Source organism: Sciurus carolinensis, chromosome 6 (genome assembly GCF_902686445.1).
Source record: "Sciurus carolinensis chromosome 6, mSciCar1.2, whole genome shotgun sequence".
Lineage (NCBI taxonomy): Eukaryota > Metazoa > Chordata > Mammalia > Rodentia > Sciuridae > Sciurus > Sciurus carolinensis.
The window spans coordinates 99416763-99488851 of record NC_062218.1 but is presented as its reverse complement, the minus strand read 5'-3'; the positions used below and the strand labels follow the sequence as shown (position 1 = coordinate 99488851).

General features: G+C 37.1%; 4 protein-coding genes across 4 annotated transcripts; all 4 read right to left on the bottom strand.

The window, feature by feature from the left end:
• Positions 1-18277: 18277 nt before the first annotated feature.
• On the bottom strand, positions 18278-21087 carry LOC124986971 (protocadherin beta-5-like). The gene has a single exon (XM_047555821.1). The coding sequence runs from the start codon at positions 20922-20924 to the stop codon at positions 18573-18575; it is 2352 nt and encodes a 783-aa protein (XP_047411777.1). The 5' UTR covers positions 20925-21087; the 3' UTR covers positions 18278-18572.
• A 6961-nt stretch (positions 21088-28048) lies between these two features.
• Positions 28049-31110, bottom strand: LOC124986929 (protocadherin beta-5-like). The gene has a single exon (XM_047555760.1). It carries the CDS (start codon positions 30967-30969, stop codon positions 28582-28584), a length of 2388 nt encoding a protein of 795 aa, XP_047411716.1. The 5' UTR covers positions 30970-31110; the 3' UTR covers positions 28049-28581.
• Positions 31111-46798: 15688 nt separating this feature from the next.
• LOC124986847 (protocadherin beta-5-like) lies at positions 46799-50774 on the bottom strand. Its single transcript, XM_047555656.1, has one exon. The coding sequence runs from the start codon at positions 50621-50623 to the stop codon at positions 48272-48274; it is 2352 nt and encodes a 783-aa protein (XP_047411612.1). The 5' UTR covers positions 50624-50774; the 3' UTR covers positions 46799-48271.
• Positions 50775-57086: 6312 nt separating this feature from the next.
• LOC124987619 (protocadherin beta-4) lies at positions 57087-60740 on the bottom strand. Its single transcript, XM_047556918.1, has one exon. The coding sequence runs from the start codon at positions 60565-60567 to the stop codon at positions 58180-58182; it is 2388 nt and encodes a 795-aa protein (XP_047412874.1). The 5' UTR covers positions 60568-60740; the 3' UTR covers positions 57087-58179.
• Positions 60741-72089: the final 11349 nt, after the last annotated feature.

Sequence of the window (72089 nt, the reverse complement as noted above, 5' to 3'; positions counted from 1 at the left end):
TTTTTGGCAACATATTGGCAAGAACTTTAAATACCATTAAAGAAAAGATAAAGATCTTTTAAAAAAATTATAATACAAGTAGTCCTAAAGTTCAAAATACTAAACCCATACTGTTAAGATTTGAATAGACTATTTTTGAAAAATGATAATGTTTTTTAAATTTCATGATGACTTAAGCATTGTTTTGTTCTTAAAGAGGAAAAGTAGAGAGTAAACTAAGCATTGAAAGAAACAGAAATAAATTGGTGAAATAGTATATTTGTGTGTGTGTGTGTGTGTGTGTGTGAGTTTTTAGGAGTGTGACTTATCACTGATGAGTAGTGTGAGTACAGAAAATTTGCAAAACATTAACAAACTATATGAAATATAAAAGATGGTTAGCAACACTAAAGGTAAAATTTAAAAATTCTCTAAATCAGATGACTCATAAATGGCATGACCAAAAGTCTTACTAGGTTATGAAATTATGCCTGCACAGTAAAGAGAACAATTAAGCAAATGGGAATTTAAAATTATTTTCAACTATAGGTACAATAAATAAAACTAAATAGAATCTAAGCTGAGAACAGCTGATATAATTTTATAATTAAACATAATATCTACTCAACAAGAAGGATAGAGAACATCAATGTGACTGGCCTGTAGAATTCATCTTATGTTACTAAGAATGAACTGTTCCATGAGGTTATGAACAACAAAGCGGAGAGATGATCTAAAAACCAACTTTCATGAAGATCTTGGATGTATTTGGCTTATTCTCTGAAACAAAGATATTTATAAATGCCTCTTTCTTTCTGGGTGGGATTTCTTAGTTCTGATTGCAGTTTAGCACCATCTTTGTCCTTCAGAGTCCTTCGTTCACTCTCTATGACTACAGCATCACCAGGCATACTCAGATACAGCTTATTTGTTTATCATTTTAAAGCAAATTTAATCAACAGTACAGCATGTGTCAAACTCAATTTACTCAAACTGTTGTAATGTCTTTGAGAACAACAGTAGTTATGATAAAAAGAAGACAATATCTCAATGTTCTCCCAAAGATATCAGTTGGATATGTCAAGAAACTTCCTTGTAATAGAAAGTGAATTATATTAGATTCCTACAGGGGAATGCTTGTCTGCTTTACTCTCATTTGCATTTATTTGATTTACTTGTGTGGAATTGAATTGACTCTGCTTTCATATACATGTTCTCACAATGAATAAAACAATTTTTTATCATGGAAAATGTCCAACACATACAAAGTAAAAAGAATGAACCTCCATGTACACAGCATCCACTTTCACAATATTGTTTCATGTACAACTTTCCCTCCACTCTGCCTCCTCCAAATATCTTTGTAGTTCTTTCTTTGAGATAATGTTTACATTATTAAAACACACAAGTAATTTATTTATTCATTTAATTATTTTACAATGCAGAGAATCAAATCCAAGGCCTTGAGCATATTAGTCAATCACTCTAACTCTGAACTACATTCCCACCCCTTAACTAACATTTTTTTCTTTTTTTTATTGTAAACAAATGGGATACATGTTGTTTATGTTGTTTCTCTGTTTGTACATGGCGTAAAGGCATACCATTTGTGTAATCATAAATTTACATAGGGTAATGTTATTTGATTCATTCTGTTATTTTTCCCTTCCCCTCACCCCTCCCATCCCTCTTTTCCCTCTATACAGTCCTTCCTTCCTCCATTCTTGCCCCCCTCCCTAACCCTAACTCTAACCCTAACACTAACCCCTCCCACCCCCCATTATGTGTATCATCCACTTATTAGCAATATCATTCTTCCTTTGGTTTTTTTAGATTGGCTTATCTCACTTAGCATGATATTCTCCAATTTCATCCATTTGCCTGCAAATGCCATAATTTTATCATTCTTTATGGCTGAGTAATATTCCGTTGTATATATATACCACAGTTTCTTTATCCATTCATCAATTGAAGGACATCTAGGTTGGTTCCACAATCTGGCTATTGTGAATTGAGCAGCTATGAACATTGATGTGACTGTATCTCTGTAGTATGCTGATTTTAAGTCCTTTGGGTATATAGGCCAAGGAGTGGGATAGCTGGGTCAAATGGTGGTTCCATTCCAAGTTTTCTAAGGAGTCTCCACACTGCTTTCCAAAGTGGCCACACTAATTTGCAGCCCCACCAGCAATGTATGAGTGTACCTTTCTCCCCACATCCTCACTAACACATGTTGTTGCTTGTATTCTTGATAATCGCCATTCTAATTGGGGTGAGATGGAATCTTAGGGTGGTTTTGATTTGCATTTCTCTTATTACTAGAGATGTTGAACATTTTTCCATATGTTTGTTGATTGCTTGTAGATCTTCTTCAGTGAAGTATTTGTTCATTTCCTTAACCCATTTGTCGATTGGATTATTTGCATTCTTGGTGTAGAGTTTTTTGAGTTCTTTATAGGTTATGGAGATTAGTGCTCTATCTGAAGTATGATTGGCAAAGATTTTCTCCCACTCTGTAGGCTCTTTCTTCGCATTGCTGATAGTTTCCTTTGCTGAGAGAAAGCTTTTTAGTTTGAATCTATCCCAGTTATTGATTCTTGCTTTTATTTCTTGTGCTATGGGAGTCCTGTTGAGGAAGTGTGGTCCAAAGAAGACATGTTGAAGATCTGGACCTACTTTTTCTTCTATAATCTGCAGGGTCTCTGGTCTGATTCCGAGGTCCTTAATCCATTTTGCGTTTAGTTTCGTGCATGGTGAGAGATATGGGTTTAGTTTCATTCTGTTGCATATGGATTTCCAATTCTCCCAGCACCATTTGTTGAAGAGGCATCTTTTCTCCATTGCATATTTTTCGCCCCTTTGTCTAGTATGAGAAAATTGTATTTATTTGGGTTTGTGTCCATGTCCTCTATTCTGTACCATTGATCTACCTTTCTATTTTGGTACCAATACCATGCTGTTTTTGTTACTATTGCTTTGTAGTAGAGTTGAAGATCTGGTATTGCGATACCCCCTGCATCACTCTTTCTGCTAAGGATTGCTTTAGTTATTCTGGGTTTCTTATTCTCCCAGATGAATTTCATAATTGCTTGCTCTATTTCTGTAAGGTATGTCATTGGGATTTTAATTGGAATTGCATTGAATCTGTATAATGCTTTTGGTAGTATGGCCATTTTGACAATATTAATTCTTCCTATCCAAGAACATGGGAGATCTTTCCATCTTCTAAGGTTTTCTTGAATTTCTTTCTTTAGTGTTCTGTAGTTCTCATTGTAGAGGTCTTTCACCTCTTTTGTGAGATTGATTCCCAAGTATTTTATTTTTTCAAGGCTATATTGAATGGGGTAGTTTTCCTAATTTCTCTTTCTGAAGATTCATCGCTTATGTATAAAAATGCCTTAGATTTATGTGCATTGATCTTATATCCCACTACTTTACTGAATTCACTTATGAGTTCTAAAAGTTTTCTGGTGGCATTTCCTGGTTCCTCTAAGTATACCATCATATCATCAGCAAATAGGGATAGTTTGAGTTCTTTTCCTATTCGTATCCCTTTAATTTCTTTGGTCTGTCTAATTGCTCTGGCTAGAGTTTCGAGGACAATGTTGAATAGAAGTGGTGAAAGAGGGCATCCCTGCCTTGTTCCAGTTTTTAGGGGAAATGCTTTCAGTTTTTCACCATTTAGAATGATATTAGCCATGGGCTTAGCATAGATGGCCTTTCCAATGTTAAGGAATGTTCCCACTATCCCTATTTTTTCTAGTGTTCTGAGCATGAAGGGGTGCTGTATTTTATCAAATGCTTTTTCTGCATCTATTGAAATAATCATGTGATTCTTGACTTTAAGTCTATTGATATGGTGAATTACATTTATTGATTTCCTGATGTTGAACCAACCTTTTATCCCTGGGATGAAACCCACTTGATCATGGTGCACTTTCTTTTTAATATATTTTTGTATGCGATTTGCTAAAATTTTGTTGAGAATTTTTGCGTCGATGTTCATTAAGGATATTGGTCTGAAATTTTCTTTCCTTGATGTGTCTCTGGTTTAGGTATCAGGGTAATATTGGCTCATAGAATGAGTTTGGGAGTGTTCCCTCCTCTTCTATTTTATGGAATACTTTGAGAAGTATTGGAATGAGCTCTTCTTTAAAGGTTTTGTAGAACTCGGCTGAGAACCCATCTGGTCCTGGACTTTTCTTTGTTGGTAGGCTTTTGATGACTTCTTCTATTTCATTACTTGAAATTCGTCTATTTAAATTACGTATGTCCTCCTCATTCAGTTTAGGCAATTCATATGTCTCTAGAAACCTGTTGATGTCTTTGAAATTTTCTATTTTGTTGGAGTATAGATTTTCAAAATAGCTTCTAATTATGTTTTGTATTTCAGTCGTGTCTGTTGTAATATTTCCTTGTTCATTCCGAATTTTAGTGATTTGGGTTTTCTCTCATCTTCTCTTTGTTAGTGTGGCTAAAGGTTTATCAATTTTGTTTATTTTTTCGAAGAACCAACTATTTATTTTGTCAATATTTTGTATTGTTTCTTTTGTTTCAATTTCGTTGATTTCAGCTCTGAGTTTAACTGTTTCCTGTCTTCTACTACTTTTGGTGTTGGTCTGTTCTTCTTTTTCTAGGGCTTTGAGTTGTAGTGTTAGGTCGTTTATTTGTTGAGTTTTATTTATTTTATTGAATGCGCTCCATGAAATAAATTTTCCTCTAAGTACTGCTTTCATAGTGTCCCAGAGATTTTGATATGATGTTTCTTTGTTCTCATTTACCTCTAAGAATTTTTTAATTTCCTTCCTAATATCTTCTGTTATCCATTCATCATATAATAGCATATTGTTTAATCTCCAGGTGTTGGGGTAGTTTCTGTTTTTTACTCTTTCATTTATTTCTAACTTCAATCCATTATGATCTGATAGAATACAATGTAGTGTCTCTTATCTTCTTATATTTGCTAACATTAGCTTTGTGGCATAATATATGGTTTATTTTAGAGAAGGATCCATGTGCTGCTGAGAAGAAAGTGTATTCGCTCTTTGTTGGATGATATATTCTATAAATGTCTGTTAAGTCTAAATTATTGATTGTGTTATTGAGATCTATGGTTTCTTTGTTCAATTTTTGTTTGGAAGATCTGTCCAGTGGTGAGAGAGGCGTGTTAAAATCACCTAGTATTATTGTGTTATGGTCTATTTGGTTTCTGAAATTAAGAAGGACTTGTTTGACATACATGGATGAGCAAGTGTTTGGGGCATAGATGTTTAAGATTGTTATGTCTTCCTGATTTATGGTTCCCTTAAGTAGTATGAAATGTCCTTCTTTATCCCTTCTGACTAACTTTGGGTTGAAGTCCACATTATCTGAAATGAGGATGGATACTCCAACTTTTTTGCTGAGTCCATGTGCATGGTATGTTTTTTCCCATCCTTTCACCTTTAGTCTATGGGTATCTTTTTCTATGAGGTGAGTCTCCTGCAGGCAACATGTTGTTGGATCTTTCTTTTTAATCCAATCTGCCAGTCTATATCTTTTGATTGATGAATTCAGGTCATTAACATTCAGGGTTATTATTGAGATATGATTTGTATTCCCGGTAATTTGGTTCATTTTCTAAATTTTATTTATTTATTTATTTATTTGACACAACTTGGTTCCTCCTTTATTTGACAATTCCTTTAGGATAATTCCTCCCTTTGCTGATTTGTTTCTTTGTTTTTCATCTCTTCCTCATGGAATATTTCGCTGAGAATGTTCTGTAATGCTGGCTTTCTTTTTGTAAATTCTTTTAGCTTTTGTTTATCATGGAAGGATTTTATTTCATCGTCAAATTTGAAGGTAAGTTTTGCTGGGTATAAGATTCTTGGTTGTCATCCATTTTCTTTCAGGGCTTGAAAGATGTTGTTCCAGGCCCTTCTAGCTTTTAGGGTCTGGATTGGAAAATCTGCTGATATTCGTATTGGTTTCCCCCTGAATGTAATTTGGTTCTTTTCTCTCACAGCCTTTAAAATTCTGTCTTTATTTTGTATGTTAGGTATTTTCATTATAATGTGCCTTGGTATGGGTCTGTTGTAATTTTGTGTATTTGGAGTCCTATAAGCCTCTTGGACTTGATTTTCCATTTCATTCTTCAGATTTGGGAAATTTTCTGATATTATTTCATTGAATAGATTGTTCATTCCTTTGGTTTGTTTCTCTAAGCCTTCCTCAATCCCAATAATTCTTAAATTTGGCCATTTCATGATATCCCATAGTTCTTGGAGATTCTGTTCATGATTTCTTACCATCTTCTCTGTTTGTTCAACTTTGTTTTCAAGGTTAAATATTTTGTCTTCAATATCTGAGGTTCTGTCTTCCAGGTGTTCTATCCTATTGTTTATACTTTCTATGGAGTTCTTAATTTGTTTTATTGTTTCCTTCATTTGAAGTTTTCTGTTTGGTTTTTGTTTTTTCAATATCTCTAGCTCTTTATTGAAATGATCTTTTGCTTCCTGTATTTGCTCTTTTAACTGTCGATTGGTGCGATCATTCAATGCCTGCATTTGCTCTTTCATTTCATCGTTTGCTTCCCTTATCATGTTAATTATGTACATTCTGAACTCCCTTTCTGTCATTTCTTCTGCCATGTTGTCATTGGATTTTATTGATGTAACATCTAGATTTGTTTGAGGCATTTTCTTCCCTTGTTTTCTAATATTGTTCAGGTATCAGTGAACTGCTGAGATATTGCAGATTTCCTCTATTGACTTATAATGTCCCTGAAGATTTCTAGTATATCCCCTCTTAGGCTTCAGTAGCCTGAAGTCTTGGAGGAAGTTGATAATGCGGTGCTCCACAAGGAGGCTGCTTCTCTAGGGGTGGTGACCTTCAGGTGGGGTATATTCCCTGCTAGTGGGCAGAGGTGCCTCCACTTGTTGACCAATGGTCAACCAAAGGGGAACTAGGCTGCAGGTTGAGGCAAGGCCTGTTTGTGCCTGTGTCTCTGGTTTTACTGTCCTTGTGGGAAAACCTCACCCAGCGGGGAAGACTCACCTGGTCGGGAGGTCTCGCTGGTCTGTTCCCCTCCTGGAGATTCCCCTCAATCCAAAACTACCACCTGGGCAGGGCAGCCTTCCTAGGCAGCGTTCCCAGGGGCCCGGACCTACCTCCTGGGCCTGGGAGCCTTGCCCTTCGCAGATGAGTCTCCTTAGGCTGCCCCTCCTCAGAGAATCTGCTTGCAGTCCTGGAACCTTCGCTCCACCCCTCAGCTTGTCTCTGTGCAGTCTTCCACCAAGAAGTTGCCTAGGTCCTGGGACCCTGCTTTGCACCTAATCGCCTGGCTATGTGGCCCCTCCTCTGAGCAGCCACCTGGAGCCTCGTACAGATGCTCTGAGCCCCAGCGACCCACCGCACACCTCTTCCTCCAGGCAGCCACCCGGTGTTCTGTGTGGTTGCTTGGAGACCAAGCAACTCACTGCGCACCTCCTCCTCCTCAGGGCAGCCCCCCCCCCCCCGTTGTTCAGGAGGTTGCTCTGGGTCCAAACAGCTCGCTGCGCAGCTCTTCCTCTGGGCAGCCACCGAAGCCCCGGCGGGTTGCTCCGAAACCAAGCACTGTGCTGAGCGGCCTCCTGTACAAAGCTCCCAGTAGTCCGTGTTCACTGCTCCAGCAGGGGGAGGGGTGTCTCGCCGGGCAACTCTACTTCACAAAGTTCCCTGTGTTCCGGGACTACCGCCCCATCCGGGATGCCTCCCTAACGGGAGAGACTCACCCAGCGGTTTTGAGTTGGTCCCAAGTCTCTCAATATCTCCTCTTTTGAATCCTGAGTCCTGGAGCAACATGAAATGCAGCCACCCTCTAGTCCGCCATCTTGAAAACCTCCTCCTAACATTTTAATAGTGAATCCATCAGTGTAACTCACACCTCTTTCAAGACACACAACATTTCCTTCTTTCAGAGGGAATAATCTTAAATCATTTCCATTTAATTTTAAAAATTGGGTGGAAAAACCTTGGTCTTCTCTTTATATAACATGGAAAGGGAGACAATATTAAAAAATACAACTAACCTGAAATGATAGATATTTTAAAGAATAACTAGAATAATTTAACTGGATCATTACCAGTGTCCAGAAATACTACTTTTACTGATGAGATGTTGTGGAGTATATAAAATTTCACATAGTTAACATAATTACTGCAGAGTTGATCAAATTGATTTCCATTATTTGCTTCAAATATTTGTTTTCCTTTAATTATATTTAAATATTCTTCAACTTTATCAAAAGCAAAAAACTTTAGGGATGACCTGAATCTTTGATGACTCTGATTGAGTTACATACAAAGAAAAACACATCAACTCAGGAAAAACATAACATGTAAGCAATTGCATAGCTAAATCTCTCAATTGATAACATACTGCAAAAAGATTTGAAGATATAATAGATTTTGATGCTAAATTACACCTGAAAACTCAAATTTTTGGATAAGACTTCTAGATCAGTGTTGCTACAGGGTTTTCCATTTTATTGATATTTTCCAAAGATTCAGTACTCATTTTCATTTATTTTCTCAATTATTTTTGCATTGAATTTTCTTGACTTCCATTACCTTTATTATTTTCTTCCTTCTGCATGTTTTTGCTCTATTTTTTCTTTTTTCTTTTCTAGATTCTGAGTTGGAAGCTGGAACTGGCAAAATTCTGGGATATTAATTTGAGACTTTTTCTCTTTTCTAATGTATTCTTTTAGTACTATACATTTTCTTCTTGGCAATGCTTCAGTTATGTCTTCCAAAGTTTCCATTCAACTGAGTGAATTTTTAAATTTCACTCAAGATTAATTCTTTGATTCTTGGATTATTTAGAAGTATATTGTTAAGTTTCCAAGTGGATATTTTCCTTTCACCTTTCCTTTATTGATTTTTAGTTCGAGTCCATTGTGGTTGGAGAATACATTCTGTCTGATTCTGTTTTAATTTGGTTAAGGTATGTTTTACAACCCAGGATGTATATGTTCTGGGAGCATTTGAAAAAAAGTTGTATTCTGGGGTTGTTAGATGGAATAATCTATAGAGATGAGATGCCATTGGTTGATGTTATTGTGAAGTTCTGTATCTGCTGGTTTTCTGCCTCATTGATCAATTAGATAATGAGAAAAGGCCACTGAAGTCCCCAACTATAATTGTAGATTTGTCTATTTCTCCTTTCATTTCTGTAGCTTTGACTCCACATATCTTGTAGCTTTGCTGTATACACATGTAGGATTCCTGCATTTTCTTCTTTTATCATTGTATTATGTCCCATCCTGCCTCTGGTAATTTTCTTTGCTTTGATGACTACATTATCTGACATTAATATAGCCAATCCTGCTTTACTATTATTAGTATTATTATAATATTTTTCTGTTTTAGATTTTAATCTGCCTGTATCATTATAGTTGCATTTTTTGTAGTCAGTACATAGTCATGATTTCTTAAACCTATCCTTTGAGTATCTTTGTTTTATTGTGTGTTTAAACCATTTACATTTAATTATTGATATGTTAGACTTTAAGTCTACCATTTTATATTTTCAGTTTGATCTCTGCTTTTTCTTGTTCTTTTTGTTTTGTTGTGTTGTTTGTGGTGGTGGGAATCAAACCCAGGACTTCACTCATGCTAAGCAAAGACTTACCTCTGAACTTCAGTTTTTCTTTTTCCTATCTGTTCATTAGAACATTTCTTTATAATTTCATCTTGATATATCTACTATGCCTTTCATTGTATCACTTTGTATATCTTTTTCACTGGTTGCTCTAGGTTAATATATATATATATTATATTATAACTCATATATATTATATATATATATATGAGTTAGTTTCCTAGAATCATTATTTTACCACTTAAAGTGTAGAGAAATTACTTTACCTTACTCTTTTCATTTATAATATAATCATCTTAGATATTTCCTCCATGTACATTTAGAATCACATCAGGCAATTTCAAACAACCACCAAATATACTTTAGAAAACATAAAAGGTGGGGGAAAGTCTTATTTTATTTACATATATGTTTATTTCCTGTGCTCTTTCTTCTTTCTCAGTGGTGGTAAGATTCCTTTAAAAGTTGTTTCCTTCCACATATCAGAGAAAAATTCAACCTTTGGCTTTTTGTGGATTGGTTTATTCACTTAGCATGATAGTCTGGGAGTGGAGAATGGAAGTTCAGTGGATTAGACAAAGGGGACAGAAGGGAAAGGAGGGGGGATAGGAAAAAGAAAGACAGTGGAATAAATCTAATATAGCTATCCTATGTACATATATGAATACACCACAGTTCATTGTGTACACCTGTGAGAAATTAATTTTAAAAGATATTGTTTCTTTTGTGTGTAGAGAACTTCCTTTAACCCCTCTTTTATGGGTAGGTTTACTGGCAATAGATTCTTTGATTGAAGGATATCTAACCTGGGTAACAGATCTTGAGTTAACAGTTCTTTTATTTTAGCATTTGAATTTTTTTTTTACTGGTGGGGATTGGACCCAGGAACACTCTACCATTGAGCTACATCCCCAGACCTTTTTAATTTTTATTTTGAGACAGGATCTCACTAAGTTGTACAGGCTGGCATTGAACTTGTGATTCTCCTTCCTCAGCCTCCTGAGTTGCTGGAATAACAGGTATGTGCCACCATGCCAGCTAACCTCCATAGTTTCTGAGGGAGAAATCTACTGTCATTCAAACTGTTATTGTCTTATAGGTAAGGTGTCATTTTTCTCTCACTGTTTGCAAGGTATTTCCCTTGCTTTTGGTTTTCAGATATTTGACTATGATGTCTCTTGGTGTGGATTTCTTTGGGTTTATCCTGTTTGAGATTCATTTGGAGTTTTGATTCTCTCAGTTTGTCTTTTGCAAATTTGGAAAGTTTTCAGCCATTATTTCTTTTCAATTTCCCTCTCTCCTCTTAGAATTTCAGTGACACAAATGTTCCCTCTTTTGTTATTGTCCCTTGGGTTCCTTACATTGTTAGTTTGTTTACAGTCTACTTTCTGTGTTATTCGGATTAGATAAATTCCATTATTCTACAAGTCCACTAATTCATTCTTTATCCCCTTCATTTTGCTCTTGAATCTATCCATTGTGGTTTCTTATTTCAATTATTGTATATTTGATTTCTAAAATTTCCACTGGTATTCCTTTATATTTTCTAAGTGAGAGTTTACATTTGTTCATTGAAACTCTTTTTCATGTATTTCAACTATGTTCATAGCTACTTTTTAAAACTTTTATTTATTCACTTTCATTATTTTTTTGACAGAGAAAATATTTTTAAAGAACTTGTTTTCATACATGTATATAGGGTAATAAAGTCTGTCTCACAATCTATTGTCCTTCCCCTCCCCACCCACACCACTTCTCTCCTCACTACCCTCTGTACCATTCAAAGTTCCTTCATTCTTCCCTACCCACCGCCCACTATGTATCATCAAACTTTCCACCTTTGTTTTTGGGGGAATTGACTTTTCACATAGCATGATACTCTGCAGTTCCATCCATTTATCAGCAAATGGCATAATTTCATTCCTCTTGAAGGCTGAGTAATATTCCATTTTGCATATGTACCACATTTTCTTTATCCATTCATCTGTTGAAGGGCATCTAGGTTGGTTCCATAGTTTAGCTATTGTGATTGAGCTGCTATAAACATTGATGTGGCTGCATCACTGTAGTATGCTGATTTTAAGTCCTTTGGGTATAAACTGAGGAGTGGGGTATCTGGGTCAAATGGTTTTATTCCAGGTTTTCTTGGGAATGTCCATTCTGCTGTCCAAAGTTGTCGCACCAGTCTGCAGTCTTACAATGTATGAGTGCACCATTTTCCCCACGTCCTCACCAACACTATTTTTTCTTGTATTCTTGATAACTGCCATTCTGACTGGACTGAAATGAAATCTTAGAGTAATTTGGATGTGAATTTCTCTAATTGCAAGAGATGATGAACATTTTTCCATATATTTGTTGATCAATTGAATATCTTCTTCTGTGAAGTGTCTGTTCAGCTCCTTAGCCCATTTATTGATTGGGTTATTTGTTTTTTGGTGTTAAGTTTTTTGAGTTCTTTATCTATCTTGGAGATTAGTGCTCTATCTGAGGTGCATGTGGAAAAGATTTTTTTCCCATTCTGTAGGCTCTCTCTTCACATTGTTGATTGTTCCCTTTTCTGAGAAGAAGCTTTTTAGTTTGAATCCATCCCGTTTATTGATTCCTAATTTTGCTTCTTGTGCTTTAGAAGTCTTGTTAAGGAAGTCAGGTCCTAAGCTCACATGATGAAGATTTGGGCCTACTTTTTCTTCTATTAGGTGTGGGGTCTGTTTAGTTCCTAAGTCTTTGATCCACTTTGAGTTGATTTTTGTGCAGGGTGAGATAAAGGTTTAATGAAATTAAACCTTTACATATGGATTTCCAGTTTTTCCAGCACCATCTGTTGAAAAGGCTATCTTTTCTCCAATATATATTTTTGGCACCTTTGTCTAGTATGGCATAACTGTATTTAGGTGGGTTCGTCTCTGTGTCTTCTATTTTGTACCATTGGCCTACATGTCTATTTTGGTGCCACTACCATGCCATTTTTGTTACTATTGCTCTGTAGTATAGTTTAAGGTCTGATAGTGTGATGCCTCATGTTTCACTCTTCTTGCTAAGGATTGCTTTGGCTATTCTGGGTTCATAACTACTGTTTGAAGCACTTCATCAAATCTGTTTTGAAATTTTCTTTCAGATAATTCTAATATCCCTGTCCTTTTGGCATTGGGGTATCTATTAATTGTCTATTACATTCACTTTGATATCTTACTGATTCTTGACAGGATTCAAAGAGTACCTTCCTTGATGTACTTATATAACCATTGCTAACAGTGACTAAATTCAGAACAACTAAAAAGTCAATCAAGAGCAAAATGAATTTAAAAGTGAGAAGGTACTTAAATACTACAAAATACAAAACTTCATCAATATGGATGAATTCAAATCCATGATTTTAAAAAGCAAACCCACAGATGATCCATACTACATGAATCCATTCACATAAAATGCAAACACAGACAAAACTAACTAGCATATTACTGAAGAACTTATGCATATCAATTGCAGTTATGAAGAATAAAAAATTAATTTAAAAATTCAAGTCATGAGTTTTTTTTTCCTATGGATAAAAGATGTTAATATGGAGGCTAAGAGGTACTTCCAGTTGGCATTATTCTAATTGTTAAGCAGAAGCACAGATGATCATTTTACTATTACTTATTTTAAATTGAATATATACATTATATACACTTTTTGGAAATTTTAATACATTTAAAAATAGGAAAAATTGAAAAATCAAAGAAGAAAATAATTTCTCTGGAGTCAGTCTGCCTGGATTTGAATTATCATTTTAGTTCTTACTAGCTAGATGGCTGATGAAATCCTAACTTCCAATGTGATAGTATTAGGAAAGAGGGCCATGAGTGAGTGTAGATCTCTTAGGAATGATATTAGTGCCCCTATATAAGGGACCCCAGAAAGTGCTCTCACACTATTTTGACATGTGATATAAAGAGAATATAATGAGGATATAATGAGTAATCAGCACTGTATAATCTGGAAGAGGGCCCTCAACAGAATACAACCATGCTGGCACCCTGAGCTCAGACTGCCAGCCTCCAGAGCTGTGAAAAATAGACTTCAACTGTTTATAAGCTACTGAGTCTACAGCACTTCATTATAGAAGCCTGAGTTGACTTAAGATAATGATGTTTGTCAAACTGGTTTACCTCTGTACATTCGTTTGTTCACTCTAAAAAAGAATACCAATTATACCATTATTTGAAGGATTAAATGAGGTACATATAAATGAATTTATAAATAGTTAAATACATAGAAAGCATATAGTATATATTATATATAATATGTAATAAAGTTTAATAATTATTTCTCCTCAAGACCTCCCTCAAAATCTTAAGGCTCATTTATTTCTAAAGAAATCAAAGGGATCTTCTAGAGAACACTAAAACATTTAATGGAGATTTTGAAATCCTAGAATAGAGGCTTTTGCATTTGGACATTTTAAGGGTCACTTCCTAAAAAAACTTCCCTGCCCTCTCATAAAAGCCCACCATAAAGTCACATCTGACATTATCAACCTGGCCCTGCATTGCTTCTCACAGAGCATCCTGGTCAGAATTTCTATTCAGGACAGAAGCCTGGGTGGAAACCACCCTGTAACACAAAGAGAATGTATATAAAAGAGCAGCAGCTGAAAATAATCTATCTTGTTCTTTCTTACATATAAACAGATAACCAGGGCTCACAAGATATATGAAAACCAAGAATATATAACAAAAGAAATAAATGAAGTAAAAAGTAAAAGAATAAGAAAAATGGACTCTGTAGAAACAGATAATTCAGGAAATGGAGTGAGTTGTGAAAAATCTGAAATGATACCATGGATAAGTCTAATCAAATAACTGTTCTTAGGGATATAAATATGACACCAAAATTAAAAATACACTAGATGAACTCAAAGTGAGATATGTCAGAATATTAAGTAAAAAAAAATAATAACAAAATAAAACACTAATACAATAGAGAATTGATTATAAGTGTTCCATATATGATAAGCTCAAATCTTGGAAATGACAAGATAAATTTAGGGCAAAATTGGTAAGGGAATAATAGTACAGGGAATTATCTCAGAGATGAAGATAATATGAATTGTTAGAATGCATAATTACATCAAGTGTCCAGCAATTGAATGAATAAAAATCATAACATTATCGTGAAATTCAAATCACCTAATAGATAAATTCTAAAATTTGAGAGGGAAGGAATGAGACAGAAATTACATATATTACATTGTATTTGCAGGTAATTTTTATATTTTATATGTTATATGTGTGAGAAAGGAGAGAAGAAAAATAATCAAGATTCAGATTAGGTAAGATTTCTTAAAAATTGTAGATTAATAATCAATAGATAAATGATTTTAAATTTCAGAGCAAGAATTCTCTATCTCACTGAATCATCAGTCAAGTATGAGGGAAAACTAAATACATTTTCAGGCATGCAAAACATAGTAAGTTTGTTCCGTACATGCTCTTTTTGGAAGTACTATAGCAAAGGGAGGGAATGAAAAAGGGAAGAAGATGAAGGTCCTGTAGGGGATGCACCCTAATGGTGGCTGCACCCTCGTGACAACCTCTTCCTCATACATGGCACTGCCTGATCCACCAACAGTTTACCCGGACTTCTTTGTACTGCCACTCTCCCCCAGAAACTGAAAAATGTGCTCCTACCCAGCAACTCCTTGATTGGCCTGCTCATCTCCACCCCGCTACTGTTTGGAATTGGTTAGCAGCAGTTTCTGAACGTGATCAGCTCGTGCTTGCCATTTAGTCCTATGGGACTCTCCCCTGTGTGATTCCCCGTGCCTTGCTGACCTTTAAGCTGATTGGTTCCCACCTAGCCCCCACCCTACATAAAAGCTGTGTAACTCCCTCAATAAATGAGTTCCGGCTGTGCTTCATGCACTGACAGACCTCCCGGCTCTGGTGGGTTTCCATTGCTGCCGACACTCATCATCCTGCTCGGCCCCATATTCTCCTCAGGTAGGCCCTGAGGAGATACATCGGACCTTGTTGCTCGGCAGGGAGCAACAAGGGTCCCATCACATCATGAAATCAACTAGGAGAGAATGAAGACCAGAGGGCAGTTTTGGACAGACAGAGACCATTTAATTCTAGCAGAAGCAAAAAGGTAGAGGACTCCAGGTAGGAAATATGGGAAGCTGAATTCATGACTGAGATTTTTTAAAAAGAATGGGAAGACAGGTAAAGTCACTTCAAGGATTTTAAGGTGAATCTTATTTGATCTTGATTTTAGGAACATTCTGTTTTCAATGACACAGGAAGCACAAGCATTCATCCAAGGAGCAGGTATGATAGTCCTTATTGAAGTACTTTGTCTATATAATAAACAATATTTGAGAGAGAATGGGTTGCCAGGAACTGTCCTGACACTCTCAGGTAGGTCAGGATCTCCCACTGACATGAGTAAACTGACCCAACATCAACATCAGAGAAGATCTCTGTGATTCTGATTGAGCAGGATCAAAATAAAATGACTTCATGGTTGAGCAGATACCAGAATAAGAATATTGTTCAAACCAAAACAATGACTAAAGACCTCCACTGCCTTGCAAATATGAATGAAAGCTGCTTTTTCACCAATTATACTTTCATTTCACTTTTGTTCTCACTTCCTCAATGAAATTCACTAAAATACTTAATCATAGATTCATTCCCATTTTCTTAAAGCATCCAATCCAGAGCTAATCATAATTCTTTAAACCCTCCCCCACATTTCCTATCATAAACTCAAATCCTAGAACTCCTTTATAAGTAGTACAAAAGTAACATTGTTACTAAGGTGAACCAAGGCTTCCTATTTTCTATAGTTTCCAGTACTACAATGAGTCAAAAAGTATGTTTCTGGTAACCTTTTGTAGGGAATTTGTTTGTAGGGAATTAATAATTTATATTGTCATTAAAAGTAAAATTCAAATATGTATTTTCAGTTTCTAAAACATATCTATAGACAAAATGTCATTAAAAGTAGAGGTTCACTGAGGGAGGTTGAAAAATGTAAGGAAGAAAAATACAAAAGAAAGAATAAGAATGTGTTCATTTCATTCATAAAAAATACCAATGAAGCTATTGTTAATGCATAGTAAATGGAGGTTTCAATTTGACAAGAGAAGTACCCCAAATAATAATATTTGTGTCTCTGTGAAGAACAAATAATTGAAGTTATTTTTAAGTGCAATACCCAGCAATCATAACAGTAAATTGTCTAAAGAAAAGCATGTCTGAAAAATTACTTATAATATTGTTTGTAGGAATGCCATATCAAACACCAGAGAATGAGTGGCTTAAACAAAAAGTATTTTCTCACAGTTCTGGAGAACATAAGGTGTTTTTTTTTTTTTTCAGTGCTGGGGATTGAACCAAACACACTACCAACTGAGCTATCTCCCCAGCCCAGAATATAAGTTTTGATCAAAAATTTTTTAAATTCTGAAGCCCCTCTCCTTGCTGTAGATGATGCTCTTCTTCTGGCAACTTGACATGATCATCTCTGTGCATGCATGTGTCCAGTATGTCTTTTCTCTATATCATAATTTCCTTTTATAAAGACACTAGTTTTATTTGTTTAGGGCCTACACAAACCACCCAATATTAGTGTAATTCCCTCTTCATAGGCCCTATCCCTAAATATGGTCACATTCTGAGGTAGTAGGATTTCACAATTCATATGAAACTGGAAGGGTCAGGAGTTCAATTCAGCCCATAACAGTTATAAACATATTAAGTAATATTAAGGAAGTAAATGTAAGAGTTGTTTTGAAAAGGTTTAAAAATGGTTTCTAGTGGGATAAAATTTAAAGAACAGACAGTATCAGGTGTTGGCAAAAATACAAAGGAATGGGTACAAGCAAACATTGTCAATAGTGGCACAATCAATTTGGGAAACTATTTGAAATATCTACTAACAGTGAATATGTACTTACTAAATGAGCAGCAATTCTACCTATAGATATACATATGCAACAGAACTGCATAAACCTGTCCATTGACTTTGTGAGAATGTTCAGAGCAGTGCTATTTATAACAGTGAATCCATGCACCAACCCATATATGTGTCTAGAGGATATTTAATGAATTTTGGTAGACTAATACATTGAAATGCAATACAGCAATGAAAATGAAAAACTTAAAATCAGAATTATGAATAAATTTCACATGTTATTGAGCAAAAGCAACTAGACACAAAGCAGTTCATACTCTATTATTACATTTATATAAATTAAAAAGAGGCAAAAATAAGCTATGTGAAGTAAGTATATCAATTATACTTGGGTTAGTAGTGATTTGAAGAAATAATTTGTGTTGAGTGAAATATAAATGATTCATTTTCTCAAGCTGCTAGTGCCAATTATATTTGCTATGTGAAAATACATGCAGCTGAATGTTATGTTCACTTTTCTTTCTGTATGCTACACATAAAAAGTTTTTCCAAAAACTGTTTGCCAAGGATGCTTAGGGTTGGAAAAGAAGAGTAAATATTTTGCATTTTATTATGCTTTCTTACATACTGGACTTGTTACATATGGATTTGTTTGAAAACAATTAAAATGAATAAAATGAAGGTTTTTTTTCAATTTAACACCTAAAATCTTTGGAGTAGAAAGATGCAAAATGAGGAAGACCTATGGAAAAGTTACCAGTTGGACTTATTAACCCAGTATATGATGGGAAATATGAAAGGAGGACTAGGAAGTCTCAGAAAAAAACAACCCTTAACATGACAGTACATAAATGCAATAAAGTAAAATTGAGTTTTTCAAAATTAGACAAGATAAATATCAGAGAACAAATTCACTACAAAAGGGAAATCAAAGCTATACTTGAAGGGGGCCTTTTCCTCCAGGACACACTCTAATGCTTAATCTGGATAAATAATAGATAAGTGGTGGAAAACAATGCAATATAATCACATTATTGGAATCGACGCAATTCCTAAAGGTAACATTTTAATGTGTTTCTTCTCTGGCGCTGGGGGGAGGTAGGTTGGAGAAAATGGGCTTCAGAAACTTGAAGTCGCTAGTCCCAGAGTCTCCAGTCAAACACACCTCATACTGGTAGCTCTGGGACAGGGTCCCAGAGCCACTGACATCCACCAGGTGGCTAGGAAAGTGGCCCTCAGGCACAGAGCACACACCCAGCGGCGCAGCCCTGCTCCTCCTGCACAGCCTCACCGCCACAAACACCAGCACCGAAAAGAGGAAGAGCGACGACACCGAGGCCAGGGCGATGACCAAGTAGACTGTCAGCGAGTCGGCCTGCGCGCGCTCGGGCGTCACTTCCGGCAGCGGCAGGTAGGGCTGCGAGAAGCCATCCACCAGCAGCACGTGCAGCGTGACGCTGGCAGACAACGGCGGCTCGCCATTGTCCTTGACCAGCACCACCAGCCTGTGCCTGGCCGCGTCGCGCTCGCTCAGCAGCCTGGCGGTGCGCACCTCGCCATTGTGCGCCCACACGCCAAACAGCCCGGGCTCCGTGGCCTTGAGCAGCTGGAACGACAGCCAGGCGTTCTGGCCCGAGTCTCCGTCCACCGCCACCACCTTGGTGACCAGATAGCCCGGCTCTGCCGCCCTGGGCACCAGCTCGGTGCAGGGCGCAGAGGCGTTCTGCAGCGGGTAGAGCACGAAGGGCGAGTTGTCGTTGTCGTCCAGCACCACGACGCGCACCAGCGCCTGGCTGCTCAGCGCGGGCGAGCCTCGGTCTGTGGCGCCCACGCGGAACTCGAACGCCTGCAGGGCCTCGAAGTCCAGCGCCCTCAGCGCGAACAGCTGCCCGTTGTCCGCGTTGATGGAGACCAGCGAGGCGAAGGGCAGGTGCGGGTCCCGGGGCGGCAGCAGCGAGTAGGTCAGCTGGGCGTTGCTGCCTGAGTCTCTGTCTGTGGCGCTGACGCCGCCTATGTGCAGGGCGGGGCTGTTGTTCTCGCGCACCGACAGCGTGTAGGACGTCTGCGAGAAGGCAGGGGCGTTGTCGTTGACGTCGGAGACCAGGACGGTTATGCTGTGCTCGGTTTCCAGCCTGGGTGTCCCCAAGTCCGTGACTGTGATGGTGATGTTGTACTGGGCTCTGCTCTCTCTGTCCAGAGGGCCCTCTGTCACCAAGGTGTAAAAGTTCTTAAATGTGGGCTTCAAGAGGAAGGGGAGATCGTTTTGTATGGAGCAAACCATCCTACCATTGTCCCCAGAGTCTGGATCAGAAACGCTGAAAATGGCAACTAGAGTTTCTGGGGAGTTTTCTGGGATAGAGCTCCTGACCATGGACATGGTCAGTTCAGGAGCATTGTCATTCACATCCACCACTTCTATGGCCACAGTGCATTTTCCTGAAAAGCCCCCACTGTCTGTGGCTACGATTTCCACGTTATAATGTTGGGTTACCTCAAAATCCAATGCCTTTTGCAGACGAATTTCTCCTTTTATTTCGTCTATTACAAATGGTTGAGAATCTTCATCACCTTGAAATAGTGTGTAGGCTACACTCCCATGCGTTCCTGCATCTAAATCTTGAGCAGAGACAACGAGAACTAACGAGTTTATGGGAGTGTTCTCAGGAACCTGTACTTCATACAGTGACTGTAAAAATTCGGGTGCGTTATCATTGATGTCTATCACTTCAATGCGTACTGTGACTGTACCAGACCTGGGTGGCACCCCACCATCCAGCGCTGTGAGGGTTAAAATGAGCTCAGGCTGTTCCTCCCTGTCCAGAGCTTTGCCCAACACCAACTCTGGGTATTTACTGCCATCTCCGCGATTGTGAGTAACAACACGAAAATTGGAGTTGGGGCTGATTGTGTAGTTCTGTATACTGTTGCTCCCTATGTCAAAGTCCTGAGCTGATTTCAAAGCAAACACTGTCCCTGGCTGGACGCTCTCTGGGATTCTAAGGATCATTTCCCTGTCCAGGAACTCTGGAGAGTGGTCATTTACATCTGTTAGTAGCACGTCAATTTGAAAGAACTGTACTGGGTGTTCTAGTAACAGTTGGAAATGCAATATACAGGGTTCTACCGCCCCACAAAGCACCTCCCGGTCTAGTTTTTCCTGTAGAAGCAAATCGCCAGTCTTTACATCGAGCTGCAAGAGCTGTTTGCTGCCTTTGTGATGGATTCGCGCGCCCCGAGTGGCCAGCTCCCCAACCCTGAGCCCCAGATCTTTTGTCATGTTGGCCACAGAGTAACCACTTTGTGTTTCTTCTGGTATGGAATACCTAATTGCCTCAGAGTCAGCCTCCCACAAAAACAATAGCATAACAAGAAAAATAACTTGCCTTTTCTGCGGTGATTTTCCTAGCACAGTCTCCATTGTTCAAATTTGTCCAGAAGGTGCGGTTCCTTCAATTTGGTAAGCAATCCACTGAGATGATTTAGTTAAACGATCTTGAATTTAATATTTCTGTGACATGCACTTAGAACGATGCCTTCTCTGAAGATCTATCTCCTGGAGTTCACCTAAAAACACCTCCTTCTTTTAGGGAGCTTTCAGAATTCTGATTCTTAGCTCAATGGCGTCCCGTGCATCCACAGAGCCAAATATTCACATTCTTAGCCTGCAGTGCCACCAGGCGTCCTTACTTACTATTGCATCTACTATTTGCTATTTCATTCCAAATTCCAATACTGCTATTTATTAATACCCTTGTAATCACAAATGTACCCTAAATTGTATCTCCAAGTTATTAGAAGTTCTAAATAAACTTTCGCCCGAATGATTTCTTCAGTGTAAGAATACCCGTTTAACTAACAAATCCCCCCAATCTCAGCGGCTAGGAGTAAAAGTTTGGCATATTCAAAGGCAGCCTCGGCAACTCGAGGAGACCCTGTCTCAAAATAAAAAACAAAACAGGCTGGGGATATATCGCTCAGTAGTTAGGTGCTCCTTTTTTCAATCTCTAGTACCAAAAATAAATAAATAAATAAATAGCAAACAAATAGAATAATGTTAATATTCTCCATAACAGTATCTTTTGAGTACAAGAAGAAACTTTGTTGGTTCATACTTCGATTATATTGAAAAAACGTTTGGTAATGGACACCTAAAAGTTCTAAAATTTTATAAAAATTACTTTAATTTTGAGGCCTAAAATAACTCCAAAAAAGGCACAAATGCAAGTGTACCACTCTGTGATTTTAAAGGAGGTCAATTCACCCCTATAAATCGAATTTAGATTAAAAATAGAATGCTGCCCAAACTCAGGAAATCCTGTCCTGCCATTGTCTAATTACTGAATTTCCCCCGAAACATAAGCACTTTCCTACATTCTATTCTCATAGTTATTTTTTTTTTTTTGGATTTTTGTACTTTCATACATATGGAGTTTTAGAGCATTAGTCTCTTGTGTTTTTCATTCAATATGTTTATAAAATTAATAGGTGGCATGTCATTCTTATTCTCATGACTTTATAATAGTTTTATGTATGAATATGTCATGGTTTGTTTATGCATTCTTCAGGTCATGATCATTAGTGTTTTTTCAGTTTTGAGCCCTTTTTTCAGTAGTATTGTTATGAATATTCTTGTACTTGTCTTTTGGTGACCAAGTGTATGTATATATTCTGAATATATACATATTAGTTGTGTTGCTGTGCATTAAAGTGTACACATATATTTAGTTTTAGAAAATACTGTGAAACATTTTTCAAAAGTAGTTTTTCCAAAACCGATAAAGTATGAGAGTTCCAGTTGCTTCATATCCTTGTCAACATTTAATGTTGTCATTTCAGTTCTATACACTCTATTGAGTGTCAGGTGATATGAGTTTGTATGTCTGATTTTAACTTTCCTGGTGATTAACAAAATTACTTACAATTTCTCATGTTTATTTACCATTAGGACACATTCTTGTGAAGTAATTGTTCAAGTCTTTTGTCATTTTTCTTATTGGGTCATTAGTGTGTTTGCTTTTTTGGTCCATAGAAGTACTTTTATATTATGGGTATAGGTGCTTTTTATATATTACAAATATCTTCTCCCACTCTTGTGTTTTGTATTTTAATTTCTATTATGGTATCTTTGATCAATAAAACTTCTTTAATTTAGTTTGATTTATAAATACTTTTCTTGTATGGTTAGCATTTTTGTGTTGTACTTAAATCCTTGCATAATCAAAGGTCTTATTCTTATATGATATAGTTTGAAATATTAACTACTGTACTTTTTCCCATCAAATGCTGTAACCAAACTAAATTTATTTTTTCAGATAAATCTGGTTAGAGTCAAAAGACATCCACATGCCTTTATACCATCTTTTGAAAAGATAATCCATTCCACATTATTTCAAAAGCTTCATTATTAAGTCAGGTCTGCTCAAGTTTCAACTTTTCCGTTTGTTCATCTTGCAATACCACATTGCCTTAGTCAATATAGCTTTGCCATGGGTTTTATTATTTGGAAGTAAGACTTCCATTTTTAAAACAATAGAGTTTTGGGTTTTTTTGTTTTGTTTTGTTTTTGGTGTTCTGGGGATTGAACTCAGGGTCACTCGACCACTAAGCCATATCCCAGCCCTAGTTTGTATTTTATTTAGAAACAGAGTCTCACTGAGTTGCTTAGCACCTCACTTGTGCTGAAGCTGCTTTGAACTCTTGATCCTCCTGCCTCAGCCTCCCCAGCCCCTGGGATTATGGGCATGCACCACTGCACCTGACCTAAAAACAATAGGCTATTTTAAAGAACAGATTTAGAGTCACAGAAAAAATGATCATAGAGTAAAAAGATACACTATGTTAGCATAAAACTGTTCACAAATCTATTTATTATTAAAATGTCTGTAGGATTACTAGTGATTTTCATTTTTTTACTCCTAATAATGGTAACTGGTTTTTTCTTTGGTTGACTTGATTAAAGAGTTTTAATTTTGCTAATGATTATGAAGAATCCACATTCAGGTTTACCAATTTACTCTGTTGCTATCTGTTGTGTATTGTATATTTTGTATGTGCAACTACCTTCATTATTCACATTTGAATTGCTGTTCTTTTTCTAGCTTTTTGAGATCAGAGCTTTCATAATTGATTTTTAGTCTTTCTTTTCTATTATGTATGTTTAGCTTTCCATTTCCAAGTGGTGTGTTCATATGTCAGTTCTTGACATTTTTTTACCCAGTTTAAATTATTTGGAAACTTTTGTTGTGATTTCTCCTTTGATTTGTGAGTTCTGTTATTTAATTTTGAAGCATTTGGGTATTTCTTGTCATATCCTTATTCTTTTACAATCAAAAAGCATGCCAAGTGATTTCAATTCCTTTTATTAAAAATGAGGTTTGTTTTATGATCTGGAATAGAGACAATTTTTAAAATTTTATGCATGTAAGAATCATGTGTGTTTTAGTGTGTTATATATGTCAGCATATTTGAATATGATGTTTGCATTGTTCAGCACTTCAGTGTTCGTGTGTGTGTGTGTGTGTGTGTGTGTGTGTGTGGTCTTCTTATTCTGTTAGGAATGGACAGAGTTATAATGAAGTCTCCCAATATGGTTGTGGTTTGCCTACTTTGTATTTGTATTCTGCCATCTTACCTTTTTATATTTTGTAGTTAGCCTGTAGAGAAATATGCAGTCTTGGATCTCACTTATTTCTGGTATATTTCTTTGCCTTTTTATTATTATGCAAAAGTTGTCTTTATCACTAGCAATGAATCTATCCTTAAAGTCTCCTTTGTCTTATGTGAATATAGCTACATTAAGTTTACTTTGGCTAGTGTACTAAACACATTATCCCATTTTGAACTTTCACTCTTTGTTTTCTCTCTTTCTCTCTCATACACATTTATCTGTTAGTACATATTTGAGTTTTCTTAAATGTAGTCTGAATATTTTGATTGTTTAATTTAATTACTTAATCCAATTAAAATTAATGTAATAGCTAATATCTTTAAATCCACACTTAAATATAATTACTTTTCAACTTGCCTCTAAGGTGGTTTTGATCTTCTTATAGATTATTGGAATACTAGTCATTTTTTATTTACCTTCACTTATTTTTGGTTATTCTTTATTACAAGACACAACTGTGATATACAAGAATCCACCACAAATTTTTCTACTTTCATGAGATAATGCTTAGAACCTTAGAAATCTCTAACTCCATACATGTACTTTGATGTTTTTGCTATTATGAATTTAAATGTCATGCATATTTTAAATTCTTTAAGAAACTACCATGACTGTCTAGTATAATAAACATTAGATCAATCCTCATTTATATTTACCCTTCCCATCTATTTTATTTCTTTCTGCAATTCTGTGATCCCTTTAAGTCTCTTCTTTTGCCTGATGATGTCCACTAAAAGCATTTCTTGTAATTCTGTGATCTCTTTTCATTTTGCCCAATGATGTCCATTAAAAGCATTTCCTTTATTGCAGATGTGACTGATTAATTCTCTTCAGATTTTGTTTGTTTGAAAAAAAAGTATTAGAATATCCTGTTCAATGGTTATGTTTCCTGGTAATAGAATTCCAGTTTGGTAATAAATTTCTTCTAGGTTCTTAAAAAATTAATTCTTTGCCTGTTGGTTTCATTGATTTATGTTTAAAAGATCTCCATTTAACTTACGGTTCTTTAAAAGTAATAAATCATTTTTATGTGGTTGGTTTAATTTTTATTACTTTGCCTTGAGCAACTTTCCTACAATGTGCCTAGTTGTGCTTTCTTTGTATTTATCCTATTTAGGTTTCACTAAGTATCTTGAGGCAGAATCACTTTTATCAATTTTGTCATTATCTGTTTAATTATTGCTTATTACCCACTCTTACTCTCTTTTATCCTAGGATTACAATATGTATGTTGGAGTTTTTCATTATATCCCACAAGTCACTAATGTTCTTTTCTATATTTTTCATTATTTTTTCTATTCACATTTCTATATTTTATATTGACTTAACTGCATGCACTGATACTGTATTCCTTAATGTCAATGACATTAAGTAATTTAGTTGTATTTCAGGTATTATATTTTTTAGTTATAGAATTAATTTCCATTTTACATTTCCAATGGTTGAGTAAAATTCTCTTTATATCTATTTTCTCTATTGTTCCTTATTTTTAGCACATTAACCATACTTAGTTTAACATGTTTGTCAAATAATTCTAATATCTGGATCATCCCTGCATTCTGGGGGTTATGTTTTTGCTCTATTTTATCTGTACCATCCAGTTGTGTGATTATGTGTGTCTATGTGCACATATACATGCATATAAACCTACTAATTTTTCACTGAATTTTGGATATTTATGTAAAAAAAACTGTTCAGGATCAAGATGATATTATCTTCCTCCAGAAAGAGCTCACTTTTTCTTCTGGTAGCTTCACAGAGCTCTATCTAAACAAATTGTCTTAAAATAGGCACTGGGCTCAATCAAGATTCTTTGAAGTCATGATAAACTCTACCCTTACAGAATTTTCAGTTGAGAATTTAGTATATCCTCTATAGTCCCTTCCTGTGGAAATCCCAAACTCTAATCTGTTAACCACAAGAACCTTACTCTGCTTTTCAAGAGTTTTCCATTTGTGTTTAGTATTCCCTGGCATGCTTTGAGTTTGCCAAGTGCACTGAGGGGGAAACTGATCCTGAGCTTAAATCCTCCAGTCTTCCAAAGTCTACTGAAATTCCTAACAAAAGACTGTCGTTTATTTTCAGATTTACACAATCTCTTTGGGGGAAATTGACTGTAGGATTTAGTTCTCATCCGCAGGAATATTCCTTCTCAAAAATCTGAGCCCATTCAGGTCTTATATCATCTGGTTTCTGTTGCTATAAAGAGATGATTTTTGACTTATGGCCAGTTTTAATGTTGTTTTATGCTTCCAGATACTGCATCTAACTTGGAAGCAGAATCTCAGTAAATACATGCATGTTTTAATGTCATACTTTAAAAATATATTTTGAAACGTTTATCATAAAAGAAGAGGGGATCTTAAAGTGGTATGGGCCACATTGTCTTCAGCAGAATTTCTGTCCTCCAAACTGCACATGTTAAACTCACTAAAGACAACAGAAAAGGAATTTTAAAACATGCATTTGTCAATACAAGCATTTGAGAAAAACCATATTGAAATGGGTGTCATTATCAAGATACTAGCCTCCATTCTTTATCTTGGTTCTGTAACAGTAAAATTCGTGTATTTTCAGATGGCAGGCATGTTGTGAATAAGATTTGGAATATGTTTACTACTAAATCCTAGTGACTGAACTTCAAAATGTTGATCTTTTCTATGTTCTGTTTGTATCCCCTAGCTGGAAACGAATGATCCAAACTTTATGAATGGGTGGGTTCCAAATGATCATCTGTCCTGTCTCCTGTGTGTGATCATACAAATTAGACTTATGAAAAGTGAACTTAAATTTTCATGATCTTGAAAGATATTTGTGAAAACCTAAACCAGACATAACTTTTTATACACAAAAGTGTATGAAAATAAGTTTTAATAAATGGGGGAGAAATCATTAACGTAAACTACCATATTTATATCTTGTATATGTTTTTGTTTAATTCTATTCTCACTTTTATCTCTTCTTCACTTCAAACTTTTTAATTGAATGATGACTATAAACTTTCTTTTGAAACTGACCTAAATGCCAGTAATTTTCCTTTTTTATTATATCATCAGAAAAATTAGTAATTCAGGGAAGAGCACAAGTATTTAATATCCAGTAAAATAATACTTGAGATTTTTAAAAAGTTAGATTATAAAATAAGCTCTTTAACTGCTCATATTCTGCCAGAAATTCAATAAAATTTCTTTTATCAATCTACATTTAACCAATTAACACTCACTCAACTAACTCACTAGACTTATTGAACATAACTGAGAACTATTGTAATTCAAATTAATTCATTACTGTTCAAGCTACTTAAGGACAAAATAAACTCTTAGTTCATATAAATGCAACTTTGATGTCATTGAAAAATTAAATTCAAATAACATTAAAGAACAAAATTAAAAATTAAACATCAAGAAGAAGTCACTATGTTGTTGACAAAGACTGTTCACATCTAGAAAGTACAAAACATTCGCAAGAAATAAACAGAATATCAAAAATGCAGAAAAAATTTCCTGATTTTGAAAAGGCAGGAGAATCTTCAGGAAAACCAAAGGAAATGCACAGAGTAATTCCACTTGGTCATGTATTTATGGAGCAAAAGAACAAGTAGATATATGAGGCCCTCAAGAGTCCTGATTTCTTTGGAGGTATTTAGGGGATAATTCAGGCTCTGGGATTATTCTTTGAATATGATTATGTGAAGCAATGACTTTATAGTTTTATTTAACAAAGGGGGATGGCAAATTACAGGATAGTCTCCCATTAGTTGATCTTAAATGAGATTTATTAAAAATCTTAAATATTAGTATTTATGGAACAATTACAATGTATTAGATAAGTAGCAAAAAATAAAATATCATTGTCTTACATATGTGGTGCTCACAATAGGAAAAGGGTCATACTTTTTGTGTATTAATATTTTAATGAAATATGATATTGACATGCAATTTGAGAAAAACAAGTAGGATAGGTTTTACACTAATGGCTACTCAGTGGACTTAACCTGGTAGTATAACCATAAATTTATTTCAAGACCAACACTCTGGTATTGAAAGATAAACATATTTTAAAGATGGGTAGCAAAATACAGGGAAATTCAAGATTTCATACAAGACTGTAAATGGTTCATGATATGCATCAAGAAGTTCATTAAAATAAATTGTTTTCAACTACTTGTTTAATTTACAGTTATGAAAAAACTAGCGGTGAAGAGATGATCAGCAATGGAGAAAATATATACTACATATGACTAAAAATGTTAATGTATAATGCCAAAAAAAGGAACAACTCAGAGCTATCAGGAATATTCATAGGTTTGGACTAGTGGTTAAGAACACTTTAATATCACTAGATTTACTAAGGAAAGATAAATTGCAATAGGAATTTTGCCAAACTAAGTGAGAACAAAATATAACAATTAACTGAATACAAAGCTATTTCTGCAGTTGGAATTTTCCTTAACTTCTCTCCCAGAGTCCTGAACCAAGAAGTTGGGGAATATCTGCTTCAGGAATTTGAACTCACCAGACCCAGAGTCTCCTGCCAGACACTCCTCATACTGGTAGCTCTGGGACAGGGTCCCAGTGCCACTAACATCCACCAGGTGGCTAGGAAAGTGGCCCTCAGGCACAGAGCACACACCCAGCGGCGCCGCCCTGCTCCTCCTGCACAGCCTCACCACCACAAACACCAGCACCGAAAAGAGGAAGAGCGACGACACCGAGGCCAAGGCGATGACCAAGTAGACTGTCAGCGAGTCGGCCTGCGCGCGCTCAGGCGCCACTTCCGGCAGCGGCAGGTAGGGCTGCGAGAAGCCATCCACCAGCAGCACGTGCAGCGTGACGCTGGCAGACAGCGGCGGCTCGCCATTGTCCTTGACCAGCACCACCAGCCTGTGCCTGGCCGCGTCGCGCTCGCTCAGCAGCCTGGCGGTGCGCACCTCGCCATTGTGCGCCCACACGCCAAACAGCCCGGGCTCCGTGGCCTTGAGCAGCTGGAACGACAGCCAGGCGTTCTGGCCCGAGTCTCCGTCCACCGCCACCACCTTGGTGACCAGGTAGCCCGGCTCTGCCGCCCTGGGCACCAGCTCGGTGCAGGGCGCAGAGGCGTTCTGCAGCGGGTAGAGCACGAAGGGCGAGTTGTCGTTGTCGTCCAGCACCACGACGCGCACCAGCGCCTGGCTGCTCAGCGCGGGCGAGCCTCGGTCTGTGGCGCCCACGCGGAACTCGAACGCCTGCAGGGCCTCGAAGTCCAGCGCCCTCAGCGCGAACAGCTGCCCGTTGTCCGCGTTGATGGAGACCAGCGAGGCGAGGGGCAGGTGCGGGTCCTGGGGCGGCAGCAGCGAGTAGGTCAGCTGGGCGTTGCTGCCTGAGTCTCTGTCTGTGGCGCTGACGCTGCCTATATGCAGGGCGGGGCTGTTGTTCTCGCGCACCGACAGCGTGTAGGACGTCTGCGAGAAGGTAGGGGCGTTGTCGTTGACGTCGGAGACCAGGACGGTTATGCTGTGCTCGGTTTCCAGCCTGGGTGTCCCCAGGTCGGTGACTGTGATGGTGATGTTGTACTGGGCTCTGCTCTCTCTGTCCAGGGGGCCCTCTGTTACCAGGGTGTAAAAGTTCTTAAATGTGGGCTTCAAGAGGAAGGGGAGGTCGTTTTGTATGGAGCAAACCATCTTACCATTGTCCCCGGAGTCTGGATCAGAAACGCTGAAAATGGCAACTATAGTCTCAGGGGAGTTTTCTGGGATAGAGCTCCTGACCATAGACATGGTCAGTTCAGGAGCATTGTCATTCACATCCACCACTTCTATGGCCACTGTACATTTCCCTACAAGCCCTCCACCATCTGTGGCTGCAATTTCTACAATATAATGTTGTGTTGCTTCAAAATCCAATGCCTTTTGCAGACGAATTTCTCCCGTTTTTTCGTGTATGGCGAATGGTTCAGAAACTTCATCAGCTTCGAATAAAGAGTAGGCTACACTCCCATATGTTCCTGCATCTAAATCTCGAGCAGAGACAATAAGAACTAACGAGTTTATGGGACTGTTCTCAGGAACCTGTACTTCATACACGGACTGTAAAAATTCAGGTGCGTTATCATTGATGTCTACCACTTCAATGCGTACTGTGACGGTTCCAGACCTGGGTGGCACCCCACCATCCAGCGCTGTGAGGGTTAAAATGAGCTCAGGCTGTTCCTCCCTGTCCAGAGCTTTGCCCAACACCAGCTCTGGGTATTTTCTGCCATCTCCACGATTGTGAGTAACAACACGAAAATTGGAGTTGGGGCTGATCGTGTAGTTCTGAACACTGTTACTACCCATGTCCAAGTCCTGAGCTGATTTCAAAGCAAACACAGTCCCTGGCTGAACACTCTCTGGGATTCTAAGCATCATTTCCCTGTCCAGGAATTCTGGAGAATGGTCATTTACATCTGTGAGTTGCACATCAACTTGAAACAACTGCACCGGGTGTTCTAATAACAATTGGAAATGCAATATACAGGGTTCTACCGCCCCACAAAGCACCTCCCGGTCTAGTTTTCCCTGTAGAAGCAAATCGCCAGTCTTTACATCGAGCTGCAGGAGCTGTTTGCTGCCTTTGTGATGGATTCGCGCGCCCCGAGTGGCCAACTCCCCAACCCTGAGCCCCAGATCTTTTGCCAGGTTGGCCACAGAGTAGCCACTTTCTGTTTCTTCTGGCACAGAATACCTAATTGCCTCAGAGTCAGCCTCCCACAAAAACAACAGCATAACAAGTAAAATAACTTGCCCTCTCTGTGGCGGTTTTCCTAGTGCAGTCTCCATCGTTCAAATCCGTCCAGAAGGCGCTGTTCATTCAATTCGGTGTTCAATCCACTGAGATGATAAATTATCTTCAGTCAATGTTTCTGTGTGACACGCACTTAGAACGATGCTTTCTTTGAATATCTGTGTTCTGGAGCTCACCTAAAACGCCTGTCTTTTAGGGAGCTCTCAGAGTTTTGATTCCCAGCTCAATGGCGTCTTGGGCATCCGGAGCCCATTATTCACACTCTTAGCCTGCAGCGCCACCAGGCGTCCGCACTTACTTTTGCATATAGTATTTGACATTTCATTCCAAATTCTAAACCTGCTGTGTATCAATACCCTTGTAATCACAAAAACACACTAATTTGTATCTCCAAGTTATTTTAATTCTAAATAAACGTTTTTATATTTGATCTTCAGTGAAAGAATACCTGTAGGAACAAACTGATGTGATATATTAGTGTTCTCTTCATTTTTTTGAATATAGGAAGAAACTTTCCTTGTGGGGCTATGATTTCATTAAATTTAAGAAATTAATGATAATGAATATCTACAAAAATTTCAGCTTTACAAAGATTACTTTAAATTTCAATTATAACACGCCAGCTGAAAATGTTACAAATCATAAATGTACATCTCAGGATATTTTTTAAAATTAAAAGTAGAGAAAGATTTTGGCTAAATGCCACCTTCTAGTTGCGTGTACTTCACACTCATTCTTTTTTAGTTATATATAACATTATATTGTGCTTTAGCATAATCACAAAAGAATGTAAATAATCTTCTCTAATTCAATCCCCAACATCAAATTTTGAATATTTTCTGTGTTATGTAGAAGTTAATGGTGAATTGACTGGGGAGTATGCTGTATTCCATCAAAACAGAAAAATAATCAGTAGAGCAGCTGGAGATAAGGAAGGAGAGACAGGATAGGGGAATAGCGGTGGAATGAATCTGACTGAACTTTCATATGTATATACATGAATATACTACAGTGAATCTCAATTCAGTGAATTTAAAAAATGTATACACATATAAAAATATCCTTGATTAAAAGTTGAAACACTATCAAAACCCAAGAATTCTTATTTCATTGTTTTGACCCTCCCTCCCAAAAGTTAAGCACTATCCTGTTTTCTAATATCATAGCTATCTCTGACTTCTTTTGAACTTTATTCAGTTAACATTCTCTTAAGTAAAATGGATCTGTGTCATGTTGTTCTAATTTGTTTTGCTCTATTACTCAAATGTGTGAATATACCTTGATATGTTTATACATTCTCCAAGTGATGAAAATTGGGATTGTTCCAGATTTGAGGTTTTTTTGGGGGGGTACTGCCACAATATATATTGAATTTATTCATTCAATTTGGATTGTTGTGCATTAATGCATGCATATATATTTAGATTTTGTAAATATCAAACAAATTTTTTTCAAAAGTATTTGGAGTAAAACCAGCAATGTATGAGAATTCCAGTTTCTTCATATCCTTATCAACATTCGATATTGTCTCTACAGTTTTAACCACTCTACTGAGTGTGTAGTAATATCACTTGTGATTTTAATTAGCATTTCCCTGGTGATTCATGAAATCATGCATATTTTCAAATACTTACTGGTCATTATTATACATTCTTGTGAAGTGCTTGCTATTTGGGACATTTACCTGTTTCCTTATTAATCTGGAGAACTTATCTTCTATGTTCTGGAAATATCTTTCTCAGATACATATATTGCCAATATCTTTTCCCACTATATAATTTCATTTCTTATATTTTTTCAAAGCTTAATGACTATACATAGTAGTTGGGTTCTATGCTTGTATTAAAATTTATTATGGTGACATTGATCAATAAATCTTTAATTTATTCATTTAAAGTTAACAGTTTGTGTGTACTAGTTATATCTTTTACATAATCCAAGGTATAAAAATTTTCTTATATGTATCTTAAAAAGCTAATAACTATACTTTGCATGCTGAAAGCTATAATCAATTTTAAATTACTTTCTTCAAGCAAATAATGTTAGGGTCATTTTTTTTATGTAAATACCCAAATTATTTTGCACCATTTATTCAAAAGATGATTTCCATTATTTCTAAGGTGATATCATTATCTTAAATCTGGTGACCACATATCAGCTCAAGTATTCCATTTTTCTATTTGTTTAATCCTGCAATACCACATTCTATTAATTAATATAGGCTTGTCATAGAGTTTGCTATATGAGAGGTAAGCAATAGACTAAAGAGTAGTTTTGGGCTTGGAAGATAGCTCAGCTGGTAGAGTGCTTGCCTCGCAAGTACAAGGCCCTGAGTTTGATCCCCAGTACCGCTAAAAAAAAAAAAAAAAGAGTAGTTTTATTCTCTCAGAAAAAAATAAATCAGAAGGCAAGGAGATTTTCCATATACCCGAGGCCCCACACATGAACAATCTTCAAATCTGCATTAATATTTCCATTAAAATTAGTGAATTTTAAAACTTCACTCAAGACCTCTTCTTTGATTCTTGGATTATTAAGAAGTGTGTTAAGTTTCCAAGTGGATATTTTCTGTTTATCTTTCCTTTATTGATTTTTAGTTCAAGTCCATCGTGGTTGGAGAATCCATTCTGTCTGATTCAGTTTTAAATTGGTTAAGATATGTTTATAACCCAGGATGTGGTCTATCATGTATATATTCTGGGAGCATTTGAAAAGAAAATTTGTATCCTGGGGTTGTTAGATGGAATATTCTATAAATAGAGATGAGATGTCATTGGTTTATGTTATTGTGAAGTTCTGTATCTGCTGGTTTTCTGCCTCATTGATCAATTAGATAATGAGAGAAGGCCACTGAAGTCTCCAACTATAATTGTGGATTTATCTATTTCTCCTTTCAATTCTGTCAGCTTTGGCTCCACACATCTTGCAGCTTTGCTGTATACACATTTAGGATTCCTGCATTTTCTTCTTTTATCATTGTATTATGTCCCATCCCACCTCTGTTAATTTTCTTTGCTTTGATGTCTACTTTATCTGACATTAATATATCAGTCCTGCTTTACTATTATTAATATTATTATTATTTTTTCCATTTTAATTTTAGTCTGCCTGTATCATCATAGTTGAAGTTTTTGTAGAGAGTATATAGTTGATTTCTTAAACCTATCCTTTCAGTATCTTTGTTTTATTGTGTGTTTAAACCATTTACATTTAATTATTGATTTATTAGAACTTAAACCTGTCATTTTATTTTTATATTATTTATTTATTTTTGTGGTGCAGGGGATGGAATCCAGGGCCTTGTGCTTGCAAGGCAAGCACTCTACCAACTGAGCATATCCCCAACCCCCATTTTATTTTTTCTGTTTGATCTCTGCTTTTGGGTTTTTTTTTTTTTGTTTTTTGTTTTGTTTTGTTTTGTTTTGTTGTGTTGTGTTTTTTGTGGTGGTGGGGCTCAAACCCAGGACCTCACTCATGCTAAGCAAAGACTTCCCTCTGAACTTCAGTTTTTCTTTTTCCTATCTGTTCATTAGAACATTTCTTTATAATTTCATCTTGATATATCTACTATACCTTTCATTGTATCACTTTGTATATCTTTTTTTACTGGTTGCTCTAGGTAATATATATATTAACTCATATATATATATGAGTTAGTTTCCTAGAATCATTATTTTACCACTTAAAGTGTAGAGAACTTACCTTACCTTACTCTTTTCATTTATAACATAATCATCTTAGATATTTCCTCCATGTACATTTAGAATCACATCAAGTAATTTCGAACAACCACCAAATATACTTTAGAAAATACAAAAGGTGGAGGAAAGTCTTATCTTATTTACATATATGTTTATTTCCTGTGCTCTTTCTTCTTTCTCAGTGGTGGTTTTAAAAGTTGTTTCCTTCCACATATCAGAGAAAAATTCAACCTTTGACTTTTTGTGGATTGGTTTATTCATTTAGCATGATAGTCTGGGGGTGGAGAATGGAAGTTCAGTGGATTAGACAAAGGGGACAGAAGGGAAAGGAGGGGGGATAGGAAAAAGAAAGACAGTGGAATAAATCTAATATAGCTATCCTATGTACATATATGAATACACCACAGTTCATTGTGTACACCTGTGAGAAATTAATTTTAAAAGATATTGTTTCTTTTGTGTGTAGAGAACTTCCTTTAGCCCCTCTTTTATGGGTAGGTTTACTGGCAATAGATTCTTTGATTGAAGGATATCTAACCTGGGTATCAGAGCTTGGGTTAACAGTTCTTTTATTTAGCATTTGAATTTTTTTTAACTGGTGGGGATTGGACCCAGGAACACTCTACCATTGAACTACATCCCCAGATCTTTTTAATTTTTATTTTGAGACAGGATCTCACTAAGTTGTGGAGGCTGGCATTGAACTTGTGATTCTCCTTCCTCAGCCTCCTGAGTTGCTGGAATAACAGGTATGTGCCACCATGCCAGCTAACCTCCATGGTTTCTGAGGGAGAAATCTACTGTCATTCAAACTGTTATTGTCTTATAGGTAAGGTGTCATTTTTCTCTCACCGTTTGCAAGATACTTCCCTTGCTTTTGGTTTTCAGATATTTGACTATGATGTCTCTTGGTGTGGATTTCTTTGGGTTTATCCTGTTTGAGATTCATTTGGAATTTTGATTCTCTCAGTTTGTCTTTTGCAAATTTGGAAAGTTTTCAGCCATTATTTCTTTTCAATTTTCCTCTCTCCTCTTAGAATTTCAGTGACACAAATGTTCCCTCTTTTGTTATTGTCCCTTGGGTTCCTTACATTGTTAGTTTGTTTACAGTCTACTTTCTGTGTTATTTGGATTAGATAAATTCCATTGTTCTACAAGTCCACTAATTCATTCTTTATCCTCTCCATTTTGCTCTTGAATCTATCCATTGCGGTTTCTTATTTCAATTATCGTATATTTGATTTCTAAAATTTCCATTGGTATTCCTTATATTTTCTATTTTTTGTGAGAGTTTACATTTGTTTGTTGAAACTCTATTTTTCATGTATTTCAACTATGTTCATAACTACTTTTTGAAGCACTTCATTAAATCTGTTTTGAAATTTTCTTTCAGATAATTCTAACTACTCTATCATCTTGGCACTAAGTTATCTATTGTCTATTACATTCACTTTAATATCTTACTGATTCTTGATATGACCCAAATAATACCTTTCTTGATGTGCAGGCACCCAAAAGGAGCTCTTGCTTAAAAGTGCATGATGAAAGAAAGTACACGATGAATTATTTTCAAGAATCTATCACCATTGTTCACAGTGACAAAATTCAGAGCAACTAAAAAATCAATCAAGAGTAAAATGAATTTAGAAGTAAAATTGTACTTATACAAGAGAATTCTCTAAAGCAACGAAAAACTGCATTAACATGGATGAATTCAATATCATGATTTAAAAATGCAAACCCACCTTCACACTACATGAATACATTAATATAAATTGCAAACACAGACAAAACTAGCCAGCATATTACCGAAGAACTTATGCATATCAACTGCAGTTATGAATAAGAACAAATCATTAATTTAATAATTAAGATGAGATTTTTTTTCATAGATATGAAAGATGTTAAGATGGAAGCCAGGAGGAGGGGGCCAAGATGGCGGACTAGAGGGTGGCTGCATTTCACGCTGCTCCAGGACGCAAGATTCAAAAGAGGAGATAGTGAGAGAATTGGGACCAACTCAAAGCTGCCGGGTGAGTCTCTCCTGTTGGGGAGGCGTCCCGGATGGGGCGGTAGCCCCGGAACGCAGGGAATTTGTGAAGTGGAGTTGCTCGGCGAGACGCCCCTCCCCCCACTGGAGCGGTAAACACGGACAACTGGGATCATCGTAGAGGAGGCGGCTGAGCATAGCGCTTGGACTCGAGCAGCCGCTGGGGCTCCGGGTGGCTGCCTGGGGAGGAGCTGCGTGGCGAGCTGTTTGGACCCAGAGTGACCGCTTCCGAACACCGGGGGGTTGCCCGGAGGAGGAGGAGAGGCCCGGCGGGTCGCTTGGGTCTAGGAGTGACTACATCAGAGCCACGGGCGGTTGCCAGAGGAGGAGCTGCGTGGTGAGCTGTTTGAACTCAGAGTGGGCGCTCCTGAGCGCCGGGGAACGGCCCAGAGGAAGAGGAGGAGCGCGGCGGGACGCTTGGTCTGGGAGTGACTGCATCAGAACCACAGGCGGTTGCCAGAAGAGGAGCTGCGTGGTAAACTGTTTGAACCCAGAGCGAGCGCTCCTGAGTGCCGGGAGGTTGCCCGGAGGAGGAGGAGGAGCGCGGCGTGTTGCTTGACCTGGGAGTGACTACATCAGAGCTGCGGGCGGTTGCCAAAGGAGGAGCTGCGTGACGAGCTGTTTGAACTCGGAGCAGCTGCTCCAGAACACTGGTGGCCTGCCTGGAGGAGGAGAGCGGTGGGACGCTTAGCCTGGGAGTGACTGCATCAGAACCACAGGCGGTTGCCAGAGGAGGAGGCGAGTGGTGAGCTGATTGGACTAAAAGCAACCGCTCCTGAACACCAGTGGCCTGCCTGGAGGAGGAGCGTGGTGAGTCACCTGGTCTCGGAGCCACCGTTCCTGAACACCTGGGGGGCTACCCCAAGGAGGAGGAGGAGGAACAGGGCGGGTCACTTGGACTTGGAGTGACTGCCTAGGGCTACGGGTGGTTGGCGGGAGGAGGAGACCCGAAGTGAGTTGTTTGGATTCCTAGTGACTGCGTCGGAAACCGGGCGGCTGTCCGGAGGAGGAGGTGTGTGGCGGGTCTCTGTGTCTCGGAGCTATTGTACGGGGCTCCAGGTGGTGGCTCAGGGGAGGGGCTGCATAGCCAGGCGATTAGGTGCAGAGCAGGGTCCCAGGAGCTAGGTGGCTTCTTGCTGGAAGAGCCGCACAGAGACACGCCTAGGGGCGGAGCGAAGTTTCCAGGGCTGCGGGCAGATTCTCTGGGAGAGGCAGCCTAAGGAGACTCGCCTGCGAAGGGTGAGGCTCCCAGGCCCAGGACGTAGGTCTGGGCCCCTGGGATCGTTGCAGAAGAAGACAGCCCAGCCCAGGAGGTAGTTGTAGATTGAGGGGAACCTCTAGGAGGGCAACTGACCAGCAAGACGTCCCCACCGAGTGACTCTTCCCGGCCGGGGGGAGTTTTTCCCACAGGGACGGTAAAGCCAGAGACATAGGCACAAACAGGCCTTGCCTCAGCCCACAGTCTACTTCCCCATTGGATGACCATTGGTCAACAAGTGGAGGCACCTCCGCCCACTAGCAGGGAATATACGCCACCTGAGGGTTACCACACCTAGAGAGGCAGCTTCTTCGTGGAGCTCTGCATTATCAACCTCCTCCAAGACTTCAGGCTACTGAAGGATAAGAGGGGATATACTAGCAATCTTCAGGGACATTATAAGTTGATAGAGGAAATCTGCAATATCTTAATGACCCACTGATCCCTGAACAATATGAGAAAACAAGGGAAGAAAATGCCCCAAACAAATCTAGATGTTACATCAATAAAATCCAACGACAGCATGGCAGAAGAAATGACAGAAAGGGAGTTCAGAATGTACATAATTAAAATGATTAGGGAAGCAAACGATGAGATGAAAGAACAAATGCAGGCATTGAACGATCGCACCAATCGACAGTTAACAGAGCAAATTCAGGAAGCAAAAGATCATTTCAATAAAGAGTTAGAGATACTGAAAAAAAACCAAACAGAAATCCTTGAAATGAAGGAAACAATAAACCAAATTAAGAACTCCATAGAAAGCATAACCAATAGGATAGAACAGCTGGAAGACAGAACTTCAGATATTGAAGACAAAATATTTAACCTCGAAAACAAAGTTGAACAAACAGAGAAGATGGTGAGAAATCATGAACAGAATCTCCAAGAACTATGGGATATCATGAAAAGGCCAAATTTGAGAATTATTGGGATTGAGGAAGGCTTAGAGAAACAAACCAAAGGTATGAACAATCTATTTGAAGAAATAATATCAGAAAATTTCCCAAATCTGAAGAATGAAATGGAAAATCAAGTCCAAGAGGCTTATAGGACTCCAAATACACAAAATTACAACAGACCCACACCAAGGCACATTATAATGAAAATACCTAACATACAAAATAAAGACAGAATTTTAAAGGCTGTGAGAGAAAAGAACCAAATTACATTCAGGGGGAAGCCAATACGGATATCAGCAGATTTTTCAATCCAGACCCTAAAAGCTAGAAGGGCCTGGAACAACATTTTTCAAGCTCTGAAAGAAAATGGATGCCAACCAAGAATCTTATACCCAGCAAAACTTACCTTCAAATTTGACGATGAAATAAGATCATTCCACGATAAACAAAAGCTAAAAGAATTTACAAAAAGAAAGCCAGCATTACAGAACATTCTCAGCAAAATATTTCATGAGGAAGAGATAAAAAACAAAGAAGCAAATCAGCAAAGGGAGGAATTATCCTAAAGGAACTGTCAAATAAAGGAGGAACCAAGATGTGTCAAAAATTTTAAATATGAACCAAATGACTGGGAATACAAATCATATCTCAATAATAACCCTGAATGTTAATGGCCTGAATTCATCAATCAAAAGACATAGACTGGCAGATTGGATTAAAAAGAAAGATCCAACAATATGTTGCCTGCAAGAGACTCACCTCATAGAAAGAGATACCCATAGACTAAAGGTGAAAGAATGGGGAAAAACATACCATGCACATGGGCTCAGCAAAAAAGCTGGAGTATCCATCCTCATTTCAGATAATGTGAACTTCAAGCCAATGTTAGTTAGAAGGGATAAAGAAGGACATTTCATACTGCTTAAGGGAAGCATAAATCAGCAAGATATAACAATCATAAACATCTATGCCCCAAACAGTGGCTCATCCATGTATGTTAAACAAATCCTTCTCAATTTTAGAAACCAAATAGACCATAACACAATAATACTAGGTGATTTTAACACGCCTCTTTCACCACTGGACAGATCTTCCAAACAAAAGTTGAACAAAGAAACCATAGATCTCAATAACACAATCAATAATTTAGACTTAACAGACATTTATAGAATATACCATCCAACCAAGAGCGAATACACTTTCTTCTCAGCAGCACATGGATCCTTCTCTAAAATAGACCATATATTATGCCACAAAGCTAATGTCAGCAAATACAAGAAGATAGAGACACTACCTTGTATTCTATCAGATCATAATGGATTGAAGTTACAAATTAATGAAAGAGTAAAAAACAGAAACTACTCCAACACCTGGAGATTAAACAATATGCTACTATATGATGAATGGATAACAGAAGATATTAGGAAGGAAATTAAAAAATTCTTAGAGGTAAACGAGAACAAAGAAACAACATATCAAAATCTCTGGGACACTATGAAAGCGGTACTTAGAGGAAGATTTATTTCATGGAGCGCATTTAATAAAAGAAGTAAAACTCAAAAAATAAATGACCTAACACTACAGCTCAAAGCCCTAGAAAAAGAAGAACAGACCAACACCAAAAGTAGTAGAAGACAGGAAATAGTTAAACTGAGAGCTGAAATCAACGAAATTGAAACGAAAGAAACAATACAAAAAATTGACAAAATAAATAGTTGGTTCTTCGAAAAAATAAACAAAATTGATAAACCTTTAGCCACACTAACAAAGAGAAGATGAGAGAAAACCCAAATCACTAAAATTCGGAATGAACAAGGAAGTATCACAACAGACACGACTGAAATACAAAACATAATTAGAAGCTATTTTGAAAATCTATACTCCAACAAAATAGAAAATTTCGAAGACATCAACAGGTTTCTAGAGACATATGAATTGCCTAAACTGAACGAGGAGGACATACACAATTTAAATAGACCAATTTCAAGTAATGAAATAGAAGAAGTCATCAAAAGCCTTCCAACAAAGAAAAGTCCAGGACCAGATGGGTTCTCAGCTGAGTTCTACAAAACTTTTAAAGAAGAGCTCATTCCAATACTTCTCAAAGTATTCCAGAAAATAGAAGAGGAGGGAACTCTCCCAAACTCATTCTATGAAGCCAATATTACCCTGATTCCTAAACCAGACAGAGACACATCGAGGAAAGAAAATTTCAGACCAATATCCTTAATGAACATCGACGCAAAAATTCTAAACAAAATTTTAGCAAATCGCATACAAAAACATATTAAAAAGATAGTGCACCATGATCAAGTGGGTTTCATCCCAGGGATGCAAGGTTGGTTCAACATCAGAAAATCAATAAATGTCATTCACCATATCAATAGACCTAAAGTCAAGAATCACATGATTATTTCGATAGATGCAGAAAAAGCATTTGATAAAATACAGCACCCCTTCATGCTCAAAACACTAGAAAAAATAGGGATAGTGGGAACATTCCTTAACATTGGAAAGGCCATCTACGCTAAACCCATTGCTAATATCATTCTAAATGGTGAAAAACTGAAAGCATTCCCTCTAAAAACTGGAACAAGGCAGGGATGCCCTCTTTCACCACTTCTATTCAATATCGTCCTTGAAACTCTAGCCAGAGCAATTAGACAGACCAAAGAAATTAAAGGGATACGAATAGGAAAAGAAGAACTCAAACTATCCCTATTTGCTGATGATATGATGGTATACTTAGAGGAACCAGGAAATTCCACCAGAAAACTTTTAGATCTCATAAGTGAATTCAGTAAAGTAGCGGGATATAAGATCAATGCACATAAATCGAAGGCATTTTTATATATAAGCGATGAATCTTCAGAAAGAGAAATTAGGAAAACTACCCCATTCACAATAGCTTCGAAAAAAATAAAGTATTTGGGAATCAATCTCACAAAAGAGGTGAAAGACCTCTACAATGAGAACTACAGAACACTAAAGAAAGAAATTCAAGAAAACCTTAGAAGATGGAAAGATCTCCCATGTTCTTGGATAGGAAGAATTAATATTGTCAAAATGGCCATACTACCAAAAGTGCTATACAGATTCAATGCAATTCCAATTAAAATCCCAATGATGTACCTTACAGAAATAGAGCAAGCAATTATGAAATTCATCTGGAAGAATAAAAAACCCAGAATAGCTAAAGCAATCCTTGGCAGAAAGAGTGAAGCAGGGGGTATCGCAATACCAGATCTTCAACTCTACTACAAAGCAATAGTAACAAAAACGGCATGGTATTGGTACCAAAATAGAAAGGTGGATCAATGGTACAGAATAGAGGACACGGACACAAACCCAAATAAATACAATTTTCTCATACTAGACAAAGGTTCCAACAATATGCAATGGAGAAAAGATAGCCTCTTCAACAAATGGTGCTGGGAGAATTGGAAATCCATATGCAACAGAATGAAACTAAACCCATATCTCTCACCATGCACGAAACTAAACTCAAAATGGATTAAGGATCTCGGAATCAGACCAGAGACCTTGCATCTTATAGAAGAAAAAGTAGGTCCAGAGCTTCAACATGTCGGCTTAGGACCAGACTTCCTCAACAGGACTCCCATAGCACAAGAAATAAAAGCAAGAATTAATAACTGGGATAGATTCAAACTAAAAAGCTTTCTCTCAGCAAAGGAAACTATCAGCAATGCAAAGAAAGAGCCTACAGAGTGGGAGAAAATCTTTGCCAATCATACTTCAGATAGAGCGCTAATCTCCAGAATCTATAAAGAACTCAAAAAACTCTACACCAAGAATGTAAATAATCCAATCGACAAATGGGCTAAGGAAATGAATAGACACTTCACAGAAGATATACAAGCAATCAACAAACATATGGAAAAATGTTCAACATCTCTAGTAATAAGAGAAATGCAAATCAAAACCACCCTAAGATTCCATCTCACCCCAATTAGAATGGCGATTATCAAGAATACAAGCAACAACAGGTGTTGGCGAGGATGTGGGGAGAAAGGTACACTCTTACATTGCTGGTGGGGCTGCAAATTGGTGCAGCCACTCTGGAAAGCAGTGTGGAGATTCCTTAGAAAACTTGGAATGGAAACACCATTTGACCCAGCTATCCCACTCCTTGGCCTATACCCAAAGGACTTAAAATCAGCATATTACAGAGATACAGCCACATCAATGTTCATAGCTGCTCAGTTCACAATAGCCAGATTGTGGAACCAACCTAGATGTCCTTCAATTGATGAATGGATAAAGAAAATGTGGTATATATATACAATGGAATATTACTCAGCCATAAAGAACGATAAAATTATGGCATTTGCAGGCAAATGGATGAAACTGGAGAATATCATGCTAAGTGAGATAAGCCAATCTCAAAAAACCAAAGGAAGAATGATATCGCTAATAAGTGGATGATGACACATAATGGGGGGTGGGAAGGGTTAGTGTTGGGGTTGGAGTTGGGTTTAGGGAGGGGGGCAGGAATGGAGGAAGGAAGGACTGTATAGATGGAGGGGAAGGGTGGGAGGGGAGGGGGGGAAGGGAAAAAATGGCAGAATGAATCAAACAACATTACCCTATGTAGATTTATGATTACACAAATGGTATGCCTTTACGCCATGTACAGACAGAGAAACAACATGTATCCCATTTGTTTATAATTTTATAATAAAAAAAAAAAGATGGGAGCCAAGAGGTATGTCCACTTGGCATTGTTCTAATTATTAAGCAGATACATGGATGATAATTTTACTGTTACTTATTTTAAATTGAATATATACATTATATACACTTTTTGGAAATTTTAATACATTTCAAAATAGGAAAAATTTTAAAAGAAAAGCAATTTCTCTGGAGTCAGTCTGCCTGGATTTGAATTATCATTTTACTTCTTACTAGCTAGGTAGCTGATGAAATCCTAACTCCTGATATGATAGTATTAGGAAATAGGGCCTTTCAGAAGTAAATGGGTAATGAGTATAGATCTCTTAGGAATGGTACTAGTACCCCTATATAAGGGACCCAGAAAGCACTCTCACACTCTTTTGGCATGTGAGGATATAATGAGAAATCAGCATTGTATAATCTGGAAGAGGGCCCTCAACAGAATGCAACCATGCTGGCACCCTGAGCTCAGACTGCCAGCTTCCAGAACTGTGAAAAATAAATTTCAGCTGTTTATAAGCTAGTGAGTCTATAACACTTCATTATAGAAACCTGAACTGACTAAGATAATGATGTTTGTCAAACTGGTTTACTCTGTATATTACAGTTTGTTCACTCTAAAAAAGAATACCAATTATACCATTATTTGAAGGATTAAATAAAATATGTATAATGAATTCATAAATAGTCAAATACATAAAGTATATAGTATACATTATATATATACTACATAATAAAGTTTAATAATTATTATTTCTTCTCAAGATCGCCCTCAAAAATCTTAAGACCCATTTATTTCTAAAGAAATCAAAGGAATCTTCTAGAGAAGAACTAAAAACCATTAGTGGAGATTTTGGAATCCTAGATTAGAGCCTTTTGCATTTAGCCATTTCATGCATCACTTTCTAAAAAGATCTCCTTGCCCATTCATCCCAGCCCGCCATAAAGTCACAGCTGACATTCTAAACCTAGCCCAGCACTGCCTCTCACAGAGCACCCTGTCATAATTTCTACTCAACAGAGGCCTGAGTGGAGCCCACCTTGTAATACAAAGGCAGAGAATATATATAAAACAGCTGCTGCTGCAAGTAATCTATGTTGTTCTTTCTTATATATAAACAGATAACCAGGGTTCACAAGATATATGAAAACCAGAATATGTAACAAAAGAAGAGCAAGAAAATAAATGAAAGAAAAAGTAATAAGAAAAATGAACTCTGTAGGAAACAGATAATTCAGTGAGTTGTGAAAATACGGAATGATATCATGGAAAAGTTTCAATCAAATAACAAAGTTCCTAGGGATTTAAATATGACACCAAAATTAACAGTTCAGTAGAAGGAACTAAAAAAATAAAACATTAATATAAGACTCAATGAGAAATAATTATGAATGTTCAATATCTGACAAGCTCAAGTCTCAAATAACAATACAGAGTTAGGTATACAATTGTTAAGGGAATAATGGTAGAAATGAAATATCTCTGCGATGAAAATATATGAATTGTTGGAATACATAAGTACATCAGAAAATGAATAAAAAGATAGTGACATTACTGTGAAATTCAAACTGCCTAATAGAGAAAAATGTAAAATTTGATACTGAAGAAAGGAGACAGAAATTACATGTATCATATATACATATAACTTACAAACTTCATATATGTGGGAGAGAGAAGAGAGAATAAAAAGAATCAAGTATCAGATTGGATAACATGTCTTATAAAATTGTGGATCAATTATCATAAGACTATTTTAAACTTCAGAGCAAGTATTCTCTATCTCACTGAAGCATCAATCAAGTATGAGGAAAAACTAAATATATTTTCAGGCATGTAAGACATAGTAAGTTTTTTCTGTACATACTCTTTTAGGATGTACTACAGCAAAGGGAGGGAATGAAAAAGGAAAGGGGATGAGGGTCGCATCACACAATGAAATAAACTAGGAGAGAATGAAGACCTGAGGGAAATTTTGGACAGAAACAGAGACCACTTAATTTTAGCAGAAGCATAAAGATAGAGGGCACCAGGAAGGAAGTATGTGAAGCTGAATTCATGATTGAGATTTTGAAAAAAAAAGGGAAGACAAGGTAAAGTCAACTCATGAAGTTTAAAAGGTGACTCTATTTGATCTTAATGTTAGGAATATTCTGTTTTCAATGACACAGGAAACATGACCATAGATCCAAGGAGCAAGTATGATAGTCCTTACTCCAAACAATATTTTGAGAAAGAATCACCCCTAATAACCAGGAGCTGCCTGACACTCTCAAGTGAGTCCAGATCTCCTACGGAATGTGAACAATTTCACCCAACACCAACACCAAAAAGACCTTTGCGATTCTGATTGAGAAACATCAAAATAAAATGACTTCATGGCTGAGCAGAGATCAAAATAAGAACACTGTTCAAACCAAAACAATACCAGAGACCTCACTGCCTTGCGAAAATGAGTGAATGCTGCTTCTTCACCAATTATACTTTCATTTCACTTTGTTCTCCTCACTTTCTCAATGAAATTCCCATTTTCTTAAAGCATCCAATTCAGAGCTAACCCATACTTCCTCAAACCCTCTGCCACTTTTCCTATCACAAACCAAATCCTAGAACTCCATTATGAGTAGAACAAAAGTAACCCTGTTACTAAGGTGAATCACGGTTTCCTATTTCTACAGTTTCCATTACTGCAACGAGTCAATAATCCCAACTTTGTTTTGATAAACTGTGTTCCTGGTAGTCTTTGGTTGTAGTGAATTAATAATTTATATTGTCATTAAAAGTGAAATTCAAATATGTGTTTTCAGTTTCTAAAACATATCTATAGACAAGATGTGGTTAAAGTTAGCAGTTCACTAAAGGGGATTGAAAATTATAAAAGAAAGAATAAGAATGTCTTCATTTCACTCATACAAAAAAAACCAGTGAAGCTATCATTAATGAATAAGAAATGGAGGTTTCAATTTGACAAGAGAAGTACCCAAAATAGTACTATAGGTCTCTGTAAATAACAAATAATTGAAGTTATTTTTAAGTGCAGTACCCAGCAATCATAACAGTAAATGATCTACAGAAAAAAATCTGAAAAATTTCTTACTAATACGTAGGATTGCCATAACAAATACCAGAGAATGGGTGGTTTAAATAATAGATATTTATTTTCTCATAGTTCTGGAGGATAGAAGTTTTAGATCAAGAATTTTTAAAATTCTGAAGCCCCTCTCCTTGCCTGTAGATGATGATCTTATTCTGGCAACTTGACATGACCATTTCTGTGCATGCATGTGTCTGTTCTGTCTTTTGTCCATGTCCTAATTTCCTTTTATAAAGACAACAGTTTTATTTGTTTAGGGCCTACATAATGTAAATCTCTCTTTATAGGCCCCATCTCTAAATATGGTCACATTCTGAGGTAGTAGGAATTCAGATTTCATATGAAAGTGGCAGGGATAGAAGTTCAATTTAACCCATTACAGGTATGAACGTTAACTAATATTAAGGGAGCAAATGTTGTAAGAGGTTTTTTTGAAAAGTTTTAAAAATGCTTTCTAATGGGATAAAATTTAACAAATAAACAATACCAGGTGTTGGCAAAAATGTGAATAAATGGGTTCATCCAGATGTTGCAGATAGTATAAATGGCAAAATCACTTTGGGAAATTATTCTGAAATATCTACTAACAGTGAATATGTACTGACTAAATAAGCAGCAATTCTACCCCTTAGTACACATGTCCAAAAGAACTGTGTATATTCATCTTGTCAAAAGACATGTAGGAGAACATTCAAAGCAGTGTTATTCATAATAGTCAAAAGTTGCACCAACCCATATGTCTAGAGGATATTTAATAAATTTTGATATACTCATAGAGTGAACTACAATACAGCAATGAAAAGGAAATAATTAACAGCAGCAATAGGAACAAATTTCATAAATTTTGAGTAAAAGCAACTAGACAAAAGTAGTTCATGCTCTATTATTCCATTTATATAAATTCAAATGAGGCAAAACTATGCTATGGAAAGTCATCATATTGGTTTATACTTGGGTTAGAAGTGATTATAAGGAGTAATTTGCATAGAGTGCAAAACGAATTTTTTTCATTTTCTCACGTTGCTGGTGCTAACTATATTTGTGATGTGAAAATACATTGAACTGAATATTGTCTCCTTTAATATGCTATACTGCAATTAAATTTTTAGCAAAAAATTTTAGCCAATGGGGCACAAAGTTGGAAAAGAAGAGTAGATATTGTTGCATTCTATTATGTTTTCTCACATACTGAACTCACTAGCATACATATGTCTTTGAAAACAATCAAAATGAATAAAATAAAATGTTTTTCAATTTAGCATAAAAAATCCTTTGACTAGGGTGAAGCAGAATGAGTAGGATATATGAAAAATACATTTAATAGTTGAATTGATTAAGACAGGTTATCATGAAAAATATAAAAAAGAGGAAAAATCATCTCAGGAAAAATAAACCCATACACAAAGATGGAATGGCAGTAAATAAATTCAATAAAATAAACTTGATTTTCCCCAAATCAGATGAGATAAACGTCAGCTAACAAATCATTACAGATGGCAAATCAAAGCTATATCTGAAGGTGAAAATTTCCTCCATGACCTACTCAAACTCTTAATCTGAATGATGGGTAATGATAGAGAACACCAAAAAAACAATCAGATGTCTAATAGATTCCAAAGTACTACAGAAAGTGAGTATTTTACGGTGTTTCTTCTCTAGTGCTCTGAGGAGGTAAGATTGGAAATACTGGCTTCAGGAACTTGAAGTCACTAGTCCCAGAGTCTCCCATCAAACACACCTCATACTGGTAGCTCTGGGACAGGGTCCCAGTGCCACTGACATCCACCAGGTGGCTAGGAAAGTGGCCCTCAGGCACAGAGCACACACCCAGCGGCGCAGCCCTGCTCCTCCTGCACAGCCTCACCGCCACAAACACCAGCACCGAAAAGAGGAAGAGCGACGACACCGAGGCCAAGGCGATGACCAAGTAGACTGTCAGCGAGTCGGCCTGCGCGCGATCGGGCGCCACTTCCGGCAGCGGCAGGTAGGGCTGCGAGAAGCCATCCACCAGCAGCACGTGCAGCGTGACGCTGGCAGACAGCGGCGGCTCGCCATTGTCCTTGACCAGCACCACCAGCCTGTGCCTGGCCGCGTCGCGCTCGCTCAGCAGCCTGGCGGTGCGCACCTCGCCATTGTGCGCCCACACGCCAAACAGCCCGGGCTCCGTGGCCTTGAGCAGCTGGAACGACAGCCAGGCGTTCTGGCCCGAGTCTCCGTCCACCGCCACCACCTTGGTGACCAGGTAGCCCGGCTCTGCCGCCCTGGGCACCAGCTCGGTGCAGGGCGCAGAGGCGTTCTGCAGCGGGTAGAGCACGAAGGGCGAGTTGTCGTTGTCGTCCAGCACCACGACGCGCACCAGCGCCTGGCTGCTCAGAGCCGGCGAGCCGTGGTCTGTGGCGCCCACGCGGAACTCGAACGCCTGCAGGGCCTCGAAGTCCAGCGCCCTCAGCGCGAACAGCTGCCCGTTGTCCGCGTTGATGGAGACCAGCGAGGCGAGGGGCAGGTGCGGGTCCTGGGGCGGCAGCAGCGAGTAGGTCAGCTGGGCGTTGCTGCCTGAGTCTCTGTCTGTGGCGCTGACGCCGCCTATGTGCAGGGCGGGGCTGTTGTTCTCGCGCACCGACAGCGTGTAGGACGTCTGCGAGAAGGCAGGGGCGTTGTCGTTGACGTCGGAGACCAGGACGGTTATGCTGTGCTCGGTTTCCAGCCTGGGTGTCCCCAAGTCGGTGACTGTGATGGTGATGTTGTACTGGGCTCTGCTCTCTCTGTCCAGGGGGCCCTCTGTCACCAAGGTGTAAAAGTTCTCAAATGTGGGCTTCAAGAGGAAGGGGAGATCGTTTTGTATGGAGCAAACCATCCTACCATTGTCCCCAGAGTCTGGATCAGAAACGCTGAAAATGGCAACTATAGTCTCAGGGGAGTTTTCTGGGATAGAGCTGCTGAGCGTTGACATGGTCAGTTCAGGAGCATTGTCATTCACATCCGCCACTTCTATGGCCACAGTGCATTTTCCTGAAAAGCCCCCACTGTCTGTGGCTACAATTTCCACGTTATAATGTTGTGTTGCCTCAAAATCCAATGCCCTTTGCAGACGAATTTCTCCTGTTATTTCGTCTATTACAAATGGTTGAGAATTTTCATCCCTTTCGAAGAAAGAGTAGGCTACACTCCCATATGTTCCTGCATCTAAATCTCGAGCAGAGACAATGAGAACTAAGGAGTTTATGGGAGTGTTCTCAGGAACCTGTACTTCATACAGTGACTGTAAAAATTCAGGTGCGTTATCATTGATGTCTACCACTTCAATGCGTACTGTGACTGTACCAGACCTGGGTGGCACTCCACCATCCAGTGCTGTGAGGGTTAAAATGAGCTCAGGCTGTTCCTCCCTGTCCAGAGCTTTGCCCAACACCAGCTCTGGGTATTTTCTGCCATCTCCACGATTGTGAGTAACAACACGAAAATTGGAGTTGGGGCTGATCGTGTAGTTCTGAACACTGTTACTACCCATGTCCAAGTCCTGAGCTGATTTCAAAGCAAACACAGTCCCTAGCTGGGCGCTCTCTGGGATTCTAAGGAGCAGTTCCCTGTCCAGGAATTCTGGAGAATGGTCATTTACATCTGTGAGTTGCACATCAACTTGAAACAACTGCACCGGGTGTTCTAGTAACAATTGGAAACGCAATATACAGGGTTCTACCGCCCCACACAGCACCTCCCGGTCTAGTTTTCCCTGTGGAAGCAAGTCGCCAGTCTTTACATCGAGCTGCAGGAGCTGTTTGCTGCCTTTGTGATGGATTCGCGCACCCCGAGTGGCCAGCTCCCCCACCCTGAGCCCCAGATCTTTTGCCAGGTTGGCCACAGAGTAACCACTTTCTGTTTCTTCTGGCACGGAATACCTAATTGCCTCAGAGTCAGCCTCCCACAAAAACAATAACATAGCAAGAAAAATAACTTGCCTTTTCTGAGGTGACTTTTCTAGCACAGCCTCCATTGTTCAGACCGGTTCAGAAGTTGCTATTTCTTCAACTCGGTATACAATCCACTGAGATGATTTGATTGAATAATCTTGAGTTAAATATTTTTTTTCTGACACGTACTTGGAATGATGCTTCCTGTGAAGATCTGTCTCCTGAAGCTTACCTAAGACGCCTCCCTCTTTTAATGAGCTTTCTGTGAATTTTGATTCCCAGCTCAATGGCGTCCAGGGCAAAGGCAGAGCTCATTTTTCACACGCTTAGCCTGCAGCGCCACCAGGCGTCCATATGTACTATTGCATATAGTATTCGCCGTTTCATTCCAAATTCTAATTCTGCTGTGTATCAATTTCCTTTTAGGTTTCAAAATTACCTTAAATTGTATCTCCATGTTATTAGAAGTTCTACTGAAACGTTTGCTGAGTTAATTTCCAGTGAGCGAATACTTTTAAGAGCATGATATATTAATATATTAATCTTCTCCATAAAGTTACCTTTTGAGTACATGAAGGAACTTTCTTTGCGGTTTCATTATATGATCTTATTCACAAAATAAGTGATAGCGGATACCTACAAATTCTAAAGTTTTACAAAAATTACTTTAATTTTAAAATATATCTTCACAAAAGGGCACAAATGCTAAGTGTACTACTCAGAGAATTTTAAGGTATGGATACACTCTTGTAAACAGGATATTGATTAATAACCAAATGCTATCCAAACTCAGGCAGTCCTCTCCTACTATTTTTCGGGTTACTAACTTTGCCCCCAAAATAAGCAGTATCCTGAATTTTATTGTGATAAATTTCTTTGGCTCTTTTTTTGTACTTTTATACATATTATTGCTCTCTTATATCTGTCTTCTTTCTAAAAAAATTTATAATTTTTGTAATATTGTTGTGTCATGTAATTCTGATTTGTTTTATTCTCATTGCTTTGTGATAGTCTTATGTATAATGCACCATGATTTTTGTACATTCTTCAGCTCATGAACATTAGTGTTTTTCTAGTCTTGAGCCTTTTTCCAGTAGTATTGTTATGAACATTCTTGTATGCCTTCTTGTGACCATGTGTTTATGCCAGTGTGTATGCTATGTTTATGTTGGTGACTATGTATTTATGCTGAATATCTTTGTGTCAGTTGCACTGCTGTGCATTCAGTTGTACACATATATTTACTTTTGACAGATACTGTGAAACATTTTTCAAAACTAGTTTTTCCAGTACCAATAAAGTAAGAGGGTTCCAGTTGCTCCATATCCTTGTCAACATTTGATACTGTCTTTTCAATTTTAATCACTCTAGTGAGTGTGTGATGATATCATATTGTAATTTTAATTTGAATTTCCCTGGTGATTAACAAAATTATTTACATTTTCACATGTTTATTTACCATTAGGACACACTCTTGTGAAGTGCCTGTTCAAATATTTTTTCATTTTTCTTTTTTTGGCATTTGCTTACTGGTTTGTTGGAAGTGTCTTCTATATCCTCAGTTTAGGTCCTTTTTCATATAATACATTACACATATCTTCTCCCACTCTGTTTTATATTTTAATTTCTCTGATGGTATCATTGATCAACAAACTTTCTTTAATTTAGTATGATTCGTAGATACCTTTCACTTTTGGTTACCACTTTTTGTGATCTATTTAATCTTTGCATACACAGAGGTCACAAAAATATTCTTGTATATTGTGAAAAATTAATTACTATACTTTTCCCATCTAAAGCTGTAATCAAACTAATGTTTTTAAATACATATGGTTAGAGCCAAAGTTTCTTCCAAATGCTTTTATGCCACCTATTAAAAAGATGATCCATTCCCCACTATCTCTGAAGTGTCATCATTGTCATAAATCGGGTGATCTAAGTTCTGCTCCCAAGTATTTGATTTTTCTGTTTATTTATCCTGCAATACCACATTGTCTTAATTCATATAGTTTTGTCATGGGTTTATTTTGAGAGTAAGGCTTCCATTTTTAAAACTATAGACTACTATAAAGAACATTCTTATTCACATAAAAATTATCATAGGGTACAGAGATACTCCATGTTGGCTGAAAATTGTTCACAAAATCTACTTTTGTTTCTAAATGCCTATAGGGTTATAGTGATATTTCTTTTTTACTCCTAAAATGGCAATTGGTATTTTCCTCTGTTTACTTGATTAATCCAAAAAGATTTAATTTTATTAATTATGAAGAACCCACTTTGTTTTACCAATTTGCTCTATTGTATCTTTTCATCTATTTTATTCATTTCTGCTTGTGTATGTGTTACTACCCTCATTATTGACATTTGAATTGCTGTTCCTTTTCTAGTTTGTTGGGATCAATGTATCCATTATTGATTTCTAGTCTTTCTTCCTTAATATGTGATTTTAAAGTTTTAAGTTTCCAGGTTGTTTTGATATATCAGTTCTTGATTTTGAAACTATTCAAACTATTTGAAAATTTCTGTTGTGTTCTTCTTTGAGTCATGGGTTTTGTTATTTAATTTTGAAGCATTTGGGCATTTCTTGTCATAGTTTAATTCTGGCCTTATTCCGCTGCACAATGTAGACAATTTTTGTATTTCATATGCATGTAAAAAGAAAGTCTTAGTGTGTTATGTATGTCAGTGTATTTGAATATGATGTTTGTTTTGTATAGCACTTCAACGTTCATGTGTGTGTGTGTTTTGTCTTCTTTTTCTGTTAGGAATGGAGAGGGTTTAATGAAGTCTCCCAATATGGTTGTGGTTTGTCTACTTTGTAGACCACTTTTTATGTTTTGTAGTTAGCATATGGAGAAATATTCAATTTTGGACTTCACAATTTCTGTATATTTCTTTGCCTTTTTATTATTATGAAACAGCTTTCTTCAACACTAGCAATGAATCTTTCCTTAAAGTTTCAGTACTTGTGTACTTAAAACATGTATGGAGACCTACTATACAGTAGCATTGCCTCTTTAATTGGGGTACTTAATCTTATAGTATTTAGCCAAACCCCAGACTGAGATTCTGATCCAGGGGGTCTTAGGTAGCTGTCCATAAACTATTTTAATTGCATCTTAAAGTTAACAAGTGTTATAATGAAATAATTAATCAGATGCTAAATAAAGACTTCAGAATGTTCCCAAAAAAGTCTCCCTTTTCTTATGTGAATATAGCTACACTAAATTCATTTTAGCTGTTGTTTGCATTAAACACCTTATCCCACTTTTCAATTGACTCTTTTTTAGTTATACATGATATTAGAATCCACTTTGACATAATTATAAAAGCATGGATTATATCATGTTGTAATTCAGTCCCCAGTACTTACCCTTCTCCTCCCTCCCTCAGCCCTGCTCCCTTCCCTCTACTGATTTTTCAGCCACTTACCCAGTTTATTTTAATTAATTTCTTGTGGATATGCACAATGGTGAGATTCACTTTGTCTTGTCCCATTTTTTATTTTCAACCTTTGTTTTCTATCTCTCTCAAACATACATTTGTTTCACAGCATATATTTGAGTTTTTCCTAAATCTAGTATGAGAATTTGGATTTTAATTGAATTACTTAATCCAATTATAATTAATGTAATAGCTAATATCTTTCAATCTACACTTAAAATTTAAATATTTTTCCATTTACTCCTAAGGTTTTGTTCTTTAGATTACTGAAATGCTTGTTATTTTTTAAAAAACACTTTCAGTTACTTTCTTTGTTATTTTTGAATTATAGGATACATCTCTTATCTACAAAAATCTACCACAAATTGTTTCTACGTTCATGAGAAAATTCTTGGAACCTTAGAAATATCTAATTTTATACCTGGACCTTGATGTTTTTGTTATTATGAATTTAAAGGTCATATATATTTTAAATACTTTAAGAAACTACCATGATTGCCTAGGAAAATCAACATTAGATCAGAACTCACTTACATTTACCCTTACTGTCTCTTTTTATTTCTTCCTACAATTCTGTGATCCCTTTAGTACTGTTTTCCTTTTGTGGATTAAATTTTACCAGAAGTAATTATTTTAGTACAGATGTGACTGATTAACTCAATTTTTGTTTGTTTGAAACCAAAACACATTTGATGGTTATGTTTTCTGGTAATAGAATTCTAAGTCTGGACATAATTTTCTCCCAGGCCTTTAAGACATTAATCCTTTGCCTAATGGTTTCATTGATTTATGTTAAAAAGATCTCCATTTTACTTATGCTTCTTTAAAAGTAATAGATTGCTTTTACGGGGTTGCTTTAAATTATTTTAGATTGTCTTGAGCAACTTTCCTACAATATACCTAGTTGTACCTATTAAATAATAAAAACTTGAAGGGGAATCAATTTTATCAATCTTGTCATTATCTGTTTAATTATTGCTTATTACCCACTCTTGTGCTCTCATATCCTAGGGTTCCAATAAGTATGTTAGAGTTTTTCATTTATCCCACATGTAACTAATATTTGTTTCTATATTTTTCATTATATTTTCTGTTTGCATTTGTATATTTCATATTGACCCAACTGCATGCACTGATACTGTATTCCTTAATGTCGATGACATTAACCATTTAGTTTTATATCAGACATTATATCTTTCAGTTGCAGAATTATTTTCCATTTGAAATTTTCAATTGTTGCATGAAATCCACTTTATATCTATTTTCTCTATTGTTCCTTATTTTTAGCACATTAGCCATACTTAGTTTAATGTATCAATTAATTCTAATATCTGAATCATCTATGCATTTTGGGAGGTTATGTTTTTGCTGTTTTATCTGTACCATCCAGTTGTGTGATTATGTGTGCCCATGTGCACATATTCATGCATATGAGCCTACTAATTTGTTGCTGAATTTTGCATATTTACATAAAAAAAACTGTTCAGGATCCAGATGATATTATCTTCCTCCAGGAAGAGCTCACTTTTTCTTCTGGTAGCTTCACAGAGTCCTATCTAAACAAATTGTCATAAAACAGGCAATGGGTTCACTCAAGATTCTTTGAAGTCCTGGTAAATATCTAGTCCTACAGAATTGTCACTTGAAAATTTAGTATATCCTCTATAGTCCCTTCCTATGGAAATCCCAAACTCTAATCTTCATATAACAAGAAACACTTTACTCTGCTTTTCAAGAATTTTCCACTTCAATTTTTAGTATTCCCTGAGCTGCTCTGAGTTTGCCAAATGCCCTGAGGGGGAAACTGGTCCTGAGCTTGAATCCTCCAGTCTTCCAAAGTCTACTGAAATTACTCTGATCCTAACAAAAGACTGTTGTTTGTTTTCAGATTTACACAATTTGTTTGGGGAAAATTGACTGTAGGATTTAGTTCTCATCCCCAGGAATATTCCTTCTCAAAAATCTGAGCCCATTCAGGTCTTATTATATCATCTGGTTTCTGTTGCTATAAAGAGATGATTTTTGACTTATGGCCAGTTTTAATGTTGTTTTACTTCTTCCAGATACTGCATCTAACCTGGAAGCAGAATCCCAGTAAATACATGCATGTTTTAACCTCACACTTTTTAAAAATACATCTTGCAACTTTATATCATGAAAGAAGAGGGAATTTCAAAGTGGTATGGGCCACATTGACTTCAGTAAAATTTCTGCACCCCAAATAGCACATGTTAAACTCATTAAAGACAGCAAAAAAGGAATTATAAAAGATGCATTTGCAATGGAAGCATTTGAGGAAAGCATATTGAAATGGTGTCTTTATGAAGACAGTAGTCTCCATTCTTTATCTTGGTTCTGTAACAGTAAAATTGGTGTATTTTCATATGGTAGGCATGTTGTGAATATGATTTGGAACATGTTCACTACTAAATCCTAGTGACTGAATTTCAAAATGTTGATCTTTTCTACATTCTGGTTATATCCCCTAGCTGGAAAAGAATGATCCAAACTTTATGAATGCACATAGGAATAAGGCGGGTTTCGAACGATCATTTGTCCAGTCTCCTTTGTGTGGTTATACAAATTAGACTTATGAAAAGTGAAACCGAATTTTCATGATCTTGACCAGACATATTACTTGTCATACACAAAAGGTATTCCTTTAAATAGGTTATAATAAATAAGGGAGAAATCATTAAAGTTAGCCACCATGTTTAGATCTTGTATATATGTTTGTGTTTAATTATATTCTCACTTTTATCTCTTCCTCACTTCAACTTTTCAATTGAATGATGGCTAAAAACTGTTTCAAAAATGACTTACATGTTAGTAATTTTCCTTTTTCAGTTATATCCTCAAAAATTAGTAATTCAGGAAAAAGCAGAAGTACTTAATCTTCAGCAAAATGATATTTAAGATTCAAAAATAAATGTTACATTATAAAATAAGCTTTTTAATTGCTCATATTCTTCCAGAAATTCAATAAAGTTGTCTTCTATCCATATACATTTAACTAGTTAGGAATAACACAATCAACTCACTAGGCTTATTGAACAAAACTGAGAACTATTATAATTTAGAGTAACTCATTACTGTTCAAGCTACTCAAGGAAAAAAATAATTCTTACAAATGCAACTTTGATGTCATTGAAAAATTAATTCAAATAACAAAGAACAAAAAGTGAACATAATTAAGCCTCATGAAGAAGTCATTATGTTGTTGGTAGACTGTTCACTTCTACAAAGTGCAAACACTTTGATCAGTCAAAAAGAACTAAAATGTACAAGAAATTTCCTGATTTTTAAAAGGCAGGGAGAAACTGCAGGAAGAGCAAAGGAAATACACCCAGTTAATTCCACTTGGTTATATTTATGGAGCAAAAAGACAAGGAGATATATGATGTCCTCAAGAGTCCTGAATTCTTTGAAGGAATTTAGGGCATAATTCAGGTTCTGAGATTACTTTTTAATATGATTGGGTGAAGCAGTGACTTCACAGTTTTATTTAGTGAAGGAGGATGGACAATTATATGATAGTCTCCCTTTAGTTTATTTTAAATGAGAATTATTTAAAAATGTAAGCCTTAGTATTTGTGAAACAATGTTTTAGGTAAGTAGCAACCAAATAAAATAACATTGTCTTGTATATAAGGTGCTCACAACAGGAAAAGGGTCACACTTTTGTGTATTAATATTTTAATGAATAATAATGTTGACATGCAATTTGAGCAAAACAAGTAGGCTAGGTTTCATGCTCATGACTAATAAGTGGGCTTAACCTGGTTCTATAGCAAACCATAAATTTCAAGGCCAACATTGGTATTGAAATACAAACTTATGTGTTAAAGATAAGTGCCACAAATACATGGAATTCAAGATTTCATATAAGCCTTTAAATAGGTCATGAAATTCATTAAGAAGTTCCCTAAAATAAAAAGTTTTCCCTAGTTGCTTAATTTACAGTTATGAACAAACAAACTATTAGGAGAAAATCAAATATGGGGAAAATACATACTCAGTGACTGAAAATGCTAACAGTAATGTCAATTTTAAAAAAAAACAAATTTAGAGCTATCAGGAATACGTATAGGTTTGGAATAGTGGTTAAGAATACTTTAGTAGCACTGGAATTACTTGAGAAAGAAATTGCAATAGGAAGTGTTCCAAAAATTGTGAGAACGAAATACAAAAATTAGCTGAATACAAAACTATTTCTGCAGTTGGAATTATTCTTAATATCTCTCCCAGCTTCCTGAACCAAGAAGTTGGGCAATATAGGCTTCAGGAATTTGAACTCACCAGACCCAGAGTTCCCAGCCAAACACACCTCATACTGGTAGCTCTGGGACAGAGTCCCAGTGCCACTAACATCCACTAGGTGACTAGGAAAGTGGCCCTCAGGCACAGAGCACACACCCAGCGGCGCAGCCCTGCTCCTCCTGCACAGCCTCACCGCCACAAACACCAGCACCGAAAAGAGGAAGAGCGACGACACCGAGGCCAAGGCGATGACCAAGTAGACTGTCAGCGAGTCGGCCTGCGCGCGCTCGGGCGCCACTTCCGGCAGCGGCAGGTAGGGCTGCGAGAAGCCATCCACCAGCAGCACGTGCAGCGTGACGCTGGCAGACAGCGGCGGCTCGCCATTGTCCTTGACCAGCACCACCAGCCTGTGCCTGGCCGCGTCGCGCTCGCTCAGCAGCCTGGCGGTGCGCACCTCGCCATTGTGCGCCCACACGCCAAACAGCCCGGGCTCCGTGGCCTTGAGCAGCTGGAACGACAGCCAGGCGTTCTGGCCCGAGTCTCCGTCCACCGCCACCACCTTGGTGACCAGGTAGCCCGGCTCTGCCGCCCTGGGCACCAGCTCGGTGCAGGGCGCAGAGGCGTTCTGCAGCGGGTAGAGCACGAAGGGCGAGTTGTCGTTGTCGTCCAGCACCACGACGCGCACCAGCGCCTGGCTGCTCAGAGCCGGCGAGCCTCGGTCTGTGGCGCCCACGCGGAACTCGAACGCCTGCAGGGCCTCGAAGTCCAGCGCCCTCAGCGCGAACAGCTGCCCGTTGTCCGCGTTGATGGAGACCAGCGAGGCGAGGGGCAGGTGCGGGTCCTGGGGCGGCAGCAGCGAGTAGGTCAGCTGGGCGTTGCTGCCTGAGTCTCTGTCTGTGGCGCTGACGCTGCCTATGTGCAGGGCGGGGCTGTTGTTCTCGCGCACCGACAGCGTGTAGGACGTCTGCGAGAAGGCAGGGGGGTTGTCGTTGACGTCGGAGACCAGGACGGTTATGCTGTGCTCGGTTTTCAGCCTGGGTGTCCCCAAGTCGGTGACGGTGATGGTGATGTTATACTGGGCTCTGCTCTCTCTGTCCAGCGGGCCCTCTGTCACCAGGGTGTAAAAGTTCTTGAATGTCGGTTTTAGAATGAAGGGCATATTATCTGGAATAGAGCAATCCATCTTTCCGTTGTCTCCAGAATCTCTATCTCGAATTCGAAAGATAGCGACCACAGTCTCAGGAGCATTTTCTGGGATGGAACTGGTGAGTGATGATATGCTAAGTTCAGGAGCATTGTCATTCACATCCACCACCTCTATGAACACAGTGCCTTTCCCAGAAAGGCCTCCACCATCTATAGCCTCAATTTCCATATGATAAGATTTAATTTTTTCGTAATCCAATTTCTTCCTCAGTCGGATTTCTCCTGTGACTTCATTTATTGAGAAAGTTTGTTTAATGTCATCAGATGGTTGAAACAAACCATAGGAAACATTCCCAAAGTTTCCAGTATCTGCATCCCTAGCTAAGACACTGAGGATTGGGGAATCTAAGGGGCTGTTCTCCAGGATCTGCACCTCATATGGAGTATGCACAAACTCAGGAGCATTGTCATTGACGTCCATAATCAGGATTCGAACTGTAACTGTGCCAGACCTAGGTGGAGACCCACCATCCAGAGCCACGAGGGTTAAGCTGAACTCAGGCTGCTCCTCTCTATCCAGAGCTTTGTCTTGTACCAGATCTGGGTATTTCTTGCCCTCACTCTGATTTCGTGTGAGGACGTGAAAATGAGAATTGGGACTGATGGTGTATTTTTGAAGCCCATTGCTACCCACATCCAAATCCTGGGCTACTTTCAATGGAAATATAGTCCCTGCCTGGCTGTTTTCCGGTATTTTCAAGAGCACTTCCCTATCGGTGAATACTGGAGAGTGATCATTTATGTCCTGGATCCATAATTCTCCCTGAAAAAACTGCATTGGCATTTCAAGAAACACCTGGAAGTGCAGTACACACTCTTCAATAGGGCCACACAGTTCTTCCCGGTCTATTTTCTCCCTCAGAAGCAAATCGCCAGTCTGAGGATCCAACAGCAAATGCTGTTTGTCATCGTCAGACACAACCCGAGCAGACCTGGCCTCCAGTTCCCCAGTTCCCAGGCCCAGGTCCTTGGTCAGATGGGCTACAAAGGAGCCGCTCTCTGTTTCCTCCTGTACAGAATAACGAAGAGGCTCCGTTTGAACCTGAAACAAGAACACCATAAAAATAAAGGCTATCACTTGCCTGTTTGGTTGAATTCTCTCCAGCTTCTCCATGTCAGAGTCCGGGTGCTTACTCCAATCCCTTCAGCAATCACAGAAAAACTTGAGACATTCAATTCTAATTTCTTTCGTGCAGGAATCCTCACAAAGTTGAAGTCCCAAATTGAGTTAGAATATCTCTGTACAAACCTCCTGGTAACGCCGTATTGTTTGCAAAGCTTCTTGCACCTTTTTTTTTTTTTTTTTTTTTTTTTTTTTTTTTTTACATTACGTTTTACAATAGGAAGAATCGCGAGCTTTTTAGGGCGCTTTTCTTGTACTCGCATTCTTAGCCTGCAGCGCCACCCTGTGTCTTGATTGAGAAATATTCAAGTCAGAATGCCTTTGAGAAGTTTCCAAAGTCATTTTTAAAAAGCAAGAGCTTTTTTTTTTTTTTTTTGGTCATTCCTTTAAATTCCAAAATTGAATTGATTTCCAGATAAAGTGCTTTTTTTTTTTGCTCTGGAGTATGTAATAGGATAATTGTTGAGCATAAAACAATAGGATATCTCAGTCTTCCCCTCACATCCTGCTGTGTCACCCTTTGTGTAATCTAGCCAGGGGAAATAAGTTCTTGTAAAAATATCAGTTTAATTCATAACAATTATATCTGTTTATTTCCAAGAACCTAAGGACTTTATGATAATGTGAAGGTTTAAGATGTTTTGTACCACATGATTCTAAAGAGGGGCTATATTTGAAAGATAACTTCTATTTTTTCCACAGTGGCATGCAAATGGCAATGCAATGCAGTTGAATGAATAGGTGACTTGTATTACAGTTTGAAATCACATTAAATCTAGAAAGAAGGAAAATGGCATTAGAATACACACAATTAGTACTTAAGTGTAATTTGAGAGATGAACAACTTTTTGAAAAATTTACAGTAGGTCAAATGTCAGCCTTGTCTTGGGGACATGGCCATCATAGATGAAATATACTTGTATTCATGTTTTCAGTTATTATTAGAACCTTTCAAATGCTTTGTTTCTCTTTAGAGACAGTTACCAGCAAGGAAAGATGCTTATTGACCTTGAAAATTGGAAAATAAATGAATACTCAATATTTGTGTTAAGATATTTAATCAGGTGAGATAACAAGAATGACATATATAATGAATTACCTGTAGCCTTAAATATTGGTGAAAAATACCTAACAACAGATATTCTTATTTTGTTAAGTTCTAGTAAAGGGTTTAAAGTTACAATCCAAGAAGGGAGACCTAGAAGTATGGCCTAGCATATTATGTCATGAATGATTCCCCCAAACTGTGACTTATCAGGAAGTAGTTGTTATACCTATGAGAAGTTAATGATATAGAGAATAATCACCTAAAATTTGACACCATAGTCAGGTAGGGTGAATTATCCATTCTGAATGATTCTTATGACTATTTGTATAATTGGTTGCCAGAAAGAAATCATAGAGGTATAACTTAAGTAGTATCTTTAACACTTTTATGGTAATATATCAGCAAGAACTTTAAACATCCTTGAAGAAAAGATAAAAATCTTTTTGAAGAAATTTTAATACAAGTAGTAATAAAGTTCAAAATATTAAACCCACATTTAAATTTTGAAGCCTGTTTTTATTAGTTCTTTTTAGTTATATGTGACATCAGGATTTGTTTTGACATAATTATAAAAGTATGGACTATAATTTTCTCTAATTCAGTTCCCAGTGCTTCCCCTTTCCCTCCTCTCCTCCCTCCTGCTGTTACTGTCCCTATACTAATCTTTCTGCTATTATAGTTTTTTTAAATTAGTGCTTTGTGGATATACATAAAGGTGAGATTCACTGTGGTATATTCATATATGTACATAGGAAAGTTAGATCAGATTTATTCCATCATCCTTCCCTTATCCTGTCCCTCCTTCCTCCCCAAGCTCCTTTCTCTACTTCACCGTTCTATTTTGACAGAATTCCTTCCCCACCACCATTTTTTTCTTCCAGATTTCAGGCTCGCTTCCACATGCCAGAGAAAAAATTTGACCTTTGACTTTCTGGGTGTGGCTTTTTTCACTTAGCATGATGGTCTCCAGTTTCATCCATTTATTGGCAACTACCGTAATTTAATTGAATAGCCTATTTTTTTAATTTATGGTTTTTTTAGATGTTGATAGACTTTTTATTCATTTCTGAGAATGTGGTACTGAGAATTGAACCCAGGGCCTAGCACATGGTAGGCATGTGCTCTGCCACTGAGCCACAACCCCCGCCCCATCCTATTTTTTTTTAAAACAAGAGTGATTTTAAACTTCATGATGGTTTATGGGTTTTTTGTTCTTAACTTGAAGGGGAAAACTAGAAAAAGATTAAGCATTCGTTTTTGAGAGAAAGACACCTGAATTAGTAAAATATTATATTTGTTCGTCAATGTGTGTGCACATGTGTGATTGTGTGATTATTAAAAAGTTTAAAAAAGACCTAAGTAAATTGAAAGTGTTCATTTCACAAGCAATTTGTGCTTGTGAGCGCTCTGCCACTGAGCTATTATTCCCTGGGTCCCTAGGTATTAGATTTTAACTAGCATTATTAGTTCCTTACAACATATTTCCAAGTTATTATTTCAAAATATTAGGCTAATGATAGTAAATATTTAACATCAATGGTTAGTGAAATTTGTTATAAAGTTGTATAGAAAGAATTATCTTTTGGAATGTTGTGCTATAGATAGATAGCTAGATAGATTAGATTCATCAGTGGCCATTTGAATGAAATAGCTATAAAACAAACATTGGCACACATTGGTGAAAGCAAACTAAATTTTAATATTGATTAACTTTCCAAATGTAAACACATTTTTAAAATTGCACTCATGGAAATGTCAATGTGGGAAGAAGATATTTGAACAGAGTTTGATTTGAGAAATTTGTGGTGGAATGTAAAACAATTTCTATTAATTCCTTCTGGCATATGCTAAATGAAAAGATAATATTCATGTACTTATTTTATCAAAATATTCAAATATCTAATTTTGAATTTAGACTACCTCTTTAAAATCAGCAAGTATTACTTCTTCAACTTTGCTCTTTTTTATCAAGATTGATTTGGCTATTCTGGAACTCTTCTTGCATTTTCATATGAACTTTAGATTTGGTTTGCTAATTTCTCCAGAAAAGCAAGCTAGGATTTTGATAGGGATTGCACTGAATATGTAGACCAATTTGAGGGGTACAACCACTTAAGCAATTTAAAATCTTACAATCCATGAACACTTTCAATTTACTTAGGTCTTTTTTAAACTTTTTAATAATGTTTTCTATAAAGTGTTTAGTGTAAAATTTCTTGCTTTTTTGTTAAATGCATTGTTATTTTGTTCCTTTTTATGCTATCATAACTGGGACTTTTCTTAATTTCACTTCTGGTTTGTTCAATGCCTGTATATAGAAATACAATTGATTTTTGTATATCAATCTTGTATTCTGCAAACTTGCTCAATTTGTTTATTTTAGAAAATTTTTTATGTATTCCTTAGGATTTTTGTATGTGCACAATCATGTCCTCTGTAAATACTGATAGTCCTATTTTTCAGTTTCCAATCTGAATGATGTTACTTATTTTTCTTTCCTAAATGCCATGGCTAGACCCTCCCACATGATGTCAAATAGAAGCAGTGAAAGCAAATATCCTTGTTTTGTTCCTACTCTGACAGGGGAAATTTTTAATCTTTCACTATTAAATATGAAGTGAGCTATGTGGCTTTTGCAGGTTGAAGAATTTTCATATTATTCCTAAATTCAGTGTTTTTATCATGAAATGCTGTCTAGATTGTGTAAAAAGGTTTTCTGCATTTATTGATATTGTTGTGTGTTTTGTTCCTTATTCTGTAAGCAAGGAATACCACATTGATTGATTTTTGTATGCTGAATCAACATTCCTGGGATAAATCCAACTTGACCATGATAAATAATCTTTTTATGTGTTACTGGAGTCAATTTGCTAATACTTTGTTGAGGAGTTTTACATCTATATCCATAAGAGAAATTGGTATATAGTCTTTCCTTGAATTATATTTGCCTAATTTTTTCAACAGGCAATTATGGCTTCAAAGAAGGAGTTCTTAAGTGGTACCTGCTCTTCTATTGTTTGCTATTTTTATTGCTGTTGAGTCTTTCAAATTCTTGGTAGAATTTGTCAGTGATATCTGGTTCAGCATCTTTTTTTGTATAAAGCTTTTGTTTACTGACTGAATGTATTGTTACAGGCCTAATCAGATTTTCTATTTCCTCCTCTGTCAGTTTTGGAAGTTTCTGTGTATTTTCTAATTTTTTCATTTCATCTACATTTTCTAATTTATTGGCTTAAAGCTGTTCATAATATTCTTTTATAATCTCTTATAAAATTATAATTATAATCTATAAGATAGATTATAATTTCCTCTCTATTATTCTTGATTTTGGTAACTTAGCTAAAGGTTTGCCTATTTTGTTGATCTTTTATAAGCTTTAGTTTTGGGTTCAGTTGATATTTTTTCTATTATCATTTTTCTATTTTCATTTATTTCCACTTCAATCTTATTTCCTTTTTAAAATGTTGTTATTACTGTTATACATCATAGTGGGGTTCATTTTGATAATCATACATGTATGGAATATAATTTGCTCCATTTCAGTTCCCAGTTCTTCCCCTTTCTCTCCCCTCCTACCTCTCCTTGCTCTGCCTCCTCTATTCTAATTCCCTTTCACTTGCTTTGAGTCTACCATGCTCTCCATTTTTTAAGTTTCTTAGGTGGAATTTTGAATTTTGTTTTTAAATTTTTGAGATCTTTTAAAAATATAGATATTTTCAGTTATAATTTTCCCTCAAGGCACATCTTTCATCACATACCATAGTTTTGGTATGTTGTATTTTCACTTTCATGTATTTCAGAGTATTTTATAATGTCCCTTGTGACTTCTTCTTTGAATCATTGGCTATTTAGAATCTGTTGTGAATCTCATCATGTGTACATCCACAAGAGTGGGATCCTAATTAGAATAAGTTACGCTCCATGTATGTATAATATGTCAAAATACACTCTACTGTCATGCATATCTAAAAAGAACAAATAAAAAGCTAAAATCTGTTGATTAATTTCCACATATTTGTGAATTTCCTAAATTTCTTCCTGATACTGCTTTCTAATTTCATTCCACTATAATTTGAGACAATATTTTGTGTGAGTTCAATCATTTAAAATTTATTGAGACTTTTTATGATTGAATATATTGTTGATCATGGACAATGTTCCTCTACACACTTGAGAAGAATAAGTATCCTACTATTGTTGGGTAGAGTTTTCTATTAGATACAGTTTGGTTTTAATCTCATTTTTAGTATTCTTTTCTCTTGATATATTTAGTCATTCTGGTCATTATTGAAAGCATTGATTTTTATCTTTTCAGTCATTATCATTGAATTGTCCTTTGTCAGTTTTTGCCTCATTTGTTTTGTAGCTTATTGTCAGGTACACATGTTTGAATGTTATATCTGCCTAATGGATTGACCCCTTATCATTTAAAATGCCTCACTTTATTTTCAGTAACTTTTCAAATTCACTTTATTATCAATTCTATTATTAATGAAGCCACTCCCCAGTAACAGTCTACATGATGTATCTTTTTTCAGTTCTTTAACTTTCAACCTATATGTGTCTTTGAACCTATAGTGTGTTTCTTGTAGACAGCATATAATTGAGTTATGTGAAAATACATTCTGCCAATTCCTGCTTTTTAACTGGAGTGTGTAATCCATTCACATTCAATGTAATTACACATAAGGAAGATTAATGTCTGCAATTTTGCTCTTATTTTTATCTGTGTTATACCTAGTTCCTCTATTCCTTGATTACTGTCTTCTTTGTATTGAACAAACATTTTATTAAGCACCATCTTAATGGCTTTGCTATTCATTTTACTTTTTAAATGTATCTCCTTAGCATTTACCCTAGTTATTAAAATTAACATAGTAACTTTTGTCAATCTAATACTAACTTATTTTCTATAGCATGTAGAACTGTATTTCTATATATCTCCGTTCCTTTGCCCTCCTTTGTGCTGTATTATCAAATTACATTTTCACAAAATGTGTACCTATGAACAAGGATCCATAATTATTGCTTTATGCAGTTTTTTTCAAATAAAAAGTTACAAGCAAAAATAAATATATGCTGACTTTTATATACATATTTATGTAGTTGCCTTTATGATACTTTAATTTCTATACGTGGATTAAGATTACTCTTTTCATCTTTTAGTCCAACTGACTAAAATACTTCAGTATTTTTCATAGGGAAGATAAGACTAACAATGGATTGGATCCATTGTTAAATCTGATATCTTAATTTCTCTTTCATTTGATAGATGTAGAATTCTTGGGGTTGGTGCTCTCTTTCAGTGCTTCAGATTGCCTCCTGGTCTCCATGGTTTCTACAAGAAACCAGTTGTTAATCTTATTGAGGATCCCTTAAGTATGGAGAGTCACTTCTCTTTTGCTGTTTTGAAGGTTTTCTTTTTGTCTTTGGCTTTCACAGTTGATCATGATGTGATCAAGGCTTGAATTTCTTTTATTTTATCCTCATTCAGTGGGTTCCTTAGATATGCGGATTAATAGTTTTCATCAAATTTGGGGAGTTTTCAGTCATTATTTCTTTTTCCTTTTTGTTCTTTTCACTATCCTTCTCCTTCTGAACTCCAAGTATATGTGTACTAACATGTGTGTGCTTGATCATGTCCCACAGGTCTCTGAATCTGTTCTTTTTTTCACTTTTTATTTTCCTCTGATAAAATCATCTTAATTGATCTGTCTTTTAGCTCTAATCTTTCATTTTCTTCCTGCTTCAATACTGTTGAAATCCTCTACAGGATGTGTGTGTGTATGTGTGTGTGTGTGTGTGTGCGCGCGCGTGCACGCGCACTTGCTGGTGATTGAACCCAGAGCCCTGCACATGTTAAACATGTTATATGGCTGAACTATATTCTCAACCCATCTAAAGAAGTTTCATTTCAGTTTTTATACTGTACATGCAATAGTGAATATTTTGAATATGTCCAAAGAACTAAAGGGAAGTCAAAGAATGAAGTGTTATTGAGTTTAGAATATAAAGAGATATAATTATAAAATAACCAAATAGAAATAATAGAGTTAAGAAGGCTGGCCTGGAACTTGGGAACCTCCTTCTCTAGGCTGCTGAGTCACTAGGATTATAGGCCTGGAAATATGGTGAGACCCTCTCAGAATAAAACATAAAAAAGGACTTGGGGAGGTAGCTTAGTGGTAAAGCACCTCTAAGTTTAATTCTCAGTACCATTAATTAAAAGAGTTATTGTCTAGCAAGTCTATCTGGACATCCTTGGGGAATTTTTCTTTTTCTTTTTCTTTTATTGTATATTAAATTATAATTATATATGTTCATGGGGTACAAAGTAATGTTATGATATATTGTGGGCTGGCAGGGAGCCAAAGGGTGTGCTTGGTATGCCTGGAGAAAAACAGGAAGCTATTACAACTGGCTACATGTATGCTTGAGCTCATGATTGCTTGACCTTTAACAGGATTGGGTGGACATATCTGATCGAATTTGCTTATTCATGAGACTGCTTATATATAGAGGGTGTTATCTGAATAAGAACAGTGGGCTAATGTAGAATCTCGATCAGTGTTCCCAATATTCCCGGTATTTGAAGATCAAAACAATCAGAGATATCATCAAATATTAGATATAAAATTAGTGGAACAGTTAAAAGAGGCAGTTATGTCCTATGGAGTACAAGCTGCATTTACCATTTACTTATTAGAGAATGTTGCAAGTCAAAATCTTACTCCGACTGATTGGGGTAATTTAGCAAAAGCATGTTTATCTGGGGGACAATATCTTATGTGGAAGGTGGCCAACCAGGAGTTATGTTCTGATACTGCCCGACATAATGCAGTTGCGGGCAATCCTCAATGGAATCTAGACATGCTGACAGGCCAAGGACCATATGAAGGGCAAGGTAATCAGATTAATTTCCACCCCGGTGTGTATCAACAAATTAGTGCTGCTGCCACTAAAGCTTGGAAAATGCTTTCAGGTGCTGGCGATCTTCAGGGAAGTTATCTAAGGTTATTCAAGGCAACAATGAACCCTATACCGATTTTGTAGACAGATTGATTCAAACAGCAGGACGTATATTTGGAGATGTAGACCAGGCTATGTGTTTAGTCAAACAGCTTGTATATGAGCAAGCAAATAAATGGTGTAAAGAAGCAATAAGACCTTGGAAAAACAAAGACCTTGGAGCCTATTTAAAGGTTTGTAGGGATATTAATGAGGCTTTTATTCAAGGTCAGGTGATGACTGCAGCACTTGCACAGGGTCTTAGAGGCAATGCCAACTCCCGCCCAGGCCAACAGTGTTATCGGTGTAAACAATATGGACACATAAAAAAGGACTGTCCCCAGGGTCCTGTGCCAAAATTATGTCCCCGATGTAAAAAAGGGAAACACTGGGCAAGTGACTGTAAATCAACTAGAGACAAAGATGGTAAACCTTTACCTCCAAAAAATGGGAATCAGGGCCCCCAGCCTCCGGGCCCACAAATATACAGGGCTATCCAGTCTGTACCTCGGACCCATTACCCCTTGACTACCCAACTAGACAAACAAGAGGAAGTGCAGGATTGGACCTCTGTGCCTCCGCCAGAGCAGTATTAACTCCAGAGATGGGAGTACAACCAATACCAACTTCGGTTGTCAGCCCATTACCTAAAGGAACAGTAGGAATAGTTCTGGGGAGGAGTTCTTCTGCTTTAAAAGGATTAAATATTGTCTCTGGAGTTATAGACCCTGATTTTACAGGAGAAATAAAAATCCTTGCTTCTTCACCAAGTGGGGTAGCAATAATAGTTCAGGGTGATTACATAGCACAATTGTTGGTCTTACCAAGCTGCCATGATCAATATCCATCAAAGAATATTATTAGGGGAAATAAAGGATTAGGTCCTACTGGCCAAAATATGGTCATGTTAACATTGGATTTAAAAGACAGATCTATGACAAAGTTAGTGATAGAAGGCAAAAGTTTTGAGGGCTTATTAGATACTGGGGCTGACAAAAGTTTATCAAAATTACAGAATGGCCCAAAGCCTGGCCACTTCAACAGGCAGATCAGACTTTAAGGGGATTGGGTATAGCTTCCAATCCTAACAAAAATGCAGCCATATTAAAATGGAAGGATGAAGAAGGTCATAGTGGTACCGTCCAACCTTACATCCTTGAACATCTCCTGGCAAACTTGTGGGGGAGAGATATCATGGAACAGATGGATTTACATCTCACATCTGAGATCCCATACAGTAATCTAAAAGCTAATCAAATGATGTTAGCCCAAGGACACATATGGGGAAAAGGTCTTGGGAAAAATAGTCAAGTACCTACTTCACCCATTTTAGTTACTCCAAAACAAGATAGATAGGGATTGGATTTTCATTAGGGGCCACTGAAGCAATTAAAATAACATGGAAATCTGATAAACCTGTCTGGGTCCCTCAGTGGCCCCTCTCAAAAGACAAATTAGAAGCGGCCCAACAATTGGTTAAAGAACAACTAGAGGCTGGACACATCAAACCATCCACCTCTCCTTTCAACACACCAATATTCATAATAAAAAAGAAATCAGGAAAATGGAGGCTATTACATGACCTAAGAGCAGTAAATTCTATAATGGAGCCCATGGGACCTATTCAATTAGGATTACCTACTTTATCAACTATTCCAGTTAATTGGCCCTCCATTGTAATTAACATAAAAGATTGCTTCTTTTCCATTCCATTACATCCCTTAGACACCAAAAGGTTCGAATTTACTGTGCCCTCACTTAAAAACAGTTCTCCTAATAAAAGATATGAATGGATAGTTCTCCCACAAGGCATGGCCAATAGCCCCACTATGTGTCAAATATATGTAAACAAGGCCATTGAACCCATATGCCTAGCAAACCCTCAACTTTTAATCTATTATTATATGGATGATATTTTGTTAGCTCATAAAGAAAAAACTGTCTTGGAAAATTGTTGTAGTTCCTTAATAAAGTCACTAAAAAGGTGGGGCTTAAATATTGCCATTGATAAGGCACAAATGACAGACACCAAAAACTTCCTGGGATCTACCATAAATGCAACTATGGTTAAACCCACAAAAATTAGTATTCAAGTAGACCAACTTAAGACTTTGAATGACTTTCAAAAGCTATTACGTGACATTAACTGGATTAGACCTTACCTTCACTTACCCACCTCAAGTTTGGGCCCCCTGTTTGACACTCTTAAAGGTGATTCTGATTTCCTTTCGAAGTGGGTGCTTACCCCTAAGGCTCGAACAACTCTCAAGCTTGTTGAAACAGCTATGGAAAAGGTTCATCTTGATCGTATTGACCTAGCTAAGCCTTTATCATTCATTGTCTTGGCCACAAATAAGTTACCCACAGGAGTGTTTTGGCAAAAGGGTTCTATCTATGGGTTCACATGAATTATGCCCCTAACAAGGTCTTATCCTTGTTTACTGAATCAGTGGCAGAATTAATCCTTAGGGCATTAAAAATATCTCTTTCCGGGGCTGGGGAAATAGCTCAGTTGGTAGACTGCTTGCCTTGTAAGCACAAGGCCCTGAGTTCGATCCCCAGCACCCAAAAAAAAAAAAAAAAAAGTATCCCTTTCCACCTTTGGGTCACATCCCTCAAAAATAACTACTCCTTATACTACTGATCAGATACAATATCTTATTAATAATTCAAATTCATGGGCTATAGTCTTTACTAGTACTTCTGCTGTGTTTGACAATCATTTGCCATCTGATCCTCTTCTCCAATTTTGGAGTCAACATCCTATAATTTTCCCCAAAGTCACCCGAAAAGAACCTATTATAGGAGCTACCCTTATATTTACTGATGAATCAAAAAATGGTACGGGTGCTATTACTGTAAATAATGTTACAGAAACATTGCTGTTTAATACTCTATCCGCACAACAAACAGAACTATTAGTAGCTATAGAAGTATTCAGAACCCACCATGAGCCCTTTAACCTATTCTCTGATAGCAAATACGTTGTTAATGCTATTCAAAATTTAGAATTAACTGGTCTGCTCTCCCTCACTTCCAGCATCACTAAGTATTTACAATCTTTACAAAAACTTATTTGGGAAAGAAAAAGCCCTTTTTTTATTGGGCATGTTCGGGCTCATACTGGCCTTCCAGGTCCTCTAAGTTTACACAATGATTTAACAGACATGGCCACCAGAGACCCACATATCTTTGATGCACTTGAAATGCAAAAAATTTTCATTCCAAATTTCACTTAAATGCTTCTACTCTATGTTTATGCAATCAGATTACTAAGGCAACAGCTCGGGACATAGTCAAGTCTTGTGCTAAATGTGCTACACTTATTCCTAAGCCCTCGTTAGGAGTAAATCCAAAAGGGCTTCAGCCCAATCATATTTGGCAAATGGATGTAACTCATTAATCAGAATTTGGAAAACTACAATTCATCCATGTGTCAATAGATACCTTTTCAGGA

Coding starts and splice junctions, on each gene's coding strand:
- LOC124986971 (XM_047555821.1), bottom strand. CDS start 20,924: ATGGAGACTGTGCTAGGAAAATCACCGCAGAAAAGGCAAGTTATTTTT.
- LOC124986929 (XM_047555760.1), bottom strand. CDS start 30,969: ATGGAGACTGCACTAGGAAAACCGCCACAGAGAGGGCAAGTTATTTTA.
- LOC124986847 (XM_047555656.1), bottom strand. CDS start 50,623: ATGGAGGCTGTGCTAGAAAAGTCACCTCAGAAAAGGCAAGTTATTTTT.
- LOC124987619 (XM_047556918.1), bottom strand. CDS start 60,567: ATGGAGAAGCTGGAGAGAATTCAACCAAACAGGCAAGTGATAGCCTTT.